Genomic DNA, 72,089 nt, shown 5'->3' on the forward strand with positions numbered 1-72,089 from the left:
TCCCTCGTTTTCATCATCTGATATGAGCTCAGGGGTCATCTCCTTTCGATATCGTTTGGACCGGGACCCTTTTGTCATCTTTTCCTCTTCTAGTTGGAGTCGCGGAGCAATTTTTTGTTCTAGCTTTTCTTCTTCTTCTTTCCGGATTTGCTCTCTTTTTTCGACCAGGATCCTCTGCTTGGTTGCATCGCTTTCTTTTTGTTTCTTTTTCTTGGTTCTTTCTCTGAGTCGGTCAAAGACAGAGCCCCGGGATTTATGGCTATTCCCGGAGTCTTCGGACTCGTTAATGATTTCCATTTCTCTACGGATCCCGCCCAGGTGCTCTTCGTACAGTTGCATAGCATCTGCAAACTCTTTGCTAGTTAAGTGAAGGGTCTGGTTGGGAGCGACCGTGACCTCAATGTACTTATATTGGTTCATTTCGATCGTGACCCAGGCGTCATCAGGATTGATTGTTTGGTTCTCGTCCGGGTTCACCCGGGTGAAGAGGGGTTCTGAGGTGAGATCCGGGTTTGGATTGTCCTGGTCCGCCAGAGGGACTATGTTAGACCTGGTCGACAGGGTTTGATTCTTTTTTACCATGATTATAGCACATGGTATGTGGTTGCTTTTTTGGTAGGAGGTCACGTGTCTGATGACAAGGGTTAAGTGTCAACTTTACTATTTTGGGTTTGTGCTAGAAGTATGTTAGATATAATTGATGATTACTAATATTCTTAAAGTCTGTTTTAGAACAGGAATCATCAGAGTTTAAGCTAGAAGCTGATCAGAGTTTAGTAAAGTCTGATCAGAGTTTACATAGTCAAGACTCGTCAGAGTTTACACGTGGAAAGAGCTCAGAAGCGGATATACTTCAAGGAAGGATAGAAGCGGATGAGTGATTTGCTGACTATGGAAACTAAACAGAAAACTGGAGCAATCTTTGATTGATAGAATTCATAGCTGATTTATAGGATATCAAATCAGAGATTGATTTTGTAACTGTGTATATATAAACACAGATTAGGGTTACTCTATATGAGTTGAGTTATCGAGTACATTGTTTAGAACCCTAGCAGCTCTTAGTGATACAATATAAATCACTGAGAGAGTTTTTGTAACCATTAAAGCCTTGTGAATATAAGAGTTTACTGCTTTCAATCTCTAATATTGTCTTACTGTGTTACAGATTGTGATCACTATATCACATTATATAGTGAGTTTATAGGACCTAACAAGTGGTATCAGAGCCAGCTCTGTTAAGATTACTACAGTGAGATCTTAATCACAATCATGTCTGAAAAATCACAAGCTTCATCCTTTAGAGTTCCAATCCTTAAGGCATCTGAATATCCAGTCTAGAAAGAAAGAATGATAATATTCTTAGACTCTGTTGATCCAGAATACCTTGACAGGATCTTTGATGGACCACATATGCCCACCAAGCTCTCTGTTGGAATTGCAGATGAACCTCAGAAGATGGTTCCAAAAGAAAAGAAAGATTACACCCCTGAGGACATCTTGTCAATTGGTAAAGACTCTAAGGTGAAACACCTTCTGCACAGTGCCCTTGATAATGCAATGTCTAATAGGGTGATTGGGTGCAAAACTGCTAAACAAATCTGGGATGCTCTAGAAACCAGATGTCAGGGAACTCAGGCCATAAAGAAAAACAGAAAAACAATCCTTACACAGGAGTATGAGCACTTTGACTCAAAATCTGGTGAGTCCTTGACAGATCTGTATGACAGATTTGTCAAACTGTTGAATGACTTATCTCTGGTAAACAAGGAATATGATCTTGAAGACTCAAACCTCAAATTTCTTCTGGCTCTTCCTGAAAAATGGGATTTGAAAGTCACTACAATAAGAGACAATCTTGATCTGGGAGAAATGTCTCTTGATGATGTTTATGGAAGACTGAAGACTCATGAACTTGAAATGGAGCAAAGGAGCAAACGTCATGGAGGAAAATCAAAGTCTGTTGCTCTGAAAGTTCAAGAGGAAGCTGCTAAGAGCAAAGGAAAAGCTCATGTCACAAAGTCTGACATTGAGTCATCAAACTCTGATGACTCAAACTCTGATGTTCCCTCAGACTCTGAAGAAAGTGATGATGAGATGATGCAGTTAGCAGCATTGATGGTGAAAAGCTTCAAGAAGTTGGCCTACAAAAAGTTCAACAAAGGCAAAAGTTTTTCAAGGAAAGACAGAAACTCTGACAGAGTTTATGACAAGAAGAACTTCAAGAAGAATGAGGGCAAAGAAGGGAAAGCTGGAAAAGCTGACAAGTATACCTGTTTCAACTGTGGTGAAAAGGGACACTTTGCATCTGAATGCAAGAAAGCCAAGAAGGAAAAAGAAAAAGCCTTTATCACCAAGAAAGGAAACTGGACAGATACATCTGATTCAGAAGAAGAAGTCAATTATGCTCTGATGGCAAACACTGACAACAACTCTGAATCTCCTGCTAAGGTACCTCATTCTACTCTTGCCTTTGATACTGAAGATATAACTGAGTTAAGATTGTTTCTTAAAACTTTGCATATCAGCTTTAGAGATCAGACTTTAGAAAATGAAAGATTAAAATCTGAAACTCTGAGTGTAAAGAAAAGGAATGATTTTCTAGAAAAAGAATTAGTTCAGATGTTGGAAGTTCAAAAAGAAAGAGATGATGCTGTCATTGTCAAAGATGAATTATTAAAGAGGTATGCATCTCTTCAATCAGAACTTGCTAAGGAAAGGGAGATCATAAAGACATGGACTAATTCAGGCAAAACTACTCAAGATATCTTAGGTAGTGGAAACTGGAAGAAAGGACTAGGTTACACTGATAACACTGAAGCTGAGTCATCAAAAACAGAGTTTGTTAAAACTCAAAAACCTAAGGTTAAACCTGTTAAATTTGTTGCTGAATCCTCTAAGTCTAAACAGAGTAGACCAAAATCAGAGATTAACAACAATTTGAAATCTGATAAGCCCAAACAGGTTAACATAGGACTGATGACTCAGAAACAGCTTAAACATAAGCTTAAAGAGGTAAAGTCTGATGACAAAAACAGGGAGCCTAGGAAAAATAGAAATGGCAAGATTGGAATAGACAAGAGTAATAACTACATGCCTGTTCCAAATGCACCTAGGAAGACATGCCATAACTGTGGTAATACTAATCATCTTGCTAATTTTTGCAGGAAGAACAAGGACATTAACTCTTTACCTACAAAGTCTGGAGTTAGAAAAAGTAGTATTAGATATAAACCACAAGATCCATGTTTTCATTGTGGTAGTTTATGGCATTCTATTTATACTTGCAAAGAATATCATAGTTTGTATTATGATTATTATCTATTGAAACCTTCTTTAAAGGTTAATAAAAATTCTGCAAGTACAAACTCTGTTTCTAGTACAAACTCTGTTACAAAGTCTGTTAGCTCAAACTCTGATAATAATAATAATTCCGCTGCAAAAGCTAACAAACTTAATAAGGCCAAGGGATCCAAGCAAGTCTGGGTCCTTAAAACTAACAATTAGTGGTCTTTGTGATTGCAGGGCAACAGGAAGAATATTCTAGTCTTGGACAGTGGATGTTCAGGACACATGACTGGAAATAAGGCCCTGCTGTCGGAGTTTGTGGAGAAGGCTGGCCCAAGTGTTTCTTATGGAGATGGCAACATAGGAAGGACTCTGGGATATGGCAACATCAATCTTGGAAATGTCATCATATCAAATGTAGCTCTTGTTCAAGGGCTGAAACACAATTTACTCTCTGTCAGTCAGATCTGTGACAGAGGATATCATGTTGATTTCTATGAAGAACACAGTGAGATAGTAAGCAAGTCAACAAGCAAAGTGGCAGTGACTGCTCACAGACATGGGAATATTTATGAAATCCACTTGCCTACAAACTCTGAAGGAAAAGCAATCTGCTTGTCTACAAGAATCTCTGCAGAAGAAAGTTGGAAGTGGCACAAGAAGCTCTCACACCTGAATTTCAACTCCATAAATGAGCTTATAAAGAAAAAGCTTGTGAGAGGACTCCCTGAATCACTACTTACATCTGATGGATTATGTGATTCATGTCAAAAAGCCAAGCAGAGAAAGACATCTTTCAAGAGTAAGACTGAATTCTCAATAAAGAAACCATATCATCTTCTACATGTTGATCTATTTGGACCAGTAAATGTCCCATCCATTGCAAGGAAGAAATATGCTCTTGTCATTGTTGATGAGTATACCAGATACACTTGGGTATATTTTCTTCACTCTAAAGATGAAACAGCCTTGCATCTGATGGATCATGTGAAACAACTGGATCATGGATCTGAAGACAAAGTGAAGATCATTAGAAGTGATAATGGAACTGAGTTCAGAAATTCAACAATGGAAGAGTTCTGCAAAGAAAGAGGTGTAGTGCAACAATTCTCTGCACCTGGTACACCACAGCAAAATGGTGTAGTTGAAAGGAAAAACAGGACTCTTATAGAAGCTGCCAGAACTATGCTTGATGAGGCTAAATTGCCTACTTATTTCTGGGCAGAAGCTGTTCAAACAGCTTGTTTCACTCAAAATGCAACCTTGATTAATAAGCATGGCAAGACCCCATATGAGATGGTGAAGAAAAAGAAGCCAAATCTGAAGTATTTTCATATATTTGGGTGCAAATGCTTTGTATTGAAGACTCATCCAGAACAGCTTACCAAGTTTGATTTAAAAGCTGATGAAGGTATTTTTGTAGGTTATCCACTGATAACAAAGGCCTTCAGAGTCTATAATCTGAGAACCAAGGTGATCATGGAATCCATACATGTGTCATTTGATGACAAAAGAATTATGGGCTTAGCAGATATGGATGATCATGAAGAACTGCATTTTGAAAATGAAGAAATATTCTCTGATTCAACAAACTCTGATGAACAGTCAAACTCTGACTGTGACCAAAATACAACAAACTCTGGTGAAACTTTACAAGTTCATAATGATGAAGCAATTGCTGAGGGGGAGCATCAGAATGTTCCAGACTCTACCCAAGACTCATCAGAGAATGCTGACTCAAACTCATCAGAGAATACTGATTCAAACTCTGATAGCACAAATTTAGGGGGAGCTACAGAGAATGATCAACAGAATCATGAGAGCATGGATCAAGGGGGAGGATCCAATGATGAAAATGGTCAACTTCCACATGCTAGGAAGTGGACAAAATCTCACACACCTGATTTAATAATTGGCAATCCAGAAGCAGGTGTGCAAACAAGGATAGCTACAGCAAATGAGTGTTTACATCATTGCTTTCTGTCACAAACTGAACCTAAGAAAGTGGAGGAAGCTCTTCAAGATGCTGACTGGATTCAAGCAATGCAAGAGGAGCTGAATGAGTTTGAGAGAAACAAAGTATGGACCCTAGTACCAAGACCTAAAGATAGATCCATAGTTGGTGCAAAATGGGTGTTCAGAAACAAAACTGACAGTGAGGGTGTCATCACAAGGAATAAAGCAAGGCTTGTAGCAAAAGGGTATTCACAACAGGAAGGTATTGATTATGATGAGACATTTGCTCCAGTTGCAAGATTGGAGGCAATCAGAATCTTTCTGGCCTATGCTGCTCACAAGAAATTCAAGGTATTTCAGATGGATGTCAAAAGTGCTTTTCTAAATGGGACACTGGATGAGGAAGTATATGTTGAACAACCTCCAGGCTTTGTGGATCCAAAACATCCAGACTATGTCTATAGATTGGACAAGGCACTTTATGGACTAAAGCAGGCTCCAAGGGCATGGTATGAAACTCTGGCTCAATTTCTTCTTCAGAATGGATTTACTAGAGGTACCATAGATAAAACCTTGTTTTATTTGAATCATGGTAATGATCTGCTTTTAGTTCAAATCTATGTTGATGACATTATTTTTGGCTCCACTAATGCTAAACTCTGTCAAAGATTTGCCAAGCTCATGCAGTCTAGGTACCAAATGAGCATGATGGGGGAACTCAGCTATTTTCTGGGTTTACAAGTTAAACAGACTGAAGATGGGATTTTTATAAATCAAGCCAAGTATACCAGAAATCTTTTGAAGAAATTTGGTATGCAAGACAGTTCAGCTGCAACTACTCCTATGGCAACAGCAACAAAACTAGACAAAGATACTGGTGCATCAGTGGATATCACAAACTATAGAGGAATGATTGGATCTTTGCTTTATCTGACTGCAAGTAGACCAGACATCATGTATGCCACTTGTCTATGTGCAAGATTTCAGGCAGATCCAAGAGAGCCTCATCTGATTGCAGTAAAGAGGATATTCAGATATCTCAAGGGAACCACATCATTGGGATTATGGTATCCTAGAGAATCAGATTTTAGTCTAATTGGATACTCTGATGCAGACTTTGCAGGTTGCAAAATTGACAGGAAAAGCACAAGTGGGAGTTGTCAATTTCTAGGTGGAAGACTTGTTTCCTGGTACAGCAAGAAACAAAAGTCAATCTCAACATCAACAGCAGAATCAGAGTATATAGCTGCAGGCAGCTGCTGTGCTCAAATTCTTTGGATGAAGAATCAACTGTTGGACTATGGGTTATCCTTTTCTAAAATTCCTATTTATTGTGATAACCAAAGTGCTATTGCTATGACAGGAAACCCAGTTCAACATTCTCTGACAAAGCACATCAGCATAAGATACCATTTTATAAGGGAGCATGTGGAGGAAGGAACCATTGAACTTCACTTTGTTCCTACTGAACAGCAGCTAGCAGACATATTCACCAAACCACTCAGTGAAGCAACCTTTACTAGGCTAGTGAATGAGCTAGGAATGATATCAGGAACTGAGTAAACATACTGGTCAGATCTTTCAAATTTCAATTGTCATATTACCATATGTATTGCTCACAAATTTGCCATGATATTCTCTGATTATTAAAATCTGATGACATTCTCTGATGATATACTCTGCTTGTTATACTCTGATGACATTCTCTGACGTCATTCTCTGACGATAAACTCTGATGTTTGTAAACTCTGAATCTTGATAGATGATCTCGTTTTTTTCTGAGACAAATAACCTGTGAAGATACTATGAAGCATGATATGAATTAGTAATCATGAATCTCAGTTCAGGTCCTTAAATCTTGATCTCAATTTTGTGCTACTACTTTACACTATATGCATGTTGATATCATTGAGACTCTATTACTTCACATATCTTAATTATAAGTGAGACTGACTAATTTGCATTTTCTCTCAGTAAATTAGACAGTGATTATAAACTCTGATGCCATATAAATACCCCTGCAAATAAGCATAGTACTCCTTTGAGATCTTAGATATATGAAAGTGACTGGGAAGACCCAAACACTTACTGGTATTAAGTAATTGCCAAGATTTTGTAATCTATGGTGACCAGTCACAATCTCTGATTACTGGAGAAATACTGTTGCAAAATAATATTTAAAGGTCGTGATTCATTTACACTGAAAAGCGTCCTTGAAAAAAAAAAAAAAAAAAAAAAGGGGTTAGTTTACTTTATATATTTTTCCATCAGAGTATGCCTATTGTCTATGTTTTGAGAGTTTAAATAAATTATTCTTGTCTACCTTATAATTACGAAATTGTGAAATTCTTCAGTCTCTGATCTCATATGATAAATCACACACATTATTTCACAAGCATATTATTGAGCTATGGATTTTATGACAAACTCTGATTTTTTGATGAATTTTCTAAATATCATGTCTTTATTCTGAGGTATTTAGAATTTATTCTATTTAATGTAAATCTCAGAGTTTAAAATTTGAGGGATTTGATCTTGATTTTCTAAACTCTTATACATTTCAGGAGTTCAAATATTCAGAGAATATGAAAGGAGTTGAGTTATCGAGTACATTGTTTAGAACCCTAGCAGCTCTTAGTGATACAATATAAATCACTGAGAGAGTTTTTGTAACCATTAAAGCCTTGTGAATATAAGAGTTTACTGCTTTCAATCTCTAATATTGTCTTACTGTGTTACAGATTGTGATCACTATATCACATTATATAGTGAGTTTATAGGACCTAACAAAGTAGTTAGGAGACAAAAGTATAATGGCTACGGGACAAACTTTTTCGATGAGCTACAGATAAATTTAGGGTTTTTCTTGGTCGGGTTTACTAACATGCGCGTGACCAAGAAAATCATATCTGGGGTTGATTTGAGAGATTTGGTTGGTTTCGGGGTTCAGAGGGGTGATCTGGATTTGCTTTTCGGGAGTTTTCCCGAAGAAGATGAGTCTAGTGGTAGCGTGACCACGAGACGGAGAATACTAGAAAGCCCTCCTTCTAGCGCCAAATGATAACTCCATTTTCGGTTCTGGTCCTTCCTCCGCCGTGCATGGTTTTGTCGTGGTGTGGCTGCTGGTGGGATTCTGCAAAACAACGCCGGAGGGGGGTTGTGGCCCCGCGGCGCCTCCGGCGTGAGAGTAAGTCGGTGGCTTTGGAAGGGGAATATGGAAAGTAGAAGATATCAGAAAATGTAGAGGGTGAGTGTGTGAGCTTGTGAGTGTGTATGTATTTCGTAACCCTTAAACCTTTGTTCCTTCCCCTATTTATAGGTGAAGAACTGGGGTTTAAGGGTTGGTACCTTTCATCCCGACCGTTCATCTGTGAACGGTTGTAGGTCCTGATCGCTTGACGCGTGTCCTGACTGCTGTGGTGGTCCAAGAAGGACATCTTCCATTTATCAGCACCTTACACGTGTCTCGGCCGTTGAGACTAAGGATGACTCTAAGAATGTACTGATTCGTACGTTTGGCCGCATCCATTCCTCCGACCGTTACTAGATGTCGTCGCAGACATGTGGGGTCATATTTGTTATATGTCTGGGATGTCTTAGAAAGGACTTTGTTTGCTTCTTGGATTGGGGTAGCGGGATTAGGTGACGTTGTCCGGATCATCGTAGCGGGACCAGACTTGTATCCGAGTTGATGTGAGGGGAATGATCTCAAAGGTGGTTTTGTAGCGGGATCAGTGTAATTTTGGCTAGAAGGGATTATATCATATCACCGGTCGGTCACTGTTATGGATCAAAAATCGAGGGGTGAGCTTCGTGCTTTTTGACTGATCTCGCGAGTCGGAACTCAGACGGGTCCTCACGAGGTGCCTACGTATCTTCAGCGTTGTGAAGAATCAAGTCAAAAAACGTAGTTCTATTTTGGAGGGGTAGAGCCCTTTATATAGATGTCTCAGGGTTTGAGACTGATTAGAAGTAGGATCCCTTGTGTTAGAGTCCTAGTAGAAATAGGTATTTGAGTTAGAGATAGGATAGGACTGATCCCTGATCCTTATCTTGAGCTGCTGGAGGTTATCTAGGACTCTAGATAGTTATCTCCGAAATTTAGAGTTCTTATAGGACTCTTAGAGTCCTGGACTCGTCAGTCAGACTCCTAGTAGGACTAGGATTCGAGTTCTGGGCCCTGACCGGGCTGGAGGCTCGTGCCTTGAGATTGGGCAGCCCACGTTTCCCAAACGTGGATGCCCAACGGGCTTTTTATAACCTCAATCTGCTAGCTATGAATTTTGGGTGATAAACACAAAACCCGGGCCTTATATTCAGGCCTTTAATCAGACCCGAGCTCAAAATAACCCAATAATTTTTAGGGCTAATTTCAGACCCATATCATTTGCCCCCCAACTTTGGATAAGTTTCGTAGAAACTTTTCTAAAGTTTTAGCGCATTTTTGATTACTTCTCGAGCCTATTCTGAGCAAAGTCAGGCACCTGGGCCGATTTTAGACTTTCCTCGGTTGATCCGAGGAATTCTGGGGTAAACCAAGTGTTCTAGGGCGCTTTCCGAGCGTTTACCGGGCGCTTCCAGGGCGCTCTAGGGCGCTCCACGGGCGCTCTTGGCGCTCCTGGGGCGCTCTTAGCGCTCCTGGGGCGTATCCTGGGCGCTTTTGAGCGTTGGGTGTTTTCAACACCCATGTTGATTGTCGACCTCACCCAGGTCGATTTAGGGCGTCTTGGGTGCCTAGGTCGAACATGGTGAGGTCCTCAGGCGCTCCACGGGCGCTTTTGGCGCTCCTGGGGCGCTCATAGGACGCTCCTAGGACGCATCTAGGGCGCTCTCGAGCGTTGGGTGTTTTTAACACCCATGTTGATTGTCGACCCCACCCAGGTCGATTTAGGGCATCTTGGGTGCCCAAGTCGAACATGGTGAGGTCCTCAGGCGCTCCACGGGCGCTCTTGGCGCTTCTGGGGCGCTCATAGGGCGCTCCCAGGGCGCATGTAGGGCGCTCTCGAGCGTTGGGTGTTTTTAACACCCATGTTGATTGTCGACCTGACCCAGGTCGATTTAGGGCGTCTTGCGTGCCCCAGTCGAACATGATGAGGTCCTCACAGGCGCTCTTCGCGCTCCTGGGGCGCTCATAGGGCGCTCCAAGGGCGCTTCTCAGCGCTCTCAAGCGTTTTGCATTAAACATAGGTTAAACATGGATTATGCAACCATTAAGTGTAATAATGCTTGATTAGGGTTTTGTTGAGTGTAATCATGCTTGATTAGGGTTTTGTTGGTTTCAGATAAGATTAGGCCTTAGTCTAGATTTTAGGGACCTTTTCTAGGCTAATCTCTTGATAAGGGTTTTGTTGAGTTTATACATATTTTATACATGTAAATATGTATAAATATTGTATTTTCATTTAATTTTAGGCTTTAGGAAAATCTAGATCCTTCTAAAACCTTCTAGATTATGGGCTTTTTCTTGGGCTTGGGCTAGTTGACCTATAATAGCAGGTCACTTGGCCTGTTGACCTGTTGGCCATCCTATAAATAAGTGAGCATCCTCATTTCTCACTTCTCACTTCTCACTCTACAAGTTTACAACATCTCTCTAGAATTCTCTTGAGCCTCAAGCTTTCACCACCAAGGTTCTTTCAAGCTCAAATGGCTGATCGGGAAGCATCACGCTTGGCCAAGATTTCCAAGGCCAAGGGCACCTCCTCCAAGTCCAAGAGTGGTACTCCTATAATTATAAACTCTTCTTGTTCATCTTTACTTGATTTGATCAATATTATGCGGGATGAATACCCATCCCTAGCCGAGCTAGGTTCTTATGGCTATGCTGCCGATTGTTCACCTTCGTTGGCTAAAGTCTATCATAGATTTCTTAACTTTCCCAAGGCTTATTCCCTGGTCCGTGCCGAACCCGGGGATAGGACCTGTCATTGGGATCCTCAGCACTTGTTTATATAAAAGCATGCTCTACTCGCCGGACTTAGGTTTCCCCTGCATCCCTTCATCCCTAAGCTCTTAGCTGATGTGGGACTCAATCCTTGCCAATTGACGCCCAATGCCTGGCATATGATCCATTGTTTCATGGTTCAGTGCCTATCTAAAGGCCTGTCCATGTTTGTCCCATTGTTTCGTAAGATTTTCCAATTCAAGAACTACCCGGCGGGTTCTACGGGTAGGGTTCTTATTAGTCATCTGCCTGACCAGCCTCATATTTTCAACAATTCCTCCATTCCGAATAACAACCCTCGTTGGAAGAAAGAGTTCTTCAAGCTACACTGGGAAGGGGGATATTGGGGAACTCTATTCAGATCCAAGTTTTGTAAGGTCGTTGATGGGAGTGTCGACTCCATCCACCTATCGGATGTCGAGAGGGCAGCCTATGCAGAATTGGTCAAAGACAATAGCCAATCCAAATGCTGGGATCTCCTTGATGAGTTCAATCTTAGAAAGCTTGGTCTTTCAAGGGTTAGTGATGAAGGTATAAACCTGTTTTTTACACCTAGGACTTTTCTCGGGTCTACCCCAGTATTCATGACTTAACTTATTTCTTGTTTCCCTGTTGCAGCTGCCACACAAATCAATGAGCAGAATGCGCCCCTTCAAGAGGAGACAGGGCGGATGAAGCGACATAGGTTGGCTAAGGACCCTCGGGAGTTGCCCGCCTTCCTTCAACCTCATTCGGCGGAGGGCAGATCATCCAGTCAGCCTCAGGCTTCCAAGTCTCAAGCCTGTAAACCGGCTTGGGGTTTTCGAAGGACTGATTCAGTGCTGGCATCGACTGTTCATGCCTTTGATTGGTCCCTTTGTTGGGTTTCGGGGCAACAAACGCAGCGGAAAATCGACGTAAAATCAAAAATTCCGAAACCCTAACCCGAGGATCCATCTATAAAGTACGGCTGATCATGGAGATACGAAGTAATACCTTGTTGAAGCTTTACGTTAGAGAAAGATGGAGGTCCGGAACGAGCAATCACCACGCAGCCCTCGTCCAAGGATCGCGTCTCTAAGCAGTCCACACGAACGTCTGATCGCCAAAGATCACCGGAGCCGGTACTAGCCGAATGCAGCCTCTCTCTCTCTCTCTAGCCTCTCCTGATCTGGAGCTGCTAGGGTTTTGTAAAACGAATTTGACACTTAACCCTAAAACAATACATCATTATGTATTTATAGGGAAGAGAGATAGATGGGCCAAACCCTAATCGGATTTGGGCTTCTCCAAACCTAATCCGATTTTGGTTTTAATATTAAATTCGAAATTCTAATGACTTAATTAAGACCGGCTCAATTAAATAATTTATTTCGAATTAATCATTTAATTTAAATTCAGAATTTAAATTAAAACTCCTTTAAACGTTCAAAGTGTGTGACCCTTTAGGTTATTATTACGTTGGCAATAATTTTAATATCCAATAATAAAATTATAAACAATGAGCGGCATCTAGTAATACATCATTGCTACCCAAGTAATAATAATAATTGGTGATTCAATTAAACCTTTTGTGAATAATGTACAATGTAATATAATCCCTTTAACCTCATATTATAGATCAGACTCAAGGCATGTATTGTGTCATCCTCTTCATCGTCTAATCCGAATTTCCTTGATCAATGAGTAGACTATTAAACAAATCAATATTTGAGCACGGCCATGCATTTTATAGTCTCACTCAATCAAGAGGCCAATAATATCACTCCTAAAATAGGAGGGTTAAATCCTTTCTAGATCATTCATATTTCTCATACGATTCATAATATACCCAATGTACATTTCATCATCACCCGGTCAAAGGTAACTTTTAGTGCAACCAAAGTATATTAATTCTCATATAGAAATATAATGATATCAAGTCAGAGGATCATTACATCATTATCACAGTGAGAATTTCCAATGACACTTATTAACATGTAAAATCTCACGGTGGGTCATTCCAGTGCCATGTGTCGATACATGCACTTATGTTCTTGACTTTAGCATCACTATACCTATGATCAATGAGATGTGATCATCAGTCAACAAACATACTAGTCTTAATGCATCATTATTGTCCCTTAACAATGATACTCGACTAGGGACATTTAGGAATATTGATATTATTCTCATAATCTCATTTCTAAGTCACGTACTTAGAGATATAGAATTACATATAATATTCCAAGGACATTTATTATGCTTTCAATTTATTACGCAGTAAATAAAGATATAATAAATATTTATTCAATAATCAATATAACATAATCCATAAATGTCTACAATAGAACACAATAGTATTGTCTCTAGGACACCAATACTAACAATCTCCCACTTGTACTAGAGCCAATCTCTGATGTATCTAATACCCATGGAACTAGTATGACCTTCGTGCTTCTGCTGCGACAAAGCCTTGGTCAGTGGATCTGCAACGTTATCATCTGTATGCACTTTACATATATGTATATCCCCTCGAGTATTAATCTCTCGGAGCAGGTGGTATCGTCTGAGTATATGCTTAGTGCGGGAATGAGATCGGGGTTCCTTAGCCTGTGAAATGGCTCCATTATTGTCACAGTACAAATCTATCGGATCTGATACTGAAGGAACCACATCAAGTCCTGTAAGAAATTTTCTGATCCAAACAGCTTCCTTGGCTGCTTCACAAGCAGCTATATACTCAGCCTCCATTGTAGAATCGGCAACCGTCTCTTGCTTTGAACTTTTCCAACTAACAGCACCTCCATTTAGACAAAATACAAAGCCAGACTGAGAGATCGAATCATCTTTGTCTGTTTGGAAACTAGCATCTGTGTAACCTTTTACAACTAGTTTCTCTTCTCCTCCATATACCAAGAATTGATCTTTAGTCCTCTTTAGGTACTTAAGAATATTCTTGACTGCCGTCCAGTGACCTTCACCCGGATTAGACTGGTATCTACTCGTCATGCTCAAGGCATACGAGACATCAGGACGAGTACATATCATTGCATACATTATGGAACCAATTGCCGAAGCATATGGAACTTTGCTCATACGGTCCTTATCATCCAATGATTTCGGACTGTTTTCTTTCGAGATCAATATCCCGTGAGACATTGGGACGTACCCTCTTTTTGCCTCTTGCATCCCAAATCGATGCAATACCTTATCAATGTATGTACTCTGACTTAGGCCGATTAGTCTTCTTGGTCTATCTCTATAGATCCTGATCCCTAATATATAGGTCGCATCGCCCAAGTCTTTCATCGAGAAATTTTTGCTCAACCAAGTCTTAACAGCCTGTAAAGAAGGTATGTCATTCCCCATTAGTAATATGTCATCCACATATAACACTAGGAATGCCACATGGCTCCCACTCACTTTCTTGTAAACACAAGGCTCATCTTCATTTTGAATGAAGCCAAACTCTTTGACTGTTTCATCAAAACGAATATTCCATCTCCTTGAGGCTTGCTTCAATCCGTATATAGATCGTCGCAACTTACAAACCATTTTGGGAAATCTCGGATCGACAAAACCTTCAGGTTGTGTCATATACACATCCTCTTCTAGGCTTCCATTCAAGAAGGCGGTTTTGACATCCATTTGCCAGATTTCGTAGTCATAGTAAGCAGCTATTGCAAGCAAAATCCTGATGGATTTGACCATAGCAACTGGTGAGAAGGTTTCATCATAGTCAATACCATGAATCTGTCTGAAACCTTTTGCAACTAGTCGTGCCTTATAGGTCTGAACATTTCCATCCATGTCGGTTTTCTTTTTGAAAACCCATTTACACTCGATAGGTTTAACTCCCTCGGGTAAATCAACCAAAGTCCATACTTGGTTTTCATACATGGAATCCATCTCAGATTTCATGGCATCAAGCCATCTCTTGGAATCTGGAGTGTTCTTAGCATCTTTGTAGGTTAGAGGCTCATCATTATCCATAAGCATCACATCACCAGTTTGAGTCAAGAGAAAACCATAATATCTCTCTGGCTCATGGCGAACCCTACTAGATCTACGAACAACCTGTGTTTCCGGAACAGGATTACTCTCAGTATTTTGATGTACATCCTGCTCAGGTTCCTGCTCTGGTTCAATGTTATCATGTGGTTCTCGAACTTCATCGAGATCTATTATCCTCCCACTGTTTTTCTTAGAAAGCATCTCTCTTTCAAGAAACACAGCGGTTCGAGCAACAAACACTTTGTTCTCAGAAGGATTATAGAATGAATAACCTCTTGTTTCAATTGGGTATCCCACAAAATTACATTTATCAGACTTAGGTCCTAGCTTGTCAGAATTTTGACGTTTCACAAACGCCTCACATCCCCAAATTTTCATAAATGACATGCTATGTCGTTTCTCAGTCCATATCTCATATGGAGTGTTCTGGACCGTTTTAGTAGGAACTCGGTTAAGTGTATAGGCAGCCGTCTCTAGGGCATAGCCCCAAAAACTAATTGGAAGATCTGCATGACTCATCATTGATCGCACCATGTCCAACAAGGTACGATTCCTCCTCTCGGAAACTCCATTCCATTGTGGTGTTCCAGGAGGAGTAAGTTGTGATACAATACCACACTCTTTTAAGAAATTCTTAAATTCTTGGCTTAAGTATTCACCTCCACGATCTGATCGTAGAGTCTTAATACTTTTGGTAGTTTGCTTTTCTACTTCAGCTTTGTACTCTTTGAACTTTTCAAAAGAATCGGATTTATTTTTCATAAGATACACATATCCATATCTACTGAAATCATCAGTAAATGTTATGAAGTAGTAAAAGCCACCTCTTGCCATAGTTCGCATTGGACCACATACATCACTATGTATTAGTTCTAATCTCTCAGTGGCCCTCTCACCTTGTCCTGTGAAAGGTGCTTTAGTCATTTTTCCAATGAGACATGGTTCGCATGCTTCGTATGATTCAAAATCAAACTTATCCAAGTATCCATCCTTATGTAACTTGGAAATGCGCTTCTCATTTATATGGCCTAAACGACAGTGCCAGAGGTATGTTTTATTTGAGTCATCAGTTTTAAGTCGTTTATTATTCACATTATAGATGGGAGTATCCAAGTCAAGAACATATAAACCGTTAAATAAACGTGCAACCCCATAGGTAACATTATTCAAAGAAAAGGAACAACTATTGTTCTGAATTGAAAAAGCAAAACCTTTCTTGTCCAAACAAGAAACTGAAATAATGTTTCTGCAAATTGCAGGCACGTAAAAACAATTCTCAAGTTCTAAAATAAGCCCAGTGGGCAACGATAAATGATAAGTCCCTACAGCTATAGCAGCAACTTTTGCTCCATTGCCAACTCGTAGGTCGACTTCTCCCTTTGCCAACGTCCTACTTCCCTGTAGCTCCTGCACATTCATACAAATGTGAGAACCACATCCAGTATCTAATACCCAAGATGTTGAAGTAGACAAATTGACTTCTATAACATAAATACCTGAATCAGAAGCGGCAGCAGCCTTCTTCTTCTTCAGATCCTCCAAATAAGCATGACAGTTCCTCTTCCAATGACCTGGTTTCTTGCAATAGTGACAATCACCCTCCTTCTGAACACCACCTTTCGGCTTCAAGGCCTTAGTTGGACCAGGTTTCGGATTGGCATTAGAATTAGATCCCATCTTCTTCTTGCCTTTCCATTTACCCTTTCCTTTGGCCTTCCCCTTATTCACCATCAATATGGGAGTAGGGGACACCTTCTGAATGTTGGTTTCAGCAGTTTTCAACATTGCCAACAATTCGGCGGGGTTCTTGTTTATCTCATTCATATTGTAATTCATTACAAACTGAGAATAGTTATTGTTTAGAGATTGCAAGATCAGATCAATTTGGTGCTCAGGACCAATCGGGGCACCCAATTTTTCAAGATAATCAATATACCCTATCATCTTCAGAACATGCGGTCCTACCGGATCACGTTCACCCTGCTTACAAGCATTCAAAGATTTGAAAGTATCAAACCTCTCCTGACGAGCCTGTCCCTCAAACATACGCTTAAGGTGCTCAATCATATCATAAGAATCCATATTCTCATGTTGTTTCTGAAGTTCAGCACTCATGGTCGCTAACATGAGACATTGAACATCCGTGTCATCATCGATATGCTTCTGATAAGCAGTATGCTGAGCACGGGTTGATCCTTCAGCGAGAGGTGTAGGGCGAGGAATATCTATGACATAGAGCTTGCGCTCTTGTTTGAGGACAATCCTCAAATTCCTTTGCCAGTCAAGGAAGTTGGTTCCTGTCAGCTTGTCCTTCTCAAGGACTGATCGTACAGAGAAGTTGTTTGAATTATTTGCCATTGGATATCTACAATATTTCAAATGCATAAGATAAATTAGTCTACAGATGTTTATTAAATTATGTTCAAGTGATTATAAATATATATTCAAAATATATATCTCCCACTATTTTGTTCAAATCAATAGCCCTAACTATTAATTCGGAAAGCATTTCTGTAAATCTTTCTAGTGAGCCAAGATCCATATTTCATCCATGCTTTAAGTTAGCGTGGGCTAATACTCTCAAAACATGACTATTTAGGTAGACAACATTTGTCAGTTATATCAAATATAACTCTTGGATAGTTTGGTGGAGCAACTCTTTGCACATATTTATGTAATAAATCTCACCAAACTCCATGCCTCTAAACCCACAATCCTATTGTGATGGTTTAGTTAAGTTAGACCCAATAATTCAATAACTAAGTACATTTACTTATCACGTCTTCCCATGATTGATTAAAGCACTTTGCTTTGGCAAACCTACTTCTTTCAATCTAGATCTTGACGAGTATTAATCATTGGAAGGCATCTGATTAACTTAATATTTTAATTAGGGATTTTATTAAAACGACCATGATCCTGTCATAAAGAGATCCTCAATTTTTCCTTGAATTAAATATTTCAAATCAATACTCTTTGATTGGTTGAAAACCCGACCTGAGGTGTTGGCACAACGGCTATACTTAAAAACCCCAAATCCGACGGAATCTTCCTCTCATTGAATATCGAAAATCCATAATTAATTCTGTGTTTCATAAACACGAGAATCTCATGATCGTTGTATTCCTTTTAAAATCTTGAGTCGTTACAGATTTTATCTTGTTTAAACAAGCATGGCATGGGTGTCGTATCGAATACATACATCTTAATCTAATTAAGCATGCATCTCTATAACTACGCATACATATCATCATCTCATGCATCATATATGTAAAGTGCAGTATGTAAACGTGCATGGTTATGGCCTTTATCCTATATGATTCTTTCAAGCTAATGAAAAAATCTAGGTCAATCTATGGTGAAGATGTATAACTATTACAAGTCTTCATGCTCCTTGATTGCCCCTCCTTGTGGATCATCCTTCAAACTTCAAGTACATTACAATGAATAATTGAATACAACCTATTCTAATGTACTTACATGAGAAAACTCGAGTTACATTCGAGATTAAAATTACAAGAATAAATATCACGACATGCAAGTCGTATTTATACAACCAAAACCAAAAAAACATTAAACTAGGGGTCCTTAAGGCCATAACCAGCACCATGCTCAAGTAAACAAATAAGAACACATAACCATACAAAGCGGGGGTCCGGGGGCGGCAGCCCCTGGGCGGGGGTCCGGGGGCGGCAGCCACCGGGCAGGGGTCCGGGGGCGGCAGCCACCGGGCGGGGTCCGGGGGCGGCAGCCCATGGCTGGGGTCGAGGTGCCTACGTATCTTCAGCGTTGTGAAGAATCAAGTCAAAAAACGTAGTTCTATTTTGGAGGGGTAGAGCCCTTTATATAGATGTCTCAGGGTTTGAGACTGATTAGAAGTAGGATCCCTTGTGTTAGAGTCCTAGTAGAAATAGGTATTTGAGTTAGAGATAGGATAGGACTGATCCCTGATCCTTATCTTGAGCTGCTGGAGGTTATCTAGGACTCTAGATAGTTATCTCCGAAATTTAGAGTTCTTATAGGACTCTTAGAGTCCTGGACTCGTCAGTCAGACTCCTAGTAGGACTAGGATTCGAGTTCTGGGCCCTGACCGGGCTGGAGGCTCGTGCCTTGAGATTGGGCAGCCCACGTTTCCCAAACGTGGATGCCCAACGGGCTTTTTATAACCTCAATCTGCTAGCTATGAATTTTGGGTGATAAACACAAAACCCGGGCCTTATATTCAGGCCTTTAATCAGACCCGAGCTCAAAATAACCCAATAATTTTTAGGGCTAATTTCAGACCCATATCATTTGCCCCCCAACTTTGGATAAGTTTCGTAGAAACTTTTCTAAAGTTTTAGCGCATTTTTGATTACTTCTCGAGCCTATTCTGAGCAAAGTCAGGCACCTGGGCCGATTTTAGACTTTCCTCGGTTGATCCGAGGAATTCTGGGGTAAACCAAGTGTTCTAGGGCGCTTTCCGAGCGTTTACCGGGCGCTTCCAGGGCGCTCTAGGGCGCTCCACGGGCGCTCTTGGCACTCCTGGGGCGCTCTTAGCGCTCCTGGGGCGTATCCTGGGCGCTTTTGAGCGTTGGGTGTTTTCAACACCCATGTTGATTGTCGACCTCACCCAGGTCGATTTAGGGCGTCTTGGGTGCCTAGGTCGAACATGGTGAGGTCCTCAGGCGCTCCACGGGCGCTTTTGGCGCTCCTGGGGCGCTCATAGGACGCTCCTAGGACGCATCTAGGGCGCTCTCGAGCGTTGGGTGTTTTTAACACCCATGTTGATTGTCGACCCCACCCAGGTCGATTTAGGGCATCTTGGGTGCCCAAGTCGAACATGGTGAGGTCCTCAGGCGCTCCACGGGCGCTCTTGGCGCTTCTGGGGCGCTCATAGGGCGCTCCCAGGGCGCATGTAGGGCGCTCTCGAGCGTTGGGTGTTTTTAACACCCATGTTGATTGTCGACCTGACCCAGGTCGATTTAGGGCGTCTTGCGTGCCCCAGTCGAACATGATGAGGTCCTCAGGCGCTCCACAGGCGCTCTTCGCGCTCCTGGGGCGCTCATAGGGCGCTCCAAGGGCGCTTCTCAGCGCTCTCAAGTGTTTTGCATTAAACATAGGTTAAACATGGATTATGCAACCATTAAGTGTAATAATGCTTGATTAGGGTTTTGTTGAGTGTAATCATGCTTGATTAGGGTTTTGTTGGTTTCAGATAAGATTAGGCCTTAGTCTAGATTTTAGGGACCTTTTCTAGGCTAATCTCTTGATAAGGGTTTTGTTGAGTTTTATACATATTTTATACATGTAAATATGTATAAATATTGTATTTTCATTTAATTTTAGGCTTTAGGAAAATCTAGATCCTTCTAAAACCTTCTAGATTATGGGCTTTTTCTTGGGCTTGGGCTAGTTGACCTATAATAGCAGGTCACTTGGCCTGTTGACCTGTTGGCCATCCTATAAATAAGTGAGCATCCTCATTTCTCACTTCTCACTTCTCACTCTACAAGTTTACAACATCTCTCTAGAATTCTCTTGAGCCTCAAGCTTTCACCACCAAGGTTCTTTCAAGCTCAAATGGCTGATCGGGAAGCATCACGCTTGGCCAAGATTTCCAAGGCCAAGGGCACCTCCTCCAAGTCCAAGAGTGGTACTCCTATAATTATAAACTCTTCTTGTTCATCTTTACTTGATTTGATCAATATTATGCGGGATGAATACCCATCCCTAGCCGAGCTAGGTTCTTATGGCTATGCTGCCGATTGTTCACCTTCGTTGGCTAAAGTCTATCATAGATTTCTTAACTTTCCCAAGGCTTATTCCCTGGTCCGTGCCGAACCCGGGGATAGGACCTGTCATTGGGATCCTCAGCACTTGTTTATATAAAAGCATGCTCTACTCGCCGGACTTAGGTTTCCCCTGCATCCCTTCATCCCTAAGCTCTTAGCTGATGTGGGACTCAATCCTTGCCAATTGACGCCCAATGCCTGGCATATGATCCATTGTTTCATGGTTCAGTGCCTATCTAAAGGCCTGTCCATGTTTGTCCCATTGTTTCGTAAGATTTTTCAATTCAAGAACTACCCGGCGGGTTCTACGGGTAGGGTTCTTATTAGTCATCTGCCTGACCAGCCTCATATTTTCAACAATTCCTCCATTCCGAATAACAACCCTCGTTGGAAGAAAGAGTTCTTCAAGCTACACTGGGAAGGGGGATATTGGGGAACTCTATTCAGATCCAAGTTTTGTAAGGTCGTTGATGGGAGTGTCGACTCCATCCACCTATCGGATGTCGAGAGGGCAGCCTATGCAGAATTGGTCAAAGACAATAGCCAATCCAAATGCTGGGATCTCCTTGATGAGTTCAATCTTAGAAAGCTTGGTCTTTCAAGGGTTAGTGATGAAGGTATAAACCTGTTTTTTACACCTAGGACTTTTCTCGGGTCTACCCCATTATTCATGACTTAACTTATTTCTTGTTTCCCTGTTGCAGCTGCCACACAAATCAATGAGCAGAATGCGCCCCTTCAAGAGGAGACAGGGCGGATGAAGCGACATAGGTTGGCTAAGGACCCTCGGGAGTTGCCCGCCTTCCTTCAACCTCATTCGGCGGAGGGCAGATCATCCAGTCAGCCTCAGGCTTCCAAGTCTCAAGCCTGTAAACCGGCTTGGGGTTTTCGAAGGACTGATTCAGTGCTGGCATCGACTGTTCATGCCTTTGATTGGTCCCTTTGTTGGGTTTCGGGGCAACAAACGCAGCGGAAAATCGACGTAAAATCAAAAATTCCGAAACCCTAACCCGAGGATCCATCTATAAAGTACGGCTGATCATGGAGATACGAAGTAATACCTTGTTGAAGCTTTACGTTAGAGAAAGATGGAGGTCCGGAACGAGCAATCACCACGCAGCCCTCGTCCAAGGATCGCGTCTCTAAGCAGTCCACACGAACGTCTGATCGCCAAAGATCACCGGAGCCGGTACTAGCCGAATGCAGCCTCTCTCTCTCTCTCTAGCCTCTCCTGATCTGGAGCTGCTAGGGTTTTGTAAAACGAATTTGACACTTAACCCTAAAACAATACATCATTATGTATTTATAGGGAAGAGAGATAGATGGGCCAAACCCTAATCGGATTTGGGCTTCTCCAAACCTAATCCGATTTTGGTTTTAATATTAAATTCGAAATTCTAATGACTTAATTAAGACCGGCTCAATTAAATAATTTATTTCGAATTAATCATTTAATTTAAATTCAGAATTTAAATTAAAACTCCTTTAAACGTTCAAAGTGTGTGACCCTTTAGGTTATTATTACGTTGGCAATAATTTTAATATCCAATAATAAAATTATAAACAATGAGCGGCATCTAGTAATACATCATTGCTACCCAAGTAATAATAATAATTGGTGATTCAATTAAACCTTTTGTGAATAATGTACAATGTAATATAATCCCTTTAACCTCATATTATAGATCAGACTCAAGGCATGTATTGTGTCATCCTCTTCATCGTCTAATCTGAATTTCCTTGATCAATGAGTAGACTATTAAACAAATCAATATTTGAGCACGGCCATGCATTTTATAGTCTCACTCAATCAAGAGGCCAATAATATCACTCCTAAAATAGGAGGGTTAAATCCTTTCTAGATCATTCATATTTCTCATACGATTCATAATATACCCAATGTACATTTCATCATCACCCGGTCAAAGGTAACTTTTAGTGCAACCAAAGTATATTAATTCTCATATAGAAATATAATGATATCAAGTCAGAGGATCATTACATCATTATCACAGTGAGAATTTCCAATGACACTTATTAACATGTAAAATCTCACGGTGGGTCATTCCAGTGCCATGTGTCGATACATGCACTTATGTTCTTGACTTTAGCATCACTATACCTATGATCAATGAGATGTGATCATCAGTCAACAAACATACTAGTCTTAATGCATCATTATTGTCCCTTAACAATGATACTCGACTAGGGACATTTAGGAATATTGATATTATTCTCATAATCTCATTTCTAAGTCACGTACTTAGAGATATAGAATTACATATAATATTCCAAGGACATTTATTATGCTTTCAATTTATTACGCAGTAAATAAAGATATAATAAATATTTATTCAATAATCAATATAACATAATCCATAAATGTCTACAATAGAACACAATAGTATTGTCTCTAGGACACCAATACTAACACCCTTCACTCTATTACCCCTGCCGACTACAATGATGTGGTGCTACAGAGGAAGATCGAGGGGATTGATGGCCTTGGCTCTCAGGCCCTTGCTAGTGTGAGTATCTGTACACACTTATTGTTTAGGTTTTTCGAGTCTTCCTTAACCCATTTGTCTACTTGTCTCAGGCCAATGCTCAATTCCAAGCTGCCCTTCATCAGGCCAAAGCTTGGAAAAAACAAGTTGAGAGCCACAAGAAGGCTAAGGAATCCCTGGAAGAAGGCATGGAGGCCCTTTGGATCAAGGATATAGAAAAGGACGAGATTGTGGCTAAGACTCAATCGGAGCTGGTGGAAGCTCGAAGCGAGCTAGTCAAGGCTCGAAATGGAAAGGATGCTATCATTGACGACTATACGGACTCTGATGAGTTCAAGAAGCTGATGGAGAAGCACAATGAGATCACCTTTCCAGAGGATTATAGTATCGGGCGGAACGATGCTGTTAAGAGCATTCATGAGGTTCATTCGGACATGTTCGACCCTAGCGTGGAGTATATCTATCCCATGAGGATTGTTCTTGACTCTCCTAGTCCTATTGAAGAGGAAGTCGAACCTTTGGATGTTATTGAAAGGCATCCGGTTGGGGAGTCCGAGTCTACAGATAGCTCGGAGGCTGATTCCGAGTCCGATGAGTAGGATTTATTAAGGACCCTGCGTGGTCTACTTATTTAGACTTATCTAGCCTTAACTTGTAGTATTGGACTTATTTAGCCTTAACTCGTAGTATCGGACTTATCAAGCCTTAGCTTGTAATTTTAACTAAATCAATGTTAATCGTAACTTATTTGTGTTTGAATTCATGTTCCGGGTTGATCCGTTCACGGTAGGCAAGCAAAAACTCAAGGAAAACATTAAAAACATGAGATATGGAGCAATCCATAAGAAATTTTATTGAAACTATAGTAGAAGAGATAAACAACTAACATCAACTAAGTTATAAACTAACTGGCACTGGTCTATCAGAACTTATTCAATGGTCATCTACTTACTAAGATAATCAAATATAATAAATCTTCAAGTTGGTGGCATGCCAACTTCTTGGAAACTCAACTCCATCCAGGGTCTGAAGCTTGTATGAGCCGCGACCAATAACATCCTTCACCTGATACGGACCTTCCCAGTTTGGGGCCATATTTCCCTTGGGACCAAATCCTGAGGCCTCAGCTTTCCTTAGGACTAAATCCCTTTTTTTGAAGAATCGCTCCTTGACTCGGAGATTATAGTAATAGGAAGCTCGTTTTTGGCTCTCAACGATCCTGGCGTTAGCCTCATCTCGGACCTCATCGATCATGTCGAGTACGAGTCTCATTCCTTCCTCATTAGCTTCGGGCTCATACTGCTGGACCCTGGGGGAGGTATGAGTTATCTCAAGTGGCACCACGGCTTCAGCTCCGTAAGCTAACTAGAACGGGGTTGCTCTGGTGGAGACCTTGCAAGTTGTTCGATATGCCCATAGTATAGGAAAAATCTCTTTAGCCCAAGACCCATGTGCTTTCTCGACTCTTTTCTTTAGTCCATCAAGGATTATCCTGTTGGCTACTTCAGCTTGCCCATTGGCTTGAGGATGGGAACCGACGTGAATCGTAGCTCAATGCTATAGTCGTTACAGTATCCTACAAACTCTGAGTTGTTGAACTGGGCTCCATTGTCAGTAACCAAGACCCAGGGTATGCCATACCTGCATATGATGTTTTCCCAGAAGAACTGAGCAACTTGCTTGGTGGTTATCTTGGTCAGGGGTTTGGCCTCAATCCACTTGGTAAAGTAGTCAATAGCCACTATCAAAAACTTCCTTTGAGCACTGGCGAGTGGAAATGGCCCTAGGATATCCATCCCCCACATAGCAAAGGGAATCAGGGAGTTAATGGATGTCAGCATCTCTGGGGGCTGGCGCACAACAGGCGCAAATCTCTGACATCGATCGCATCTCTTAACATAATCCTTCGCCTCCTTCAGCATATTTGGCCAAAAGAACCCAAGGCCTCCCACCTAGGTGTTGGCCACAAATTCCTTCATGGACCTCTTTTAGGGCTTCCCGGGCCTCATCTGGCCTTAAACACTTCAAATATGGTATAACAAAAGACTTCTTATAGAGAATCCCCTCAATCAGTGCATACTTTAAAGCTCTTACCTGTAGTTTTCGTGCTTCCCCAACATCTGGTGGTAGGTGTCCAGTTTCGAGATACGATTTGATTTCATCGATCCAAGTGGCCCCCGTGTCAATTGGGGCTACCAGGTTGGCATTGATACTTGGGGTTTTCAAAACCTGATAGTAAACACTTCCCGAGCACACCTCATTCTCCGAGGATGCAAACTGGGATAAGGCATCAGCCTTTGCATTCTCTTCCCTGGGTATATATTCTACCAAACATTCTTCAAATTGTGTCATCTGGGCTTTAACAATCCTCAAGTATTTCAGCATTGTTTCTTCTCGTGCCTCAAATTCTCCATTAACCTGTGACAGCACAAGTCTTGAGTCCCCACAGACTTTCAGGTTTTCAACCCTCAGGGTTCTCGCCAATCCCAATCCAGCTATAAGAGCCTCATACTCAGCTTCATTATTGGTAGTTGGAAAGTCTAACTTGATCGCGTACTCGACCGTGAACCCATCCAGGCTTCGGAGCACCAGCCCTGCCCCACTATTTTTTATTTTTGAAGCTCCGTCAAAAAATAGTAACCAATACTCTTTAGGTATCTCCTCTTCTTTGGGTTCCTCTACCTTACTCTCCTGCCCCCCGACTTCCTTGTTGTCAATGGTGCATTCAACGAGGAAGTTAGCTAGAGCTTGAGCCTTGATTGCAACCCGTGGTTTGTATCGAATTTCGAATTCCCGGAGCTCTACTGCCCATTTGATTAATCTTCCACTAGCCTTCGGGCTATGCATTATGTTCCTAAGGGGCTGGTCTGTCAAGACTTCAATTTTGTGAGCCTGGAAGTAAGGTCTCGGCTTTCTTGAAGCTGTAATCATGGCTAAGGCAAACTTCTCAATCACAGAATAGTTGAGCTCTGCTCCATGCAAAATCTTACTAACATAGTAGACAGGTTTTTGGATTTTTCGATCCTCACGAACCAAGACCGCGCTCTCAGAGACATCCAAGTAGACATATAATGTTTCTCCATCTACAGGCTTTGACAACAGTAGTGGCTCTGCCATATACTTCTTCAACTGCTCCAAGGCCTCCTGGCTCTCACTTGTCCATTCAAAATCTTTAACTTTCTTCAAAGCCTTAAAGAAGGGCAAGCACTTATCCCCGGACTTCGAGATGAAACGTCCCACTGCCGCGATTCTTCCTATTAACTTTTGAACATCCTTTATAGACTTAGGCGGTTCCATATCAAGGATGGCCTTTATCTTGTCGGGGTTGGCCTCAATCCCACGTTTTGAGACCATCAGACCCAAAAATTTTCCAGACCCAACTCCAAAGGCACACTTGGCTGGATTCAACATCATCTTATGTGTCCTCAGTGTTAGGGTTATACTAAAATATTCGTTTGAAGTATATAATAATTATTTGAGAATCTTGAATGCATGTTTTCACATTGTCTGTATATTATATATTGTAGACAATCTAGTATCAAATGGGATAGCAGAACATTAGATTGTCGAGTTCCTTATATAATATAATAAAGGTTCACAGTCTAAATGGTGTTAGACAAACCATTGGAACGACTGAAGTATTATTTGGAAATAGTTTATCATGACTATTGAATAATACTTATATACTGTGTGTATATTGAACGGGATCAAAATAGTAGAATAATTGTTTCTTTAATTCTGACAATAAAGAACTCAGATTCCATGATGTTATTAATGCTTAAGTTCTTAATTCGGATATAGTGATTGACACTTGTATTTAATGCACATACCTTGACTCATAAGTTAAGTGATTTATTTTAAATTACGAATTTATGTATTGGGCAATGACATTATATACAGAGTGGGATATTGACTATATAAGGAAACCATGTCCGAAAAATATATTCGGGTGATGATGTCCTCTTGAAAGCTCATAAAGATAATTATGCTTTAGTCCTGCAGGCAGATTTGTTCTTGCATAATTATAAGGTTGAGTGGATGATTAAGGATAAAAGATATTGATTAAATTAATTGTTAGAAATTAATCTAATTAATGGACATGCGATATCTTAAACATGGGGAATTTATAAGCAATTAATATGGGAGCCGAATTAAATAATTTTTAGTGGATTGAATTAATATTTAATGACATTGGGCCTGACCTGGAATGTCATTGGAAGGCCTGACCTAATGGTCCATGATCTCTACTGTAGCCTATATATATTCTCGTTCTCCTAAAGCTAAAAGACACACCAAAACGAATTCATCCTAGATTTTGAGAGAGGCAGACCTTTTTCTCAAAGAGACAGCTAGGGTTTTGGGTTTCCGAAGCTTTAGGGAGTGGCACACCTTGGGAGATCGAAGGCCACACTTCGTCCAAGGAGAATCAGGGAATACAGTAGAAGATGTAGATTTGAATCGCTTGCGCCGTAGCGATTAAGGTTAATATAATGTTCGAACTTTTAATTAGTATCATAAAACGCAGGGCCAAGGTCCGATTGTTCCTACAATGGTATCAAAGCGAGGTTGCGGTTCTGCGTTTTATGATATGTAGTCCATGTCATGATTATATATGCATGTATGAATTGGTTCTGTGATGCAGGTCGTTGTCCACTATTTTGGCCGTGTTTTAATTCTGTTATGTTTGGATTCCACGTGGTTTATCGTGGCTGTTGTAAATCACGAGGGTTGATCGTGATAGTTTAATCTTGTAATTCAATTTGTAATTGTTTTAGATTATGATCTGATGTAATAGAATAGGCTAGTTCGTCTGTACATTTTGTATGTAATTGTTTGATCAACGGGGCTGCAAGAAATAGAGATCTTCTGCTGCTGCGATCTGTTTTCGGGGGTGCTGCAGTGTTTTGGCCGTAACTTTTGCATACGATGTCCGATTTGGGCGAACGAGCACTTTTCAGAGACGGCAGAACGAGACGGACCTAGCTATAAATCGGGCAAGCCCGGTTTACATGTTTTCGAGGCTGTTTTTGGAATTTTTCGAGGCATTCTGAGGCCGTTTAGGCCTCCAAACGGGCTCTCGAAGTTTTCTGGAATCTTTCGAAGGATGAGTTCGAAGCTGTTATTCCGGGGACCATAATAGTGGATGTGGTCAATTATGATTTACATAATCCTTGATTATTGTTATTATGTGTTTCTTGTCTGTGTTGTTATGCCATGTGATACTAACCTTTCGCATGCTAGAATGACATGGACATAGGGATATTTTAATTAATGCTTTAATCATGATAGTATGCAGCCATGTTATGTGTTCTTTGTGTTTCTATTACCATGATAGTATCCATGTGGACTTCGAAGAACTAACATAGGACGATGCATCTAGATTAAAATCCTCAAAGTAAAATTTAAGTGGGAGAGGGAGTTAATATGATATTAAATCCCATGGTCTCCATCATTGTTTGTATGTAATTTAACATAAAGACGAATATAAATTATGTATACGTCACCCATCGTGGCATGTAATTTATGGTGTCTAGAATGTTATAGATATTACTGGAACAAACTTCTTAAATTAATATGAATAAATACGAATTTTCATTATCTCTGATTTGGGGCGATTTCTAAGGCTTATGGGTATTAAGTGAGACCGATGTGACTCCTCCACTGCCTAAAAATCAAACCAGACACGAATATTGAATTGAAGTATTCTATTCAAAGAATATCGGAAGGTATACATGCCGCCCATCGTGGCGTACCAGGTTCCGTAAGTTTTGGATAATTTAAGATTTGATGATGGTATACACTTAGCTATGAAAAATAATATATACCACCCCAACGTGGCTTATTGTTTAGTAATAGGACCGAAGTAACGTTTAAACAAATTTAGGTGGTATACATGTCACCCATCGTGACATACCAGAAACTTATGGTGTTTAAACGTTAGTGCATTTAATTTTAATAATTGTTAGAGGAACCAATAGGTCTTAATTTTTAATGCATCCTTCTTATGTGTAATGTGATTTTTTCATGCATGATTCTCAGGATAAAATGGGCTTTAATCCACTGTTCACCATACTTAAGGATAACAAACTTACCGGACCTAACTATATTGAATGGAAACGTAATTTGGACATTGTGTTGACTGCTGAGGAGTACAAGTTTTGCACTTATGAACCCAAGCCTGAGCAGCCTGCTGCTGATGCTCCTGATGAGGAGAAAGAGTATTATAAGCGGTGGATAAAGGCTGATAAGATGTCGCGATGTTACATTCTGGCAGCAATGTTGGGTGTTTTGCAGCATCAGGCTATGGCCACTGTTTCGGATATGCTCTTTAATCTCAAGGAACTTTTGGAGATCAGAATAGGGCTGCTAGGCAAGTAGCCATGAAGGCTTTATTGAACACTCAGATGGCTGAAGGTAGACCTGTAAGGGATCATGTTCTCAAGATGATGTCACATCTGAATGAGATAGAGATCCTTGGTGCTGAGCTTGACGGGGAAACCCAGATTGACATTATCCTTATGAGCTTGCCTAAGAGTTTTGAGCAGTTCCGCTTGAATTACAACATGAACAAGAGGCAGTATAGTCTTGCGGAACTGCTGACAGAACTTCAGGCAGCTGAAGGATTATTTCGCCAGAGTGTTCAAATGAATGTGGCTGAAAAATGTTCTTCTTCTAAGCCGAAAGGCAATAAGAAGAAGAAAAAGGCTCAGACACAGAAAGCTGTGAAGGCAATGGGAGTTCAAGGTGGTGTGAAAAAGCCTAAGGGGAAGTGCTACCGGTGCAAGTAGTCGGGTCACTGGAAACAGGATTGTCCTCTTCCTAAGAAGAGAAACAATACTGGTATGTCTCTTTCTCTAGTTATAGAAACATTTATAGCGGCTATATCTACGAGCACTTGGTGTGTAGATACATGAGCCACTGATCATGTTTGTAACTCTATGCAGGGGTTCCAGCAATCCAGAATGCTTAGAGATGGTGAGATCTACGTGTTCATGGGAGATGCTACAAAAGTAGCAGTAGTTGCAGTAGGAGTTATTCATTTATCTTTTGCTTCTGAAAGGATTTTGGTTTTGAATAATTGTCTTTATGTACATTCTTTTAGAAGGAATTTGATTTTGGTTTCTAAACTTGCTATGGATGGTTATTATGTTTGTTTGGATCGTAATGTTTCTATTATGATGAATAAATGGATTATATGTTCTGGTACATTGCAAGACAATTTGTATATAATTAATCCTAGTCAACCTGCACTGCAACTACAACATAGGGTATTGAACAACACATCTTCTACCTCTAATAAAAGAAAGGACCCTTCTAGTTTGAACCAAACATATCTTTGGCACTTGAGATTAGGTCATATTGACTTGAGGAGGATTCAAAGACTGGTAGTAGACGGGCCTTTAGGCTCATTGGCAGTGGAGCCATTTCCAGTTTGTGAATCCTGCTTGGAAGGTAAAATGACCAATAGACCTTTCAAGGCAAAGGGGAATAGAGCCAAAGAAGTTTTAGGATTGGTTCACTCTGATTTATGTGGACCCATGAATATCCAAGCAAGAGGTGGTTATGAGTATTTCGTCACTTTCATTGACGATTATTCTAGATATGGGTACGTTTATTTGTTGCGCCGTAAGTCTGAGTGCTTTGATAAGTTCAAAGAGTACAAAGCTAAAACGGAGATCGACATAATAAAACTATCAAGTCACTACGATCAGATCGTGGTGGCGAGTACTTGCTTGAAGAATTCAAGGAATATTTATCAGAGAATGGGATAGAATCCCAGTTGACTGCACCAGGCACACCCCAGCAGAACGGTGTAGCAGAGAGAAGGAACCAGACTCTTTTAGAGAGTGTTAGATCAATGATGAGTTATTCAGATTTACCCAAGTCGTTTTGGGGACATGCCTTAGAGACAGCAGCTTATCTTCTGAACTTAGTACCTTCTAAGTCGGTTCTTATAACCCCTTTAGAATTGTGGACCGGGGACAAACCGAGTCTAAGACATATTCGGATATGGGGTTGTCCAGCACATGTGCTGAACAAGAACGCGACTAAGCTAGAATCTCGTATTGAAGTAAAGCTGTTTGTAGGCTACCCCATGGGAACAAAAGGTTATTTATTTTATAGTCCTAAGGATCGAGATGTCACTGTTAGCACCAATGCAAGATTCTTAGAGGAAGAGTATATATTGAATCACAAACCCATGAGTAGTATCGTTTTAGAGGAACTAGTGGGAGGGACGAATAACGAACCTGTAGTACAAGTAGAACAGCCACAGTAGACTGTGCAACCGGCCACTGATGCCGCACCAGTTCCTCGTCGTAGTGGGAGGGTTGTTCGACAGCCCGACAGATTCATGTTTTTGGGAGAGTCTTCGGACTTGGTCTCTGGTGAACATGATGATGATCCCCGGACATACGAAGAGGCAATACAAGACAAAGATGCAAGTCTTTGGGAAAAGGCAATGGATTCTGAGATGGAATCAATGTATTCTAATCAGGTCTGGGAGCTCGTGGAACCACCCAAAGGTATAAAACCTATTGGAAACAATGTTAAGATGTTGTCTTCAATAAAGGCATGGTTGTTCAAACAATTTGAAATGAAGGTCTTAGGTGAAGCAGCATACATCCTTGGGATAAAACTTATAAGGGATCGCAAGAAAATGATGTTGGCTTTATCTCAAGAGCCCTACATAGATGACGTATTAGCTCGTTTTAACATGCAGGACTCCAAGAAGGGTAATTTACCTTTCAGACATGGAGTTACTCTATCAAAGAGGCAGTGTCCTTCGACATCTAAGGAGATAGAGAACATGAAGGCAGTTCCTTATGCTTCGGTATATGGGAGCCTAATGTATGCAATGTTATGTACGAGGCCTAATATTTGCTTTGCCGTGGGCATGGTTAGCAGATACCAGTCAAACCCAGGACAGGAACATTGGAGTGGTGTAAAAGCAATACTCAAGTACCTGCGAAGGACTAAAGAGTATATGTTAGTTTACAAGTCCTCTGATTTATTGCCTCTGGGATATACCGATTCGGATTTCCAAAGAGATAAAGATAAGAGAAAGTCCACCTCGGGATGTGTTTTTACTTTGGGAGGTGGAGTCGTAATATGGAGGAGTGTGAAGCAGAAATGCATCGCAGACTCAACCATGGAAGCCGAATATGTGGCAGTCTTTGAGGCATCCAAAGAGGCTATATGGTTCCGAAACTTCCTGATGGATTTGGATGTGGTTCCTAATCTGCTACAGCAAATCACGATTTATTGTGATAACACTGGTGCTGTGGCAAATACCAAGGAACCACGGGCCCATAAGGCAGCGAAACACTTAGAGAGTAAGTATCACCTCATACGACAGTTCGTTAAGCGAGGAGATATCATTGTGGCTGATATAGCATCGAAGGATAACCGGGCAGATCCTTTCACGAAGAGCTTACCAGCTAAGGCTTTTCAGGAGCACGTGGAAGCGATAGGAGTCAGATACTTGGTCACATAGTTGTTATAGTTTGTAGTGGATTGCTTGTAATAAACACTGATATACTCAAAGAATATCTTGAGTATAAGTGGGAGATTGTTAGGGTTATACTGAAATATTCGTCTGAAGTATATAACAATTATTTGAGAATCTTGAATGCATGTTTTCACATTGTCTGTATATTATATATTGTAGACAATCTAGTATCAAATGGGATAGAAGAAGATTAGATTGTCGAGTTTCTTATATAATATAATAAATGTTCACAGTCTAAATGGTGTTAGACAAACCATTGGAACGACTGAAGTATTATTTGGAAATAGTTTATCTTGACTATTGAATATTACTTATATACTTTGTGTATATTGAACGGGATCAAAATAGTAGAATAATTGTTTCTTTAATTCTGACAATAAAGAACTAAGATTCTATGATGTTATTAATGCTTAAGTTCTTAATCTGGATATAGTGATTGACACTTGTATTTAATGCACATGCCTTGACTCATAAGTTAAGTGATTTATTTTAAATTACGAATTTATGTATTGGGCAATGACATTATATACAGAGTGGGATATTGACTATAAAAGGAAACCATGTCCGAAAAATATATTCGGGTGATGATGTCCTCTTGAAAGCTCATAAAGATAATTATGCTTTAGTCCTGCAGGCAGATTTGTTCCTGCATAATTATAAGGTTGAGTGGATGATCAAGGATAAAAGATATTGATTAAATTAATTGTTAGAAATTAATCTAATTAATGGACATGCGATATCTTAAACATGGGGAATTTATAAGCAATTAATATGGGAGCCGAATTAAATAACTAATTTACGGAATTAGGAAAGGTAGTGCAAATATTAATTCTTTAGTTGATTGAATTAATATTTAATGACATTGGGCCTGGCCCGGAATGTCATTGGAAGACCTGACCTAATGGTCCATGATCCCTAATGTAGCCTATATATATTCTCATTCTCCTAAAGCTGAAAGACACACCAAAATGAATTCATCCTAGAGTTTGAGAGAGGCGGACGTTTTTCTCAAGGAAACAGCTAGGGTTTTGGATTTTCGGAGAGTTAAGGAGACGCACACCTTGGGAGATCGAAGGCCACACTTCGTCCAAGGAGAATCAGGGAATACAGTAGAAGACATGGATTTGAATCGCTTGCGCCGTAGCGATTAAGGTTAATATTTTGTTCGAACTTTTAATTAGTATCATATAACGCAGGGCCAAGGTCCGATTGTTCCTACACTCATGACTTCAAAAGCCTCTCTCAGGTGCTCAAGGTGATCAGCTTTGTTCAAGCTCTTCACTAGCATATCATCAACATAGACCTCCATGGTTTTTCCAATCAGATGTTTAAACATCTTATTTGCTAGGCGTTGATATGTGGCTCCTGCATTCTTTAAACCAAACGCCATAACCAAATAACAAAAGATACCAAAATCAGTGATGAATGATACCTTAGGAATGTCGTCCTTATTCATTCGGATCTGGTTGTATCCACTAAAGCCATCCATAAAGCTTAACATCTCGTGCCCAGCTGTAGCATCGATCAGAGTATCTATTCTTGGGAGAGGAAAACAGTCCTTAGGACAAGCATCATTCAAATCTGTGAAGTCTACACACATCCTCCACTTTCCGTTATCTTTCTTGACCATGACTGGGTTGGCTAGCCATTTTGGGAATTGGATTTCCTCTATAAAACCTGCTTCCAAAAGCTTATCGACCTCCTGTTTTATGGCTTCTTGCCTCTCAGGGGCAAAACTTCTCTTCTTTTGTTTCACGGGTTTTCTATCTGGGTTCACATTAAGCGTGTGTGTCATAAAGAGGGGATCAATCCCTGGCATATCAGCAGCGGTCCAAGCAAACACATCCCGGTTGTTCCTCAAGAATTTCACAAATTCAGATTTCATATCCCGGGGAGCGACGCCCCTACATAGGTCACCTTCTCGGGCTCATCCGGATATAGGGAGATGGGAACCAAGTCCTCAGCAGGTTTCCCTCTCTTTACTCTTCTTCTCGGACATCCAAGTCCTCAATTGGGAGAACCTGCCCCCCAGTCCCTCCGGATTTCAGAGCCCCCACATAACAACTTCTAGCCATTTTTTGATCTCCTATTTCTTCTCCCACTCCGTTCTTGGAAGGGAATTTGATCTTCAAATGGTAGGTGGATGGGATTGCTTTAAAAGCATGTATCCCTGTTCTCCCAAGGATAGCATTGTAGGTTGATGAAGCCTTAACGACCAAAAAATTCAACATACATGTGGCATGTCTAGGCTCGGTGCCCATTGTCACAAGTAGTTGGATCATACCTTCAATCTTTGTCTCCATGTTATTAAAGCCGTATATAGGCATATCCGAAGGTGTCAATTGCGAATCAGAATATCCCATCTTCTCATATACATCATGAAATAAGTTATCTACCGAAGCTCCACTCTCAATGAGTACCCTTTTTACAGAAGAGTTTCCAATCACCGGGGTGATTACCAAAGGATCATCATGGGGAAATTTCACTCTATCAAGATCTAAATTGTCGAATGCTAGAGCAAACTCAATTTTTGCCCTCTTCGGGGGCTCTCCAACAATGCACATCACTTCACGAGCATAAGCTTTTCGTGAGTTACTAGATAGGCCTACTGCGGTCGGTCCTCCACAGATTACATTGATCACAGGCCCTCTAGGCTGGTTTCTCTTATCCCTATCATCATTGTCTTTTCTACGATTGTCATTGTCACAGGGATTCCTGTCTGTATCCCTAGTATACCTGGACAACTTGCCTTTCCGGATCAAAAACTCAATCTCATCCTTCAACTGCCGACAATCATCAGTCTTATGTCCTGTATCCTTATGAAACCTGCAGTACAAGTCCTTGTTTCTCTTTTCGGGGTCAGTCCTAATAGGCTTCGGCCATCGAACACTTCCATCTTTCTCAATTTCCATCAGGATCTGACTCCTAGGGGCATTCAGCCTTGCATACTCAGTGAACCTCGGTCCTGCTCTCTTTTTGGTGGGGGATTTATCACCATCCCCTGTCTTTGAATACTTACTATTCGCATTGTACTCGGTGTCGTTTCCATGTTTCTTTGGGTTCGGGGTTGGTCCCTGGTTATTCTGGGATTTCTTCAGGCTTTCCTCAGCCTTGATATACTTCCAGGCCCTCTCCTGGAGCTCATTCATGTTTTCAGGGGCCCTCTTGGCTCGTGATTGGCGGAAATTATCATCCGTGGTTCCTTGCTGTAGGGCAATCATTGCTACTTTCTGGTCTAAATCCAAGACCTTGAGTGCCTCTTTAGTGAACCTATTCATATAGTCTTTGAGGGATTCGATCCTGCCTTGGTGAAGGTTCATCAACGAGGCTGAACTCTTAGCGTGGGTCTTACTCCCAATAAACTGGCCTATGAAAGCTCGGCTCAAATCTCCAAACGAGGATATAGAGTTAGGGGGTAGTCGACTATACCAGTGTTGTGCCATCCCACTCAAGGTTTGGGGCAAGGCTCGACACTTAATGGCCTCTGTGACTGGTTGCAACAGCAATGCATTTATAAAGGTTCGTACATGGTTCGCGGGGTCACCCGTTCCATCATACACCTTAATAGTGGGCAACTTGAACTTCTGAGAAATTCTTGCTGCCATGATCTCCTCGGTGAATGGGGGGATCGGGTTATCTAGATCACCTGCAGCCAACAAGTGAATTCTATTCATACCTGCGTTCTGAGGGTTTTCAGTCTGTTGCTGAGGTTCGGGCGGTGGCTGCCTGGCCTGGTGTGCCGCCATGTCTCTTTTCAACTGAGCTATCTCCTGTTCATAAGCTCGAATCCTGGCTTCGTACTCCTGGTCCATGGGTCGACGGGACTCGGGGTTATTCGGCCTAGTGTTGTGCTGGGAGCCTCGGCTCTGGTTTCCGTCTCTCCTTCTTCGTGGGGGAATATCATAGTTCCTCTCTGAATCTTCAGAAGAGTCGTCCGTATAAACTACATACTCATTTGTTGGTCCTCTTGTGGTCGTCACAACGGTTGAGTAATGAGTCCCAAAATCAGTGGCTATGGCCACAACATTAGTCATAGGGGGCAGCGTGCCAAAAATCATAGGAATTGAGGTTTGAGCAGCGGTGGTTGTGCCACTGCTAGCAAGGGTCAACGTGACTGGTGGTGTGATGGTGACGAGATTCGAGGTTCCAGCAGCGACCTGAGAAGAGGGTGGATCCTGGGTTGCAGTGTTGTCTCCGTTCGAAGGAGCATGAATTTCTGAGCGTAATCTGGTGGACACCATGGTTGTTGTCTTCTTCCCACAGATGGCGCCAAATGTTATGGATCAAAAATCGAGGGGTGAGCTTCATGCTTTTTGACTGATCTCGCGAGTCGGAACTCAGACGGGTCCTCCCGAGGTGCCTACGTATCTTCAGTGGGGTGAAGAATCAAGTCAAAAACGTAGTTCTATTTTGGAGGGGTAGAACCCTTTATATAGATGTCTCAGGGTTAGAGACTGATTAGAAGTAGGATCCCTAGTGTTAGAGTCCTAGTAGAAATAGGTATTTGTGTCAGAGATAGGATAGAACTGATCCCTGATCCTTATCTTGAGCTGCTGGAGGTTATCTAGGACTCCAGATAGTTATCTTTGAAATTTAGAGTTGTTATAGGACTCTTAGAGTCCTGGACTCGTCAGTCAGACTCCTAGTAGGACTAGGATTCGAATTCTGGGCCCTGACCAGGCTGGAGGCTCGTGCCTTGAGATTGGGCTGCCCACGTTTCCCAAACGTGGATGCCCAACGGGCTTTTTATAACCTCAATCTGCTAGCTACGAATTTTGGGTGATAAACACAGAACCCGCGCCTTATACTCAGTCCTTTAATCAGACCCGAGCTCAAAATAACCCAGTATTTTTAGGGCCAATTTCAGACCCATATCAGTCACTCTCCGGCAACCTTCAAATCGCACTCAACCACCATGGTTCAACTCCCCGAATCCCGATCTATTCATTCCTCCATTTATTTTTGAGAAACTCGGCTTCCTTTTCATTTTCCGGCCAAACCCCGAAACTCTACTCTCCTCTCTTTCTCTCTTCTTTTCCCCTCTCTTATCTCTCTCGCCTCGCTGCTTCTCTCCGAGCGTTGTTCCGCGCCTGCCCGTCGCCACCAGCGGTGGTGGCGACTCTTCGCCTTTTCCGGCGACCTCGACAGACACACGCTCAAACACACGCACACATACAAGCCAACAAAATAAACCAACCTCCTCCTTCGATTCCCTTTCCTCCCTTGCAACTACGACTGTAGTGGCTTAAAAAACACCGCCCGGGGCCGTCGCCGGCGACACTCGTGGCGCGCTCCAGCCGCGTCTCCCCCACTTCCGATCCACCCTCCTTCTAAACTCCTTATTCTCCCAACAAAAAGCAACCAACAGATTCAGTTTTGTTTTAGTCGTATACATAAACATACACATGATATTTCACAGAAACTAAACAAAATAACAAATATATAATCTGCCAATCTGTTCACAGTTGTTGTTATAGCTGATTAACATGTTTTGACCCTACAAATATTACTCCTAAAATTTACAGTGGCTATACATATATGAATATGGTAATAATTTAAAATAAACAACAACAAAAGTGCAAGAATATTCAAACTCGCCTACTTTCTTGGGTGTATTTAAGGCAATCTCTAACACATGTGTATCTACTACCAAATCACTCTTATTTTATATCCAAATATACAAATGAACTTAAATGCTCAAGAATCTTACCTTTTTGTAGCTTGATCTTGCTTTTAAAATCAAATCTTTACTCTTAATTACTCCAAGCCTTTGAATCCTTGCACAAATCTTCTCCCTTTCTCACTCTAAATCTCTTCCTTTCTTGCCTCTTTCTCTCTCTAATACACACCAAATGCAAGCTTCCCTTCTTTTATTTACTCTTAACAATTTCAATAACTTTATTTTAATTTATTAATTCTCTAGAGGCTTCCACTAGAAGATCTTATAATTCTATAATATATTCTCACCAAAATATCTCCATTGCTAGTAGATCTTTTCACTTACAAATATCTTTTATTTTCATTTTATTTAATTAATTAAATCTACAGGCTTCCATCAAAATATCTAGGCTTTTAAGTAGTGGTTTATTAAAATATCCTTCCAAGCACAAATATCATCTCCCTCCAAAATATCATCTATTATTTTATTACTTAAATCATTTTCACCTTATTTAAATTTAATTAATATCTTGAGCCTAGTACTTAAATACCTTAAATTTTATTTTAGATCTTCACACAAAATATTTCACCTTACCAAAATTCTATTCTTTTATATTTATTTATCTTTTATAATATTTGAAATACTTTTAATAAATATTCTTGTAAAGCTCATAAATTGTTGGGCCCTTAATTATATTAATACCCATATATATAATTGTATATGAATATATTTTATAACTCGCAAAATATTCTCATATCACGATAGTTATACTTATATCAAAATTGCGGACTTTATATATATAATATTTTCTTATATAATTCATGACAATATAAATTCTATTTATGTAGCTTTTCTAGTGCGGTGCCAATTCACCGGCCACTATCGATTTATATATAATTCTAAATCAAATTCTCAAATATTTAAATCACAAAATCAATATATTTTAAAAGATAAATTTTACGTACCCATAAATTTGACGGGTGTTACACATTGTTTGAGTCTTTGAGATATAGATCCCAAAACAACCCAAGGGCATCAAGATCAATATTATACCCTAAATCTGAAAGCAAAATCTCAATTATTAGCATCATAATAAGATTTGTTCAAAAATATTTCATTCCAAAAGAAATTTAGGAAAACAAATTATAAATATAATGATTTATATCTCAATAAGTGCAAGGATGAAATTGAATTATGTCAACATGATTATACAGGATATTAACATACATCATATATCAAGATCTATACCATGATTTATCTAAACAAAAAGTGAATACTTACACTGATCGGAAATCATATCACTTGAAAAGATCTTATTGCAAAACTAATTTGATCTAAGAGGTGAAAGAAAGAATTTGGTGATGATATTATACACTTCTAGTGAGAGAACTAGACTTATCAAATACAAGGGGCGGGTGTGTGGTCAACCCTTTGACATCGATCATATACGAAAGATTAGGGTTTTGGTCAGACGGGCTTTATTTTGTAGCAGCCCAATAAGAATTTTAACTAGCTCTTGATTTTGTATAGGCCTAACTCTATACCATGTCATGGTTTACGATCTAATAAATGATTCATATAAATATAATCTTTTGATTTATTTTTGAAAATTTATATTATTTGGTCATAAGAAAAACTATATTAAAATATAATTATTAAGATATTAGCTTGATGGTGTTGTTATATATTTCACAAATATTGATATGAACAAAAATAATACTCTAAACCTTCCATTATGTAGTGTTTTGATTAAATACAAACATATATCTATTTAATATTATATTTTAAATAAGATAATTGACTCAAGTGATTTTTTTCTAATTTTCCACTTCAGCATCAAAATGTATAGCCCAAGGAGAGAAGTACGGGTGAAGTTTTTCCTAGAAGATAATGGAGACAATGAAATAAATTGATTCAATAACATAAAAATCTGATATACGAATATTATTCAAGAATATAAATATAAATAAATGAAATAAGATAATAATAACATATTTTATTGCTTTAAGCAAGTGTGTCAATTAGATAACTGTTCGACTCAATCTATACATGGTGACACTCATGATAATGTTGCGCCTCTTCAACAAGAGAATGTGTTGGAACGCTAATAAAAACATATTAGGATAATTTGGATTCACTTATGCCAAAATGAGCACTCAAGGAAGTGCAAGAGCTTTGGTCAGATAACTATATATCATGAAATTGTTAAGCAGGCCTTTTCTGGTGCAGATCCATTAGAATTCTAAGAAGAAGAAGGTAAAAAGTTATAGTTTTATATTAGTATTAACACATCATGTGTTATCTGTCATTTCTTAACTATTGCTATTTTCATTTTTTTTGAAAAAAGCTGGTGATGATTTAGAGGATGAAGTCAGTGATCATGATTCGGTGGAACTAGACTTTGATAATAATGCGCCTAATTGGATTCTTTGCAGAAGTGGAAGGACAAGGAAAACAATGCTAGATAAGATGCATAAAAGAGAAAAGAACAGATCTGCAGAATTGACAAAGCTAAGAGAAGAACTTTCTTGTGAAATGGAGGAGAAGATGGCTCAAAAATATTTTGGAAAAGATTGTTCAAATGACTTATTTACAAATTGACATTGACGAGCTATTGGCTGACGACAACACTGACCATGGGGCTGAAGCGGAGTTGGATGGAAATGAAGCCGAGGGAGCTACTTGATAGCTTCAGATCTTATGCAGTACTTTTGTTTCAGAATTCTGGTGCATTAATTTATGAACTAATTAAGTAGACTTTCTCTGTACTTATTAAGTGATTGTCATTTTGCTTTGCACCAAAACTTTAAAACTTTAATGGTTGTCACAATGTTGTTGGGATAGTCCATTTTGAGTTGGTGGTTATGTGCCAATGTTGATGACTTGGTTGGTTTTTGTTTCGTACCAAGTTATTTGGTGGATTGTAATGGAAACAAACATGTCATGCCAATTTGTTTATTAAAATTCATTGCTATATCCTATAAACCGTTGCTATTATGAGTGATATGTTTTAGTAAAAGCATTGTTATATCCTATAAATTGTTGCCATTACTTATTTGTTAGTAATCAAAACATTACTGTAACCTGAAATTTGTGGCCATTTGTTCTCCCTTTAATTCTAAAAGCATTGCTGTTGCACTTGTTTTGTTGCCAAATATGGTTTAATTAATTGCAATAACTGACATATTGCAATAGTTGACAAAAAAACAACTAAAAAGCAGCATTGCAATAGGCTATTGCAAGGGCTAAATTATGTTGTTGTAGACTCAAAACCATTGCCATATAACACTTTTTGCAATTACTTTAGTCGTTGCTATATTTTACTATATTTGTTGCAATATTGCCCTATAGTAACGGGAGCAAAGTTAACGGTCTTTTTTTACTAAAACATTGCAATAGACTATACTGCATTGGTTTTACGCCATTTAGCAACATTTTCAAGGGGTTTCCGTATGCCATCTATCGTATAGTGGGTTTTCGTAATTTCCTCCTTACTTCTTTATAATCTGAGGTCTATCAATTAGTGGAGAATCGGGAGGTTGAATATATCTTTATAATTTAAGAATTAACCAAAAATGCATTTTGGTTAAAAAAAACAGTTCGAGTCATTTCACCACCTTGAGTATAGCCCTCACTGTGATACAAATATCTATTCTATAATCTTTATAGCTAGACATTTTAGACTTACAAATCCCATCTCCACCTTTCAAAATTTAGATACTAGAGTAAGAAATATGTTGTCTGAAATTCACTACAATGGACACATGGAACACCAAGAAACTCAAAAATAAGATAATGTAGCCCACATTCCTATTGAGAATGATGGAAATAATGAGATAAATCTCATTGATTAACATAAAAATCTCATATATGAATATTATTCAACAATATGAATATAAATAAAATAATAATTACATGTTTTATTTTCTTAACCAAGAGTGTCAATAGATAGCTACAAAATTTAATCTATACAAGTAAAAGAAAACATCTATTGTGATAAGTAAATTGTGTTTTCACACTTATATAAATAAAAAAAAAGCACGCTATTTCATACACAAACATATAGTAATGAACTAACTTATTTTATATAATTTGGCTACAAAGCATGCTAATAATATCCCCAGTATTAGCGTCCAGTATGCCACCCATGCCCGGGCTATTGTAGATATGTTTGTTGTATTCGCTATGTTTGTAAAAACTATATTGCCATCGGTAGCTGCTCCCCATATCCCTCCTCCTTCATTGTCTATCCAAAGTCTGCGTCAAGATTAGGTCTTTGTTATCTTCCTCCTTTCACATTCAAATTCCAACTTTGAAACTGGCTGCGCAAAAGGTTTTCTCTTTGACATTACAAGATAAGTTATTGAAATATGAATCTGAAAGAGCCTACACAGATAAAAACACCAAATGCATTAACGTACAGAACACTACTGGTAAATAGACAGATTCCAACAATAAGGTTTATTTTACCTCTTGAGTTGAAGGTCTATCTTTTGGTTCAAATGCAAGCATTCTTTCTAACAACCCAAGCGCTTGGGGTCTGCACAAAATTTTCTTTGAGTATAAATAGTGTGGTAACACACAAATTTCTCTCTTATATTGGAGGTGTTTTAATTAATATAGTTATAGGTGATAAAGGCGGTTTTTGTCATTAAACTACTATGTATTATAATGTTGTTCAATACTAGTTATGTACCTCGGTGAATGCCGTAATTCCTTCCATGTACTTTTATAAATGGCGGAAGTCGGAACTACTTTAATATCATTAATTAAGTAAACAAGAAGAACAATGCAATGGAGAGTTTAGCTACTACTCGGACAAAACTCAATATCAAAAGCTTGTGGTTTTTTGTTTGTAAAACAAAATACTCCATCCCATAGTTATATTGGGAGTGATAGTAATTAGGACACTACAAGGTCAAGAGTCATTACATTAAAAAAACTATTAAAAAATCTCTATATTATGAGCTTAATATTAACCACAGGAGCCCAAAAGTTTTAGTTTAATAATTAACTATAAATGTGAAAACACAATTTATTTTTGTATAATATAATGGTTTTCTTTTATTATTGATCTAATCCTCAAGTAATCCAGTTGACACGGTTTGTCAACCCAATATAACATGTTATTATTATTTTATTTAAATTCCTTATGTTCATATATATTGATGAAAAATATTCATATAGGAGTTTTTTCTGTAACCAAGAAACCATCATCATGCTTTCTGGATACACTGGTGCTACACTCAAAAATTATGTTGTGAAAACCTTCCTTGCACTTGGGCTATGGTCTTTATGGTATGAATGAGAGAAAAAGGAATGGTGGAAACCTAAAAAGAAGAAAATGCTAAAATATGCATAAATAACTTCTTACAAACTGTATGAATATGTGCTTCTAACTTATAAATCAAGAAGCTGGGCTTTTAAGCGGTAAACAAACACCACCTATATATGATGGAAAGATGTATAGATGCCTAATTAGGTCGACACCCCGTATTTCCATTTGTATGTAGATTTGAAAGCAAATCATAAAGACGTTCATATGCATATGTAGATTAGACATAAATTTATTTTTATAATCATATACAATCTCTTTTGAGAAGTATGTACAACATGTGTAACTCATGGTATGATCCATTACAATTAGCATGACCATTGTTCCCCTGTACGTACACTATGTCAAGATAATTTGGAAAGAAATGAGGATGTGCAGCTTATGTCCTAAAAAGCCAAATAATTATTTGAAGGTAAACTATCAATTTTCAATGTCAATAAAATAATATAGATGAGCAAAGAAAATCCACCTTATGCAATAAACTATCAATTTTCAATGTCAATAAAATAATATAGATGACCAAAAAATATCCACCTTATGCAAAGATAAACACAACATATAACATAAAATAGAACTCTTTTAAATATAAGGTTAATTATTTAATAAGAGGATATGTTGTATTATAATTGGTTTTTCTATTTTAATATACCCACCGTTAGTTCATTTGAAGGCACAGGTAGCTACAGCGCCCACTACAATCTGCTCACAACAACCTACACATTGTTGATTTCACTATATAAAACATACTTCTAAAATATAATAGTCATTTCTAACTATATTGGTAAATGCACTCTCAATATAAAATCTTAATGACCTTGTAGGCATGTCTAAAAATTAAATTCAACTTTTCTACTTTATTTAAAAGAAAATTAAGGACATAAAAGAAATACCCACATATTGTCTAAAAGAGCTTCCCAAAATTTATAGAGTCATTGATAACTTAGCATCCATTATTATAAACAATTTGGCCTCAATGGGAACATGATTTTACAATGATAAATGGCATAATCATGGGTCCGTCATCATTTTTTTATAACAACTAAACACATTTTGAGGATCTAGATGTTATGTTTAATACCATGAGTTTGCATAATATACTTGATTTGTTAAAAAATCTAATGACATATATTCTTGTGACAATGATAATATGCATGTGTTGGAGAGTTAAAAAAAAGAGGAGAAAGAAGTTTGTAGCCTCTTGTTATTGCATGTACCAAACTCTATCTTTATTTTAATGAAATAGAAAGCTTGTTTTTATTTATAAATCTTTATTCAGTATATCAAAATCATTCATCAAGTGTTTTTGAGCTTCTATATTTGAGTAAAAGCTGACCACCAATTTCCAACTGTGGAAACTAATGCAGTTTTACATTCATGTATATGTAGTAAGATTATAATAAATATAAATTCATGAATCTTTTAATCTGAGCATTTAAAACATTTCTTTAACTATGCATGTCTTGGCCTCTGCCATGGTTTGATAGTATATGCATGTCTTATTGTCATTTTGGTTTTTTAATAGTATCTCTGATAGTCGTTTCGGATCTATAGTGTTAGTCTAAAGGATGGAAGACATCACACAGTCAATGTTTGAAATAAGCCTGGATGAAGATGATGAGGGCGGCATAGCGTTGGAGGATATCGGAGAAGATACAGTCGCAAGACAGCAACTAGTCGGAGACCCAAAACTGTGTCTGGAGGGGAAATTTTTAACAGAAGGAATCCTTGATTTTACAGCAATGCAGCATACACTAGCAATGTTGTGGAAACCAGGCAAAGGAGTATTTATTAAAGCTATAGAAGCCAATCTGTTCATATTTCAATTTTACCATGTGATTGACATGAACAGAGTGATAGAGGGGAGCCCTTGGTCTTTCAATCGCAGAGCCCTGCTAATAGGACGCATGAATGATAACATGAATCCGAGGTGTGTACCCCTAAATACGATTGATCTATGGGTTGAAGTTCACGATGTACAACCAGGTTTTATGTCTGAAAGGATTATGCAGGAAGTTGGGAATCAAGTAGGTCGGTATATTAGTTCATGCCCAAGTAACTATAAGGGCGTCTGGAGAGAGTATATGAGAATAAGGGTCACCATTGATATCACAAAACCACTCAGAAGAAGGATGAAGGTTCGTAAAAGCGGTAATGAATGGAGTTGGATCACGTTCAAATATGGGCACGTCCCAACTTTCTGCTTCATATGTGGAATTATCGGGCACGCAGATAAGTTCTGTAGCAAGTTGTTCGACATCTCTGAGAACGAAATAACTAGGCCATATGGACCATGGATGAGGGCACAACTTCGAAGACAGAATAACTTAATAGGATCGAAATGGTTGAGAAATGGTGAGGAATTCATGCCGGAATCAGAAGGAAGTGCTGCAGGGGGTAAACGAAATCCGGTACCGGAAAAAGCTGTTGAAACTGCTTCATCAAATCCTGATTTGTCGGGGAAAGATAAAAATAAACAAAAATTAGGGGATGTGATGCAACAGAAAGATAAGATAGGGAGTAAATCAAGGATTTTGAATTTTGAAGAGATAGCGGATGGAGGGAAAAATAATGCAGGTGTCAAGAGTGTTATTTTGGAAAATAAAAAAAGACGAACAGATTGTGATGGGAAGGAAATTATGGGAATAAATACAGAAATTGAGCAAGATACGGAAAATGAGGATATGGATCAAGATGGAATTAATACTGGGTCAAAAAACGAATTTGCGGCGGGTTCAGAAAATCTGGCCCGCCAAGGATTATGACAACCTTTAGGTGGAATTGCCACGGGCTAGGCTCCCCGTGGGCTTTACAATTCCTAAAGGATCAGGCGATCCAAAAGAAGCCTAGTATTATTTTCCTTAGCGAAACTCTTTGTAAAAAAGAAAAGGCAGAAAACGTAAGAAATAAAATTGGTTTTAAAGGTTCTTTTGCTGTAGACAGTCAGGGTCAAGGTGGGGGTTTAGTGATGTTCTGGAAGAATAAAGATGAGATCACTATTCAATCTTATAGCAAAAATCACATTGATGCGGTCGTCAATATTCATGGATGGCCTTCCTTTAGATTAATAGGGCTCTATGGAGAGCCTAACAGGACGAATTGTCCTCACAAAATCAGTTACCATGGGTCTTAATTGGCGACATGAATAATGTCCTGGGCCAAGAAGACAAAAAAGGAGGTCCGCTGTACCCTTCATGGTTGATTAACGGTTTTCAGGAGGTGCTAGAAGAATGTGATCTTCACGACATAGAGCTTCAAGGCTATCCGTTTACATGGGAGAGGGGCCATGGGACAGACAAGTGGGTCGAGATTAGGCTGGACAGAGCTATAGCTTCAAGTACTTGGTTGAATTCATTTAAAGATGCTAAATTGACCAATCTCGAGGTAACAACTTCGGACCATAGTCCTATATTCCTTGAACCTGTAACTGCAGTCTCGTTACCTCCTAGAACTCGCAAACCAAGGTTCGAAAATGCCTGGCTTAGAGAGCCGGTCTGTAAACTGCTAGTGGAGGAGTCACGGCATAAAAACCATAATGAAGATCTGCAAACAAAGCTAAGCAAATGTTTAGAAGAAGTGGCAAGATGGGGTCAAGAATTTACGGGAAACTTCAAGAAGAGAATTGAAAAGTGTAAACGGATCATAAGAAGCACGAGAGGGTGCAGAGATAGCGAAGCAGTCCAAAGAAACCAGAATGCAAACAAGGAGCTGACAGAAATCTTTACTCAACAGGAAGTATTCTGGAAGCAAAGATCAAAACAACTATGGTTAGGGAAGGGGACAAAAACAGTAAATTCTTCCATGCTACAGCTAGAGCTAGACGAAAAAATAATCAGATTTAGTTCTTGTTAAATGAAGATGGTGAGCAGGTAGAGTGGGAAGGAGGTCTGCAAGAGCTGATGGTGGAATATTTCAATGGCTTATTTGCAGCGACAGATGTAAATTGGCAAGGGGTGATTAATTGTGTTGAGAATAAGATCACGCATGATCAAAATGTTACGCTTAGGAAAGCTGTTGAAGATCAAGAAGTAAAGCAGGCCATATTTCATATGCACCCTCACAAGTCCCCGGGCCCGGATGGAATGAGCCCGGGTTTTTATCACAAGTATTGGATTACAGTCGGAGGAGATATAATCCAGATGGTAAAATCTTTCTTTGAAACTGGTAGTTTTGATGAGTATTACACTGATACTAACATTGTTCTTGTGCCTAAGAAAAAAAATCCCCAGCATATGGTCGATCTTCGGCCTATATCATTATGTAATGTCAGGTACAAGATAATCTCAAAGGTGCTGGCAAATCGTTTGAAAGAGGTAATTGATCGGATTATTTTTGAAGAACAAAGCGCTTTCATCCCAAGTCGAATGATTTCAGACAACATCATGATATCGTTTGAGATTATTCATTACATGAAGCGTAAAACCCAGGGCAAAAGAGGTTGGATGGCTTTGAAACTCGACATGAGCAAAGCTTACGATAGAGTGGAGTGGAGTTATGTCAGAGCTATGTTAAGTAAATTGGGTTTCTCTAATCCATTGGTTAACCTCTTTATGCAGTGTGTAACTACAGCTCGATACAAAATTACTCACTCAGGCACAGAGTTTGGTGACATAGTTCCTCAATGGGGCCTCCGTCAGGGCGACCCACTCTCGTCATATCTTTTTCTGATCTGTATGGAAGGTTTATCAGCCATTATAAAGTCTTATGAGCAGCGGGTATGATAAAAGGAATCAAGGTAGCGAGAGGTGCCCCTTCTGTGACTCACATGTTTTTTGCCGACGACAGCTACATATACTGCCATGCAACTAGAGAAGAAGCTGTGAAAGTTATGGAGATTTTAGCAATTTTTGAAAAAGCTTCTGGGCAGAAGATAAATACAGGCAAATCAAGTGTTTTCTTCAGCAGTAATGTGAAGCAAGAAACAAAGGAAGTGGTGTTGGAGGTTTTAGGCTTACAAGAAGCTGACTTGAGCTCCCAGTATCTCGGTCTGCCAAATTGTATAGGGAGAAACAAAAATGCAATTCTGGGGCATTTAAAAGATCGAGTACGCAACAGAATTCAAAGCTGGGATGGACGATTATTAAACAACAGTGCAAAAGAAATACTTCTTAAGACAGTAACACAAGCAATTCCCACCTATGCAATGTCTGTTTTTCTTCTCCCTCTTGAGCTGTGCAAAGATATGGAAAAGTTAATGTGCAAATACTGGTGGAAATCAGGAAAGAAAGAGAAGAATATTCACTGGATGAGTTGGGAGCGGATGAGTGTTTCTAAACTGCATGGAGGGATGGGTTTCAGAAATCTACACGAGTTTAATGTCGCATTATTGGGGAAACAAGGGTGGCGTCTAGTTACAAATAAGAATTCTCTGGTAGCTAGGATTTTCAAGGCAAAATACTACCCAAAGGACAGTTTTCTAAGTGCAAAATTAGGCGGAAGTCCAAGTTTTGTGTGGCGTAGTGTTTTAGCAGCTCAACACATCCTAAGGCAAGGGTTAGGATGTAGAGTGGGAGACGGGAGATCAATAAGAATTGGGGAAGAGCCGTGGCTGCCTGATATTGATAATCCATATGTCATGACGGTTACTGAAGCTATTAAAAATCAAACAGTATCAACGTTGATGGTTTCAAATGAAAGGAGATGGGATGAAGACCTGATCAAGGATATTTTTATGCAACGTGATGCTAATATTATTATAGCCATTCCTCTATCCGAATCTAATGAAGACAGCTGGTATTGGATGTAAATCACAAGTTTCGATGATCACACATAATAGCAAGCTATCTTTCAATTCAGCTTAACATGTTATATTTACTCTGTTATAGCCTGCCATATTACTTGTCTAATCCGATTATGCAGGAAACAGAGATATAGCAAGCTATTGTCATATCTTAGCTTGACATGTTTAAGTTATAGTATTTTAGCCTGCTGTTTGTCTTTCTAACCTTGTGTTGCAGGAATTTTACTATAACAGAATTATAGCGAGCTATTTTATAATAGCGAGCTATGATAGAGTCCTACCAGAAGCAGAACACTTCAAATATTGCAGCTGTTGACTTCTACAAATATTAGGACTTAAGGTGTACGTTTTCTAATCTGAATATGAGTTAAATATACATATTATAAGCTCAGATTATTTAAATGAAAACGTTTCCTAAATTCAAGGAAGTGGTTATGCTTTAAACTTATCTTTTTTCAAACACACTTCCTTATCCCATTTTAATAGGGACTGTTGCTTCAAACGTCTTTCTAAAACTCAGTCTTCTATTTCTATGGAGAATTATATTGAACTAACAACCTGCAACGTTCACTTAGTGCAACGTTCATGGAGGTTTGTTTCAATATAGCCGTTATAGCTTTCAGTATATATACGGCTTGTTGTTTTCAAGTATAGTTAACAACTCACCATTTTGAAAACATTCTGAAATTCTCTTCTGAGCTTATATCGTGTTTTTGATTCATATCTTATTAGAGAATATAGTTTGAGTTGTAATCTCTCATTGTTATTCAAAGTTGTATTTGATTAGTCACTAAAGCTAGCGGGGTTCTAAGTATAGAACAAAGGGGGAGTTAGATAGAATTAGTCTTCACAAGGTCTGAGGTGCTAAGGTTCGAGGAACAAGGTGAATTCAAGGAGGGAAGCTCAAGGAATTCAGAGGTTCAAGAACAGGTGCACAGGGGACTAAAGTGTCGAGCTGTTTTCTGTCTGCTCAAGGTTTCAGCAAGCTGCTTTAGGTGACTGGGTAAAGGGAGATATATTATTATTCTGTAATTGTTGGAATTTTCAGTAATAATATATTCTCTTACCAAGTTGGTAAGGGACCAGGACGTAGACCATTAGACATAGGGGTCGAACCTGGCTAAAATTGTTGGTGTCTGATTTATATTTCTGCACTTTATTGTTTTCCATAATAGCCTGCTATAATCACACTTGATCTGAAAACAGTAAGCTGAAATATTCGGTAAAGTTTAAAATAGATAAAGTTAGCCATTTACACCTATTCACCCCCCCCCTCTAGGTGTATTTACACGTGGTATCAGAGCTGTGTTTACTAACATTTCTGTAACAGGAATAGTATAGATCCTATGGCTGACCAATTTCAGGGAAAATCAGACTTTAGAGCTCCTCTCCTCACTGGTTCGGACAACTACAACTGGTGGAAAGGACAAATGGAAGCTCATCTCTCCAGAGACCCTCTCATGCAAAGAGTTGCTGAAAGAGGTCCCTATCAGTTCCTAGATAAAGATGGCAAGGTCAAAGATGTTGATGAACTTACTACCGACGAGCTAACAAAGATGGCTGCTAATGGAAAGGCTAGAAGTACTCTCATCAATGGTCTTAATCAAGCTGAATATGACAAGGTGTCATCTCTCAAATCTGCAAAGGAGATATGGGATGCTTTGGAAGCTTATCATGAAGGATCAAAGGGTCTAAGGAAAGTAAAATTGGGACAACTAATGAAGGAACTTGGTGCTTTCGGGTTGCAGAAGGGAGAATCAATCAAAGAAGCTCAAGCTAGGTTTCAACTCATTGTTAATAACCTAGGGAGACTTGGAAAGATAATTCCTCAATCAGAACTCAACATGAACATTCTTGCTTCTGTTCCATTCGACTTTCAATCCAAAGTAACTGCCTTGGAAGCTGCTCACAATATTGATACAATGGATCATCTAGCTCTTTTTGCTGAATTGGAACAATTTGAAAGTAAGATGCATTCCAAGAAGCATGATGCTCCAGTTGAGAAAATGAAGAACTTGGCTCTTACTGTTGAAAAGAGCAAGCCAGAATCAGATGAGGAATCAGACGAAGATCTTGCACTCCTTTCCAAGAAGATTCAAAGGATGATTAACAAGCATAGTCAGCTGAAAAGGGAGAAAGGCAAGGATAAGGCTAAGTACTCAAGTAGTAGAAGGCCCTCCAAGGAACCAAAGGATCAGAACTGCTTTGAATGTGGAAAGCCTGGTCACTTCAAGAAGGACTGCTACAAGCTCAAGTCAAAACAGCCTGCTGTTTCCAGAGACAAGAAGAAGAAATCTAAAGCACTTCTGACCTGGAGTGATGATGAAGAAGATTCTGCTTCCAGTGATGGCTCTGGTGAGGAAATGATCAACCTTGCACTTGTTGGCATGGAGGATGACAATGTTCGAGGACTCACCGATGATGGTCTTGTCGAAACTGACTCCGAGGATGACAACAGTGAGGTTAGTTCGTTCAAATTTGATATTTCCAATGATAATCTTGTGCTAGAACAACTAACCATGCAGGAGCAAGATCATATTCCAAATGAGGAATATAATTCCCTCAAGGCAGAAAATAGCAAGCTGATTGAAAAGAATAACTATCTTAAGAATATGGTTCAAGAGCTTATGCAGAAGATAGATAAATTCTTTGACTCCAAAGAGCCTACCCAAGCCAGACTGAAGGAACTTCAAGAAAAGCTAGATCAAGCTGAAGGGTTTCATAAAGTTTTGATGAGACGAAATGAAGTTCAGAAGGAAGAGATCTCCCAGCTGAAACAAGAAGTAGAAGCCAGAGATGCATGCCTAGAGACATTCAAACTAAAAGAATCCACAAAGCTGCATACATCTCAGCCTGCTCCCAGTACATCTCAGCCTGCTGCAACTACTCCAGTGCCCACTGCTACAACAAATCAGCAAGCTGAAAAGATCAAAATTCTCGAAACAGAAGTATTGAAGCTCAGAAAAGGAATGGGAACTTTTGTTCAAGGAGAAGAAGGACTAAAATACATGATGAAGAGCATCAAGGTTCCACTAGATAAAGAAGGTGTTGGTCACAACTTCAACAAGAAAGGAAATGCTCTCAAGTATGAAGGAAGGCGTGGCAAACCATACAAATATGCTATGCCCTGGAAGAAATGTGCAAACTGTGGAGGACAGGGACATCTAGCTCAGTATTGCAGAGTCAGGCCTCAAAGACAATATTTCCATAACAGACCAGAAGACAAAACAGCCTACTGGAACGGGAAAGTAGGTTACCAGAATTTCAATGGTCTCAACAGAAGCTACAACAGAAGCTACAACAGAAGCTACAACAGAATCTACAACAGAAGCTACAACAGAGGCTACAGAACCCAGCAACATCCTCAAAGACAGTACTTCCAGAACAGATCAAAAGACAAAACAGCCTACTGGAACAAGAAGACAGCTTACCAGAATGGTCCAAACAGAAGCTACAGAACTAAGCAGCATACATATCCTACTGTGGTCCAAAAGTGGATCAAGAAAACTGATTTAAATGATATATTTGTTCGTGCTTCTAACCAAAGTGGACCCAAACCAACTTGGGTACCAAAGTGTTGAGTTTTGTTTTCTTTGTTTTGCAGATGTGTCTTGCTGCTAAGATCAAGTCTACACAATGGATCATTGATAGTGGCTGTACAAGGCATATGTGTGGAGACAAAACTCAGTTTAAGAGTCTTAAGTTGAAAAGAGGAGGAGGAGTAACTATTGGTGATAGTAAGACTCTCCCTATTCTAGGTAAAGGTAAAGTTGGTAATGACACTGCCTCTATTTCCAATGTTAGATTTGTTAAAGGCTTAAAGTATAATTTGCTTAGTGTAAGTCAATTGCATGATGATGGTCATAAAGTTGAGTTCTCTAAGGATAAATGTGTTATTACTGTTGGTAGTAACCAGATTCCTCTAGTTGCTAGAAGGAAAGGAAATATCTATGTCTTAGATTTTGAGTTGCAGAAAACAGCCTGCTGTTTAGCTGCTGTGGATGCTGATCCAACCATTTGGCATAGAAGATTGGGTCATGCTCACATGGACTTGCTTAAGAAGTTGTCAAGCAAGGAGCTAGTGAGGGGTCTGCCCAAATTAAAGTATGCCAAGACCGAAGTGTGTTCAGCATGTCAGCTAGGCAAGCAAATCCAAAGCACTCATAAGGCTAAGAATATGGTATCAACTTCTCAACCTCTAGAACTCTTACACTTAGACTTGTTTGGTCCTGAGGCTTATAAAAGCATTGGAGGTAAGCAATATTGTTTGGTTGTTGTTGATGATTATTCTCGATATTCATGGACTTTATTTCTTCGTACTAAAGATTGTGCATTTGAAGAATTTGAAATTCTAATCAAACTTCTTGAGAATAAGTTGAAAACCAAGCTTATAGGTATAAGGAGTGATCATGGAGGTGAATTCCAAAAGGACTTTATTACATACTGTGAAGAAAGAGGAATCACTCACCAATTCTCAGCTCCAAGGACACCTCAACAAAATGGAGTCGTAGAGCGCAAAAACAGGTCACTTCAGGAAACAGCAAGGACGTTATTGCAAGAAAGCAAGCTGCCAAGAAGTTTCTGGGCAGAAGCAGTCAATACAGCCTGCTATGTTCTGAACAGGGTGATCATCAGGCCTATCTTGAACAAGACTCCATATGAGTTGCTGAGAAATAAGACTCCTAATATCGGGTACTTTAAAGTTTTTGGTTCTAAATGTTTTGTTCTTAAAAAGATTGATAGAGTTGGTAAATTTGATGCTAAATCTTTTGAAGCTATCTTTCTTGGTTATTCTTCAACTAGTCGTGCATATAGATATTATAATTTAGATAAACATACTGTTGAAGAATCTATTGATATTGTCTTCAAAGAACCTAACAATGATCTGCCAAGAGATGAGGAAGATGATGCAGGTATTGATCCAAATGCTTCACCTCAATCTGATGAGAAGAAGTCAGAGGAAGCTGCTACTCCAGAATCTAAGCAAGCTGAAACTCCATCTTCACAGACTGTCACTCCATCACAGCAAGCTGGAACATCATCTCAGCCTACTGGAATGACATCTCAACAAGCTGGATCTTCATCTCAGCAAGGTGGAAAAGAATCTCAGCAAGCTGGACTCTCCTCTGCAGTCAGGAATCTCTCCAACATTCTATCTCAAATGAAGCTTGATGGATCCTATGATGATGATGTACCTCCTACAAAGCGGGTTCGAACATCTCATGAAGAAATATCTCAAAAAACTCTGCCCAAGGCTACAAGGACAGTGAAGAATCATCCTCCCGAGTTAGTGATTGGTGACATCTCAGAAGGAATCAAGACAAGAAAAGGAAAAGCAAACTTTTGTGCCTATGCTGCCTTTCTAGCTCAAGAAGAACCAAAATCTGTTCAAGAAGCTCTCAAAGATGAAAATTGGGTTATGGCTATGCAAGAAGAACTCAACCAATTCGAAAGATGTGATGTATGGGAATTGGTTAAGCGTCCTGAGAATGCATCAGTTGTTGGCACTAGATGGGTGTTTAAGAACAAGCTTGATGAAGAAGGTACTATCACTCGCAACAAAGCAAGGCTTGTGGCTCAAGGATACAACCAGCAAGAAGGAATCGATTTTGATCAAACATATGCTCCGGTTGCTCGCTTGGAATCAATCAGAATGCTCTTAGCTTATGCATGCTACAAAAAGATCAAGCTGTTTCAGATGGATGTGAAGAGTGCTTTCCTAAACGGCCTGCTGGAAGAGGAAGTTTATGTAAAACAGCCGCCTGGTTTTGAACATGAACAATATCCAGACTACGTCTACAAGTTGAAGAAAGCTCTTTATGGATTGAAACAAGCTCCTAGATCATGGTACAAGAGACTCAGTAAGTTCTTAATTAAGAATGGTTTTGTACGAGGCAAGATTGATCCTACTCTATTTACAAAATCTCTCAATGGTGAAATTTTAGTAGTCCAAGTTTATGTTGATGATATTATCTTTGGGTCTACTAATAATGAACTTTGTGAGTGGTTTTCAAAGTGTATGCATAGTGAATTTGACATGAGCATGATGGGTGAGCTCAACTATTTCTTGGGTCTTCAAGTCAAGCAAACTTCTGATGGTATCTATGTGCACCAAGGAAAGTATGTGAAAGAGTTGCTGAAGAGATTTGGATTTGAAAATGTCAAGTCAAAACCCACTCCAATGTCTCAAACCAGCAAGCTGTTTTCAGATGAATCAGGTAAAAGTGTTGATATAACACGATATCGAGGTATGATTGGATCTCTATTATATCTCACAGCCTCTAGACCTGATATCATGTATAGTGTGTGTGTTTGTGCACGGTTTCAAGCTAATCCAAAGGATTTTGGAATCAAATGTGACAAAGTTCCAATTTATTGTGACAACACTAGCACAATAAACATATCAGAGAATCCGGTTCTTCACTCTCGCACAAAACATATCGACGTTCGACATCATTTCTTGCGAGACAATGTGGCTAAAGGTAAAATTAATCTTGTTTATGTCCCTACAGAATATCAACTTGCTGATATATTCACCAAGCCTCTTCCTGAAGAAAGATTTCTAATCATTCGAAGAGAATTGGGCATGTGCACTGTTTAAAACAGCAAGCTGCTACCGGTATGTAGCTTACCCTTTATGCTGATTAAGGGGGAGAATATTTCAGGAGTAAGTAAATGTTATTTAGTGGAATGTATTTTTGTTGTTGGACTAACAAGATTGAAGGAATTATAAAATTCAGGGGGAGTTCAGGTATTATAAAATTCAGGGGGAGAGTCTCCTGAAATAAGTGTAATCATCAAAAAGGGGGAGATTGTAAATCACAAGTTTTGATGATCACACATAATAGCAAGCTATCTTTCAATTCAGCTTAACATGTTATATTTACTCTGTTATAGCCTGCCATATTACTTGTCTAATCCGATTCTGCAGGAAACAGAGATATAGCAAGCTATTGTCATATCTTAGCTTGACATGTTTAAGTTATAGTATTTTAGCCTGCTGTTTGTCTTTCTAACCTTGTGTTGCAGGAATTTTACTATAACAGAATTATAGCGAGCTATTTTATAATAGCGAGCTATGATAGAGTCCTACCAGAAGCAGAACACTTCAAATATTGCAGCTGTTGACTTCTACAAATATTAGGACTTAAGGTGTACGTTTTCTAATCTGAATATGAGTTAAATATACATATTATAAGCTCAGATTATTTAAATGAAAACGTTTCCTAAATTCAAGGAAGTGGTTATGCTTTAAACTTATCTTTTTTCAAACACACTTCCTTATCCCATTTTAATAGGGACTGTTGCTTCAAACGTCTTTCTAAAACTCAGTCTTCTATTTCTATGGAGAATTATATTGAACTAACAACCTGCAACGTTCACTTAGTGCAACGTTCATAGAGGTTTGTTTCAATATAGCCGTTATAGCTTTCAGTATATATACGGCTTGTTGTTTTCAAGTATAGTTAACAACTCACCATCTTGAAAACATTCTGAAATTCTCTTCTGAGCTTATATCGTGTTTTTGATTCATATCTTATTAGAGAATATAGTTTGAGTTGTAATCTCTCATTGTTATTCAAAGTTGTATTTGATTAGTCACTAAAGCTAGCGGGGTTCTAAGTATAGAACAAAGGGGGAGTTAGATAGAATTAGTCTTCACAAGGTCTGAGGTGCTAAGGTTCGAGGAACAAGGTGAATTCAAGGAGGGAAGCTCAAGGAATTCAGAGGTTCAAGAACAGGTGCACAGGGGACTAAAGTGTCGAGCTGTTTTCTGTCTGCTCAAGGTTTCAGCAAGCTGCTTTAGGTGACTGGGTAAAGGGAGATATATTATTATTCTGTAATTGTTGGAATTTTCAGTAATAATATATTCTCTTACCAAGTTGGTAAGGGACCAGGACGTAGACCATTAGACATAGGGGTCGAACCTGGCTAAAATTGTTGGTGTCTGATTTATATTTCTGCACTTTATTGTTTTCCATAATAGCCTGCTATAATCACACTTGATCTGAAAACAGTAAGCTGAAATATTCGGTAAAGTTTAAAATAGATAAAGTTAGCCATTTACACCTATTCACCCCCCCCCTCTAGGTGTATTTACATTGGAGAAGAGAGAAGAGTGGGAGCTACTCTGTTAAGACGGCATACATTTTAACTCAAGAATCCAAACCTCTGGTAAATCATTATGGCAATAGCAGTTTCTGGAAACGTATGTGGAACTTAACAATTCCACCAAAAGTAAAGAATTTTATGTGGCGAGCCATTACAGGTTGTCTACCAACAAAGGACATGCTTCGTTCAAAGCACGTAAATGTTAATGATGTCTGTGTGTTGTGTAACAGGGAATCTGAGTCCACAAATCACATTTTGTTAAAATGCTCGTTTGCCAGATCATGCTGGGAGTTAGTAGGCATCGACGAGGAGGAAACCAACTGTGAATCTTTTGTGGAATGGGCATTACATGTTTACAATGGGTGGAATGATACTAAAAGACAAACTGGAGCTATGATGTGCTGGACAATATGGAAATGCAGAAATGATCTAACTTGGAATCAGCGATGTATGGAAGTGCAAGAAGCTGCAATCTCAGCTAGAGTGGTACTTAGTCAATGGAAAGAAGCTCAAGATAAACTCTTTAATCGTTCATGGGGATTCCTAAACCTAGACGATGGTATTGAGCGATGGACCCTTCCAAAAGAAAATCAGACTAAGGTAAATACTGATGCTGCAGTTTTTGGGCCTTCTACTTGCTACAGTTTTGCGTTTGCTGCAAGAAATCACAGAGGTGAATTAGTGGAAGCTAGATCCAGTTGCAAAGAGGGGAGCATCTCTCCAGAATGTGTTGAGGTTATGGGGATTCGAGAAGCGTTAAGCTGGATTAAAGCAAAACAATTAAATGATGTTATAGTAGAAACAGACTGTCTTGCTGCTGTCCAAGCAATTAGAGGGAGTGCTGCAATGACTTCATATTTCGGAGGCTTGATCCAGGAATGCAGGGACTTGATGAAGGAAGTAAAAGACAAAGGTGTAATCCTTAACTTTGTAAAGCGATCTGCGAATAACCTAGCTCATGCATTTGCTAGCTGTAGTTATTCTGTAGATGACCGCATCTGGAAGGCGAATGAAGCCTCCCCAGAAATTATCCATGTACTCAGAAACGATTTGAAGCAATGAAGTCTATTTCTCTGATGGCAAAAAAAAAAGGTTCGTTGAATCTTCTATCAAATAATTTCTAGAAAATTCTGTAAAGCTATATATAAAGCATTGTAATTTGTCAAGATAATGTATCAGTAAAAAATACAAGATGAAAAGAGCTCTATATATTGTAGAAAATCAATTATTTTCGATCACCAATAGGAAGAACTTATAATGCTTGTGGATCAAATCATCATTTGCTTTTATAACTTGGTGTAAATCAGACTCCATTAGTTCGAAAACTACATATATGTCTTTAAATTCTCTTTTAGAAGGCGGAAATAAGATGTGTCTGATTTCCAATATGTCTGGATGACGTAGGAGTCGACTTATTACTACTACATATGTTTGATCCAACTTTTGCTGTATTGGATTTTCAATATGTTGGATCAAACATATGTAGTAGTAATAAGTCGGATCCTACGTGACATATTGGAAATCAAACACATCTTATTGCCGCCTTCTGAAAGAGAATTTAAAGGCATATATGTAGTTTTCGAACTAATAGAGTCTAATTTACACCAAGTTATAAAAGCAATTGATGATTTGACCGCCGAGCATTATAAGTTCTTTTTGTTGAAAAGGTGGTCTTAGATATAGAAGCTTAAAATCACTTGATTGTATAAAGATTTACAAATAAAAAGAACAAGCTTTCTATTTCACTAGAATGAAGATACAATCATTTGTTTCGTACATGTAATAACGTTGTAATAATCATTGAAGTTTGCAATATTTCTATTAAATTAAGTTTTTTATATATATAATTTCCTCTAAGAGCATCACTGATTTGCTTTTAAGAAATTAAATAAATTGCCTCACATTTTTCATCTCCCGTCTTTTTGTTTGGTGCATGGTATTAAACAAAATGTGTGGTTGATTTCTATAAAAGCTATTATGTTTGGTTGATTATGCTATCAAATTTATTCCTCATGATATTATGCACTCTAATGAATATAGGATGAGAAAACTAGACTTATAAAATACAGGGGTGGGTGTGCGGCTAACTCTCAAAGAACTAGGAATTTATATAAGAAACCAGGGTTATGGAGGCTTAGTGGGTAGCCCAAAATTATATATAAGTTATTAGTGTTATGGTCCAAAACAAAAACAGGCCTTAATGGGTTGCCCATGCTCAACCCAAGCTCTTAAAATTGTGCATGGGATTACTCTATACCATTTCAGGTATCATACTCATAGCTTTTCAGATTTATTAAGTGATTTATATTAGATATAACATTTTGGTTTTTTTAAATATTTATATTATCTGGTTATAATAGAAAGTATTTAAAATATAATCATCACGATATTAGCTTTATGATGATACTATATATTTTACAAAAGTCGATCTAAATAAAAAATAACACTCTAAACCTTTCATTATGTGATGTTACCGTTAAATACAAATATTTGTCTATTTAATATTATATATTAAATAAGATTAGACTCGATCAATTTTTTTAAAAAAAATTTCACTTCAGTATCAATTTTAGCCAACCTTTAAACTCATAGTAAGCAAACAAACCAAAGAAGTATTGCAAAGTTATTCATAGAGGATGAAGGAGATAAGGAGATAAATCTGATTGAATAACATAAAAATCCCATATATGAATATTATTCAATAATATGAATATAAATAAATGAAATAAAATAATAATAACATGTTTTATTGTCTTAACAAGAGTGTCAAACTGTCAATGCAGAGCTCAATCTATACATATATAAAATAAAACATCTATTGTGATATACATAAGTAAATTATGTTTCATAATTACAAAAAATCGCACTAGTTCATACAAAATACACAAACTTATGGAAATGAACTAACTTATTTTATGTAATAGTTCATGGGCTACAAACCATGTTAATTATCCACAAATATATCCAAAAATACCTTCAATATATAAACAAACAAACCGACCATTTTCTTATCCACAAATATATCCAAAAATACCTTCAATATATATACAAACAAACCGACCGTTTTCTGACATAACCGACCGTTTTTGGCGGTCGGTTTTGTCATTTTTTTTGTAGTGACAAACTCAAAAAAGTTGAACAGGTTTTGAGGTAAATATGGAAAGATGTGAAGTTAGAAGAGCTTTATAGGTTTAAGAGCATTCCATAGATACATGTCAAAATTTTCATCAAAACCAACGAGCCAAACATATATCTGACACAAGAAGGCTTGTGCTATATGACCAAATTAGATATACTGTTAGCTCCCAATATATGACATAATTAAGCTAGAAGGGGGGTTGAATAGCTTAATCGCCAATTTAAAAATAATAGTGTAGTTTTAAAAAGTTTATCCCCTTTTTAAAAGCTTGTATCGAGAGTTTTAGCAGTTATGATGTGCGGAAGTAAATGAAAAGAAAGAAAATACCACACGACCAATTTTATCCTGGTTCGCGGTGGCTAACTCAACCCATGGAGTCCACTCACCCCTACTCCAGTCCCTGAGCTCCTCCCCGGACTCGAGATTTTCTCTACTATAAAGAAACTCCTTTACAGTAGGCGGAGAAGCCTTTACAAATATATATATCTTGGAGCGTAACTTCCCGTTTCCTCCTCACTATAAATGTAATTTACAAGACTTGTCTTGGAGCGTAACTCCCCATCACCTCCTCAAAATTGTTGTATCTCCAAGTGTGTAGTCATTGTTCTTCTAGCCTTAAGCGGGTCTTGGATCTTAGGTCTTAGGTCTTAGGTCTTGGGTCTTTCCTCTTCCTCACGGTGCGAAGACGACTAACTCCCCGTTAGCTCGTCTAGGACTTGGGTCTTAGAACGAAGATCACCTCACTTCACTTCACCTCACTGCAAAATCTAGAAAACAATATCTACGAAAAACAACCTTAGTTATAAAAAAGAGTTTTGGACAAGATTCACTAGTCCGAGTGTTTCAATAATATTCTTGGTCTTAGAATATTAAAGATCAAGTGTTCTTTAAGCCTTTATAAAGCTTAAGACCTTGTGAGTATTCTTTTTTGATAAATTTGTCTTTATAATCAAAGAATACGTTTATCGTACAAAATCCTCCAAATAAATGATATTCGAGTGTCTTGGAGTTTGTAGATAAAATAAAGTCCTTTTAAGCTCTTTTGGCTATATGGACTAATATACTTGTCTTTGACTAAGTATATGAAATATTCCTTCGGGTATTATAACCTTCCGAAGTGAATAACATGAAGTGTTTTTATTTTACAACTTCGTTACAAGATAACTCCTCTTTGAATGTAAATATCGTTTTGCACGAGAGAGTGAGTTCTTGACGATCTTTAACAATAGCACAATGATGTAGAGTTTTGGGCCACTAAGATTTGTGATTATAACACCGCTATAATATATATATAGTTGATTTTGGAAATACCGAGCGAATCTCGCGTGGGACAAGCTACGGGTATTCTGTGGTGTGTGAACAAAGTGTTGGTAATATATATTTATATACGTATTAATCAACTCACTAAGGTGAGGACCACCACTAAACTCGTTTAGGCAAATATTCTCACGAAGCACGGCACATATGAGAACCTTCATGTAAAAAAGAAAGGGTATAACACACACACGCACACGTAGGTATATTATAGATAATACGAGCGGCCAACTCTTGTGCTTTTGTATTGTTAAAGAAAAAGAGAGCTTTGAGATGAAGAGAAATTTGGCTTGATATCTCTTTTAAGGATGGTCGGTTAAGACTCAGAAAAGACGAAGCTAAAGAAACCACTTACACGATTTTCGCAAAAAAATTCGCCGGAAAAATTCGCTAGAGGTTCGGCAGGAATTTGGCTTATTGACGAACTTCGGACAGCCATTCAGGAGGTCGAAAAAAGTGGTTTGTGCGCAAGCAAAGTGGTACGGGGCTTGGTTGGGTGGAGCAAAGCCTCGGTGTTTAAAACCTCGAGACTATAAAAATATACCGAGCGGAACAGAGGTTTTAAAGATAAACTTAATGAAGAATGTGTTTGTATAAATTTGAAGAGAGCTTTTACTTGCAAAATCTCAGCACTTTCTTGGCTATTAGCTTGTAGAAAATGAATGGGAGAGCCTTGTATTTATAGGCAAAATTGGGTGGAAGTATTTGAATTAAAAATGATTAAATTAAAATTAAAAAAACATTGGCCCCACTTGCCCATGCTTGTCATTCTTGTCCCCCATGCTTGCCAATGCATTAAATGCATTAGTTGACCTGCATTTATTGGCACACATCTCAATGCTCCATGCTTGTAGATAAGGTGGCACACATTTCGAGAAAACGGTTAAATTCCGTTACACTAAATATTACGATATTTCGAAAGTGCTAAATAAATTCTGGAAAAAATATGATAAATCGTATAATATATTAGAAAATGGTATCCTGCCAAGTTTGGTAATTTTTTGTCAACTCTAGCTTGGTCAAACGTTCGGTGGAAGATCGTGACGAAAAACTCTCCGGAACGAAAATCCTCGAAAAATTACGAAAATTTAACCATACACTAAGAAAAATATATAACTGGCTAATCTCAAGTTACAAGTCATTTGGACAAGTGGAAGTATTTTATTTCGAATTAAAACGATTAAAACAGTTTTTGGGTCCAAATAACGACGAAAATTCTTTTGAGATTTTGAAGAGACTTTTTGACCAAAGTTAAGACTTTATTAAATACTTAAAATATATTCCCTTAAACAAAAAATACTTTTGAGGATTGGGAAATATTTTAGAGCATTTAAATCAATTTTCTTAACGAATACCGATATTTGAAAAACCGACATAGTTCGTGTTTTAGTCAAATCTCGTAGATTCTTTCATGAAGGTTTTTATCCCAAAACACTTAAAAAAATATTGTTCAAGATAAATCATGATTTTGATAAGCTGAAAGAGCTTTCTAAGTACCGGAAATATTTTTCTTTGAAAAATAATGAATTTTGAGAGACCGAGAAAAATATCCCAAAATGGGATAAAATTTGATATTAATATTTTTGTATAAATATTAATATGGAGAGTATAAATCCTTCTTGAGAAAAATAAGACCTTTGAAAAATGAAGGATCTATGATTTTTGAAAGATTTAAAATAATTTATTCCGAAAGATAATAAATTGTTTAAATATGGAATAAATTACTTTAAATATATTTTGAAAATAATGTTACATGAGATATTTAGAGAATATCATAGGTAGATGATACTTCATCCAAGCTCATGTAATTTGATGTTGCAATAGGAAGAAAGAGATAATCGAAAAATATCCAAACTCCTCAGCATGACTATTGCGTAATGAAAATTCTTTTTAAAAACGAATGTATTTTGGTAAAAAGGTATTTTAGAAATGCTTGCCAAAAATGACTATCCACCTTTGATTAATCAATTAAATTAATGACCTATTGGGAGGATTACTAAGTGAATTTAAATTTAATGTTTGTCACAAATACCAAAACAAATATATAAATAATTGTATATCGAAGATATATTTTCAATCTTCCCCTTTTTTGTATTTGTCGAACAAACACAAAATTTAAATTTTAAAAGTGTGTGCTTCCGCTCAGTGTATGCATGAGTTTTGAAAAATAATTTTTTCTCACACGAAAATCCTAGAAGCACTAGTAATCCTTGATAGTCCGTGCAAAAATAAAACATTTGTTAGAATAATATATATTTTGTCTATTTTTTGCCTTGGGGAAATTTTAAATTTTGATAGCTATATAACCTTTAGATAGATACCAAATGTTATGATACCAATTGTCATGAAGTAGTTATATAGCTTCTCATCCCCTTTTGTTTGACCAAAGACCAAAAAGATTTTCATATTCGAAAAGGAGCTTCTCTTCCTTTTTTTTAAAATTAGGGAGGTATAATAATTTCTCTTCCTCTTTAAATATTAAAATAGACAATTGCTTCCCCTTAATTTATAGAGGAGTAATAAAATTTCTTCCCTTTTTATAGTTAAGATCTTCCTTTTATTTAAGGAAATGTACTTGTGATTCTTTGAAAAATCAATGATAGTTGTAGATTCAAGTATTATTATTTGTAGTTAAAGGAGAAATGGTTTGAAAAAGATAGTCGAGAGACTATTGACATATCTTTTGTTCAAGTTTCCCACAAGAGTTTAAGTTCATATTTTTGAACTTATTTTCATAAAATCAAAATTCAGTTAAATTGATTTAAAATTTTGTTTCAATTCGATAATTTTCTGTTTGTTTGAAAATTTTAATTCGAATATGCCAATAATATAGTCGAAATGCTAATAATTTCGATTTCAGAATTTATGGGTTAATTCGAAATTCAAGTTGCAATAATTCCTATATTTCGTTTCGAATATACACAGGTGAACTAATTCGAATATTTCAATAAATGGAAGTACAGATAAATCGATTTTGAATATCACTTCTGCAACCACAATATAAATCTCTGTGTGTGTTGTGCAGAAATACTACAAGAAATAGTAAACTGAAATTTCATTACTCAGAGGTATTCCTTCTAATCAGTTTTCACTAATTAGTTGAAATATATAGCTACGTTACAAACTTATTCATACAAAGGAAGAAGACAGAACTTCCTTCAAGCTTCTGCAAAACGAGTAGATTTCCTGAAACAGAGGAAATAAGCGGTTAAAAAAACTAACATATTCATGTTCCAACTCCAGGAACGTACAACAGCTATTCCTTATTAACTGCCAACCGACTGAGCCACACAATCTCAGCAGAGTCACATGCTTATCAATCAGCAGAGCCAAGGCACAGCTACACTTTCTCAGAACCACAGCACAACACAGCAGCAGGACAAAATATACCAGTAGAGCCACATGGCTATAGCACAACAGCAGAGCCACAGCCAGAATCTCACAACTTATTAAACAAAGTCACACTAGCTTAGCAGAGACATAGCTACAAAACTAGAAGAAATCAGCACCCAAGCAAATACATAACAAGTTATTAATCAAACACAAACGAAAACCAGTCAGCAGGTGTTGCCTAAAATACTAATGTGCAAGTGTACCAAATCCCAAACAAGTAATATAGTAATAAATACCAGATATCGTTCCTCAAGAACTATCTATACGTATTAATCGCAAATAATCTCTAACAGTCTGATTATCGAACACAATAAATTGTTGATGGTTTTATATTAAAACAAAATTAACAAACTAAAATTATACTAAAATTATACTAAAGAGCTTAACGAGTTTCAAATATGAGAAGATAAGTCAGGATAATTACTTCCCCCTAACACAAGAATATCGGTAAAAGAGTCGCGAAATACTGCAGAATATCACAATTTACTAGATAGAATTCAATGGTCACAGTTTTCTCTCGAAATCACTATGATATAATTCCTACAATTATACCAACATATGTCTATGTGAATTTAATATTCGGAATCTAATTAAGCATCCAATTCACAAAGCTATGCATGATCACAATATACGTCTATACCGTAACTAAATTATAATCAAAAGATATAATCATGCACCATTCAAGTCTTGTGTCAATTAATCATAGCACGGGTTATAGGCTTGTATGAAATATAAGCTATACAGGTTTTATCCTAATTAAGGTCAGGTACATCTGACAAAACCCGAAACACGACGATGCCATTGCTGACATTATTAATTCAAGCACAACTCGGTTATCACCGAAGGACTTGTCTGCTAAGATTACAAACCTTTCAGTTTATACAATTTATTGATATCATAAATTAATAAATTTTGGAATGACATAGAATTGACATGTTAACTGGTGGTGTTGCCTGAAACCCAAATTTGTCAACTAGAATTGACATGTTAACCATCTGCAAATATAATTAGCAACATTAGTGCCTCTCGGTCCAAAGTCTGTGTCTAGATTAGGTCTTTGTTATCTTTCTCCTTTCAAATTCAAATTCCAACTTAGTTTTGGTTTTGCACTACCATCAAAACCAAAATCAAACATGTTGCTCGGTGCTATGTTGCTAGGAAAGCCATGAATCTCCGAATATTCAAAGGCTCTAGGAATATTAAGTTTTGGCTCCCAAAATGGATGAAGAGGCATATTACTGGCATTTGCATGTATTCGAGCAGCCATGCTCCTGCTGCTTGGGGGGCCATTTGTTGTGTGCCTAGCCACCTCTCCCACAAACACTTGGCATATTTACAAACCAATAGTAAAGATATGGACCTAATTTCACTACATTATATAAAACCAGTAAATCCCTACACGTAGCAAAACAAAACATGAGATATAGAGCAAACCTATACACATTGTATGGTTTGCTGCGGTTTTCTAAGATGAGAATACAAAGACCTTGAATTAATATGGTATATTGAACATTAGAAAAAGATTTTTATATTTAATTGTTTATATTATCTTTAATCTATATCTAAACACAAACAAAATATAATTCTACAGAAGGACTCTGGTAAATCAATTCCTCTGCCCAATACAAACCTTTGAGTTCAATAAATCAAAAACAAGACAAAATTATACAAAATAACATTTATGGGAATTGGATGAAAAGGTAAGAATTAAAACTATAAATTAAAGGGAGATTTGTGGTATAATCCTAACCTAGAGAAGGTAGATCCACAATTGCACTTGTACTCCCTTGTACAGCAGATCTTATTGTGAGACTTCAAGTCAGAGAGTACTGCATACTTCTTCTCACATTTGTCGCATATATATTTCTTATCAAAACACCAAATGCATTAACGTACAGAACACTGGTAATGGTAAATTACCAGATTTCAACAATAAGTTTTATTTTACCTCTTCAGTTGAAGGTCTATCTTTTGGTTCAAAAGCAAGCATTCTTTCTAATAAACGAAGCACTGGGCCGGTCTGCATTTGGGAACTTTTGGGAGAAAGGAACAGGCTGCAGTTTCCTCTTCATGGAGCTTAAGTATCTCTTTGCCTTTTCATTTCGTATCTGTGTACTAGATATCTGAGAAATTGTCTTACCATCATCAAATAGAAAGGTAACCACACTCTTTTTAAAGTAAAAATATTTACTCAAGAACTTAACTTACCCTGGCTACGGCTTCAGAAGTGGAGTCCCAAGAAAATGAGTTATCAGGATTACATTTTTCCCAAGAAAGAAAATGAGTTATCAGGATTACATTTTCCCAAGAAAGAGGCCATGCTCCAAATGTCTATTGCAGGTTTGAACTTTATAGAACAACTTAGTAATTATTGTAGCTATGACCAAATTATAGTGTGTATAATATGCTACCTCTGGATAATATATAATTTAGCATTTAACCCCACCTCTGGAATATAAAATGGTGTATTTAATACCATGGACCAAACACAAGGATAAGGGATAGAGACAATATACTTAATTTCTTAAAAAAACCATATATCTTGTTTTGACAGAAAATACACATATATATAAATTTTAATTACATAGAAATATTGCAAACATCAATTATTATCACAACGATATATAGATTATTTAAAACACATTGCGGAATATAAAAAATCTCTTATTCATATTAATGTAGTATAGTAAAAAAAATCAACAAGTCTATAACTAACATTTTAGATTTCGAAAAGTATTTAGTTTTGATTTCTTACTTATATTTTATTTTAAAATTAATAACACATTATTAAAATACAAGGGTTATACACTTCTAGTGAGAGAACTAGACTTATCAAATACAAGGTCCGGTGTGTGGCCAACCCTCTAAGGGATTATATAAGAAAGATTAGGGTTTTGGTCAGAAAGGCCTTATTGGTAGCAGCCAATAAGAACTTTAACGAGCTCTTAATTTTGTATGGGCCTAACTCTATGGTTTACGATCTAATAAAGGATTCATTTAAATATAATCTTTTGATTTATTTTTGAAAATTTATATTATTTGGTCATAAGAAAAACTATATTAAAATATAATTATTAAGATATTAGCTTGATGGTGTTATTATATATTTCACTAATTGATATGAGCAAAACTAATACTCTAAACCTTCCATTATGAAGTGTTTTGATTAAATACAAACATATATCTATTTAATATTATATATTAAATAAGATAATTGACTCAACTGGTTTTTTTTAATTTTCCACTCAGCATCAAAATGTATAGCCCAAGGAGAGAAGTACGTGTGAAGTTTTTCATAGAGGATAATGGAGATAACGAGATAAATTGATTCAATAACATAAAAATCTGATAAACGAATATTATTCAAGAATATAAATATAAATAAATGAAATAAGATAATAATAACATGTTTTATTGCTTTAACCAAAAGTGTCAATTAGATAACTGCTCAACTCAATCTATACATGGTGACACTCATGATGATATTGCCCAAGAGAATGTGTTGGAACACTAATAAAAACATATTAGGATAAATTGGCTTCACTTATGCCAAACTGGGCATTCAAGGAAGTTCAAGAGCTTTGGTCAGATAACTATATATCATGAAAATTGTTAAGCAGGCCTTCTGGTGCAGATCCGTCAGAATACTAAGAAGAACTATATATCATGAAAATTGTTAAGCAGGCCTTCTGGTGCAGATCCGTCAGAATACTAAGAAGAACTATAAATTTAACCCACCTTTTCCGGAACACCATGTCCCCGTTAGCCTATCTTTTCTTTCCATTGTGCATAAGAGGTTGGACATAGGCGTGTTTAGTTGTAACATGATTTGACAATTAACAATTAAGATGAATTAGAAAGGAGCAAGTAATGGCCATAGATTTGGATCAATATATTTATATATATTGAGAAAAATTTATTCGTGAGAAAAGAATACCACTCACCATAATATATTTTTGTAGAAGCTATTTTGAAAAAATACACAAGAAAAACAACACTTCTTAACCTTAATGCAAGAAGAATAGATCTCCTAGTAATTCATTTCTAAAACTTTTGGTACTTGATGGTACCTCATATCATCACATCATATCGCGACTTTGGGAGGAGACCTCATCAAGGTGACATCATATCGCGACCTTGGGAGGATACCAGAATTTTTTTGCTTATTTGGCACATTAATCGGACAAAAAAAGATCGACCTGGCCTTGCTCTTATACTTTTTACTAGCACAACCAATGTTTTCTGGCACAAATCCAAAAAAGTTGAACAAAATTTGAGGTAAATATGGAAAGAGGTGAAGTTGGAAGAATTTCAGGTTTAAGAGCATTCCATAGAGATATGTTGGAATTTTCATCAAAACCAACTAGCCAAACATATATCTAACACAAGAAGGCTTGTCCTATGTGATCAAAGATATTATATATCTTAAAGGTAGTCTTTGATCAATGAATGATCATAAGAAAATATAGAAAAATATAGTGTATTAAAACTCAATCCACAATTTGTAACTAAATCATTTTGAAGAAAAAGGGCTAAAGCTCGCTGCTATAGGTAACATGAAGTTACTTCCCACATTGAATTCTTAACCGGAACCATCATGTAATATATAAATAAGTATAAGGCAGCCACGGCTCCTGCTTTAATCTATATTATTAATGCTAAACCGTAAAAGTTCGGTCGTTCGTTTGTAGTCCAGTACATTGCATTATAACCTTTGATTATAAAATGAGTGATTGACACTTTGCACCCCTTATGTTTAGACGCGTTTTCGATTGGTCTCAAACAATTTTTTTTGGCAGTATGCACCTTAAAGTTTGAAAAGCACTTCGCTTTGCACCCCTTTGACCACTCTCCGTTAATGACCCCTTAGCCCATCTTTTCTTTCCGTTTTACGGAACCCCACTAGCCCATCTTCTCGTTCCGTTTTTCATAACAAGACAACTCCCGTGTTTAACTGTAACATGATTTTACAATTAACAATTAAGATTAGCTAGAAATCTGATGAGCAAGTAATAGTTATAATTAGATTTGGGTGTATATATTTAAATATATACATAATAAATTCACCATAATAAATTTGTTAGGAATCAATAATTTTGATGATAACATAAACACTTTGTAACATGTTCAAATTAGAATCTTTATCATTTTATCAACGGATGGATAGAATAGGATGGCTAATTGTAATATCCAATGCCATGTAATTTTGTCTAAGTGAAGGATATTCAACTGATGAGTGATAGTAATTCAACTGATGAAGACTGTACTATGTTCGATGGATGAAGACTAAGTTTTCAACTGATGAGACTGGAACAGTGTTCGATCGATAAAGTCTTTAATTCATTCAATGGATGAAGCAAACAACCATTGAAAGTGACTAGAGCTCAATTCTGACAAGTAACATGGATCGAATTACACTAAAATGGACATGGAAGCCTGATTAGGACAATAAAGAAGAAGCAAAAACATACTTATCTTATGCAATGCAATCTGGATCAAATAAAGAAGATGGTCAAAGATGAAGACATCACAGAAGACATGCATAAGACAAAATGAAAGGCATTTGTCAAGCCTATTTGTAATTAAGAGGTATCAACTCAACTCTGATAAGAAAACAAGTAAATAACAAGTACTGTTAATCGGAATCCTTACGAAGAACGTCAAATGATTTATTGAAGATTTTATGTTAGAAGAATTTCAGGATGCTGCTGCAAACCACTGGAAGAAGTTCATTAATATGTTCAAGCATCAGTGTACAAATAATCTTTTGTAGCACGTCCAGAAGATCAGAAGGTATAAAGTTTAAATGAAGAAGAACTCAGAAGACGAAGAATCGACGAACAAGCCACAGCTTAATTGTTTAATTGACAAGGAATATTTGATTCAGCTAGTTATAGATGAAGCAGACAGTACATTTGTGTTTTAGCTTATTATATTAAATATTCTGTATCAAAAGAAGGTGGTCGTTTAATTAAGTCAAATATCACAATTGTTGAAAGAAGACTGAAGGCTCTGCTGCTGAAGAAAAAGGATTTAAATGATTATTCAATTAATTATTTCACTTCTCAAAATAATTATATTAGATGTGTAATTTATTTATTAAATTGATTCTATCTCAAATTAATTTAATTTAGGAGAATTTATGCATTTAATATAATTAAGTGAATATTAATTAATTAATTATTTATAAATAAAATTATTGTCTTACTCATTCTAAACTCGGCAAGACAATTCAAGAGATTGTCTTAGTGAGCTTATCATCCTTCTACAGGACACGGGAAGACAATCCCTAGGATTGTCTGGCCGTCCCCAAGATTGTCTTTGGCATGGCAAGACAATCTCTAAGATTGTCTTGCCGAATAAAGCTGGCAAGACAATCCCTGAGATTGTCTTGTCTAGTGCCTTGCAAGACAATTCAAGAGATTGTCTTACCAAAATAGACAAT

General features: G+C 38.0%; 1 protein-coding gene across 1 annotated transcript; it reads right to left on the reverse strand.

The window, feature by feature from the left end:
- Nucleotides 1–25,337: 25,337 nt before the first annotated feature.
- LOC135150317 (uncharacterized) lies at nucleotides 25,338–26,858 on the reverse strand. The gene has a single exon (XM_064086580.1). The coding sequence runs from the start codon at nucleotides 26,856–26,858 to the stop codon at nucleotides 25,338–25,340; it is 1,521 nt and encodes a 506-aa protein (XP_063942650.1).
- Between the last annotated feature and the right edge of the window lie 45,231 nt (nucleotides 26,859–72,089).

The sequence above is a fragment of the Daucus carota genome, chromosome 2 (genome assembly GCF_001625215.2).
Source record: "Daucus carota subsp. sativus chromosome 2, DH1 v3.0, whole genome shotgun sequence".
NCBI classification, from domain to species: Eukaryota; Viridiplantae; Streptophyta; class Magnoliopsida; order Apiales; family Apiaceae; genus Daucus; species Daucus carota.

Excerpts from the sequence above, each read along its gene's own strand:
- LOC135150317 (XM_064086580.1), bottom strand. The coding sequence starts at position 26,858 with ATGATGTTGAATCCAGCCAAGTGTGCCTTTGGAGTTGGGTCTGGAAAA.